The following is a 72,089-nucleotide window of genomic DNA, read 5'->3' as shown; positions in this document are numbered from 1 at the left end:
GCGGTACAAATACTTAATTAAAGATGCTACACTTGACTCTTTATTTTGGAATTAATGGTATTTTGTAGTCAGCATTAAGGGAAGAAGGGGAATTGTGAAATGTATAGTTATGTATATTCAAAGTCTTTGGGCTGCTGCTTTGCTCTGTTTGTGTCAAAGTTTACTATAATTTTCTAATTTCAGAAGGAGGGTGGGCCAAATAGCAGATGGTATTTTGAACATAAATGGAGAAAATAATATAACAAAGGGGGGACGGAGATGGCAGACTGAGAAGACAATATCTGCATGACGGTATATTAAGCCAGCTGGTAGGGACACTGGAGGTGCCAACAGACTAGGAGGCCTTTATATCTCTCAAGGCCACTATAATGTGGGTCCATCATTGTCCAGAAAACAGACTCATTGCTACAAGCGTAACAAATCCCTAAAGTGGTTCATATTGTCAATGAGTAAGATCTAGTTATAGTAGAAGGACAGAAGGAACTGCAGATGTAAAGTAAAATTGCTAGGAGAAAGTAAATAAACACAGTGACTGGCTAGAAACAAATAATTATATTTAATATAACATTTATGATGTTTGATATGGATGGGAGTAGAATTAGTTAACTTTGTTTGTTGCACTGGTTTCCCAATATGAACACATATTGATTGAAGGCTAGGTTACTATCTACATGAGGTCCCAGATCTCTGACAAGTCCATCAACATTTAAGGGTATTTTATTCATGAAGTAGTTTTCCAGGGTGGCAGACTTCACAAAAGGAAGCATTTCTTGGTATTGAGTTTTAAGCCTTGGTTTGGCACCAAACATTTGCCTGTATTAAACTTTCTTGAAGGGTGTTCTCATCTTATGGGGATTCAATGACTGCTCCCATTTGCAATTATCTGAAATTTTGGTTAGCTAGAGGCCTTTGCATTGGCTTTAACATCTGAGAAGTGTATGTTAAAGAGGAGTGGGCCTAGCACAGAGCTCGGGAGTATTCCACTAGTAACCGGCCTCTTCGTGGAGGTGACCTCACTGATTCCAACATTCTAGGACCTATCAGTGAGCCAACTAGCTATCCAGCATGATATAAAAGGGTTTAAACCTAATTCTGTAAGTCAGCTAACAGTGCCTGAGTGGTGTATTCTGGCAAATTCCTTAGCCAGATCTAGGTAGGCAGTTTGCAAAGTTTTTCCCTCACAGTGATGCAAAATTAGACTTTGCACTCTTTCTCAGTCTTGTTATGAGCCTTAAATTAAATTTGCCATCTGGAATCACATTTTAAAATCTCATTTTAACAATCTCTCCCTGTCTAAGAATGACTTAAAACTTCCTAAAACTTGGAATTTTAACATACAATCAACAATATTTTAATGCACACACAGTTTGCTAATGTATTCCTTATATCGCACTCATGCATGCCATTCAGGCATCCTTTTATTTTTATGAATGGATGGCTAACCTTCCCATGTAAAGGTAAAAAGTAAGACATAGCCAAAGTAGAGCATTTGAAGTTGAACAATCAGCAAAATGCCTATTTATGTAACATTTACCTGTTTAGAGATGTAAGAAAATATTAATTTATGTGATGTACTGGGATAAGTTCAGTGTTCATTCTTAAATGAAACAGCTTGAAAATTTGCTTTTCCAAAATACTTTGTAACTTCAAGCTAGTATTCATCAGTCAGTCAGCTAATGATCATTCATTTCCATAGAAAATAGTTGGGATATATCTGACATGGCTAGAGGGTGAAAAAGGCGCATGCAATGATATTCCAGTTCTTATTTAAATGTTATACATATATGCTACATCCTTTTGAAGTGGGCAATAACATGAATATAATGATAGTTATACTCACTAAATGTTATGTTCATGCAATAAACATAAAACATTTTCCATAATAATTTTCAAAGCATTCTCTCACAGTTACATGACTAGATCCTTTACAAATACATCTCTCACACAGTATACAAGACTAATACAATGGACTTTGGTTGAATGTATCCTTCTAAGATGTTTAAACTAACTTTGTGGTATATTACTCTTTAACAAAAAAAAAAAAAAAAAAAACAGGATGGCACTAACTATTCTCCAAAAATGTGTTGAAAGCAATGGGCTGAAAATAAAAGTAATCAACATATCTCAAGCACTTTAATGGGCATATTCAAAGGCACTAGCTCAGTTTGAAAAACAATCAATTTCATACTAATAAACATCAACAGGTTATTGAGTAGTTGACAAAATTGTTCTAAATCACTGCCATGCCAAATGAATATGCATGCATATAACATATATTTTTTTATTTTATTTTATTTATTTAACATTTGTTGACCGAGAAAGTCTGACTAGGTTCCACAGATCCTGTTTTCAGCAGAGGCCCGGGGAGAAATGCTCCAGATGCATGTCTTCAGAATATATATATATATATATATATATATATATATATATATATATATATATATATATGTGTGTGTGTGTGTGTGTGTATATATACATATATATATATATATATATATATATATATATATATATATATAGAGAGAGAGAGAGAGAGAGATATTTATACATATATATATATATATATATATATATATATATATATATATATATATATATATATATATATATATATCCATATATGGGTCCCCTTGACTTCATCGACACGCCAAAACACTGACGCTAAGAAGACCGAGTCGAGAAGACCGATGAGACAGATGATCGACAAGGTGAAATCCCGACAGCCGAAACACCGACATGGGCAACGTGTGAGCGCAAGTCGGTAAGTGTGCGATAGTGAGGGATTTAGCGTTAGGGAGCAGACAGGTAAGTGTGTGATAGTGAGGGATTTAGTGTTAGGGAGCGGACAGGTAAGTGTGTGATAGTGAGGGATTTAGCATTAGGGAGCGGACAGGTAAGTGTGTGATAGTGAGGGATTTAGCATTAGGGAGCAGACAGGTAAGTGTGTGATAGTGAGGGATTTAGCGTTAGGGAGTGGACAGGTAAGTGTGAGATAGTGTGGGATTTAGGGTTAGGGTGCAGGAAAGGTGAGTGTGCGGTAGTGTCAGACTTAGGGTGCGGGTAAGGTAAGTGTGCGATAGTGACGGACTTTAGGTGTAGTGGCGGGTTAAGTGAGTTAGGGTTAGGGTGCGGGTAGGGTAAGTGTACGGTAGTGCCGGACCTTAGGGTTAGGGTTTGGGTTAGAGTTAGTACATGTATAGTTGTGTGTAATGTGTAGTTTACGTTTTGTGTGTCGGTGTTTTGGGTGTCAGTGTTATGGTGTTCGGTTTTGTGAGTTTTCGGTTTTGTGCGTTTTCGGTGATTTGGTGTCGTTGTTTTGAGTGTCGGGTTTGTGGCATGTCAGTGTTGTGATAAGGATATATATATATATATATATATATATATATATATATATATATACATATAGATATAGATATATATCTAGATAAAATGTGGTCTGTGTCTCTCTCTCACTCTCTCTCTCTTTATCTATATATATCTATATATGTATATATATATATATATATATATATATATATATATATATATATATATATATATATATATATGGGTCTACTTCAAAGAATCGAAAGACCACTTACTTGAATTGCAGTTCATAAAGACGAAATCAGCAAAATCATATATTAGCGAAACTGTAAACCAGCAAAAACATTCACTGGGAAAGGAACCACTTGGCCACCAGGACAAAACAAACACAACAAAGTGAAAAAAAACACCAAAGTGGGGGGCTTCACCCCCCAATTAAATATACCAACTCCAAGATCACACCATAGTAGGGAAAAGGGCAAATAGTTCCATGTTGGCCAAGTAGTTCCTTTCCCAGGTGTCATTTTTGATGATGTAATCATTTGATGATGTGGAGGTTCTTTGATTTCTTTGGAACCAAAAAGAATCTTGAATCAAATACTTATCTGGACATGTCTGGTGGAACCTCATGGATGGCTCTTTTTTGAAGAAGAGAACAAACCTCTTGCACAGCAGCCTTTGATTGATTGGGAGTTACACCTGACAATGACCTCTGGATACGATTCTTCTTACTCACTTGTCTCATGTGATGGCAAACCATGAGCGCTTGTAGGGGATATGTATGCCTGACTGCCTCCAGAGCGGTGCAATCAGGCAGACCTTCAGAGATTCTGGGGATGTCTGTTGGAAAAGGGGCCATGGAAACCCTGGTTCTGTGGACCACCTTGGCCCCTAGGTCTGCATTCATTGAAGTGGCTGCCTGATCCTTGGCCACCTCTGTCAAAAGAGGAGTTGTATAGACATCTGGACGTCAGAACTAGAGAAAGAGACATATCAAGGGCCTTTTTTGGTTTGTGTTAAACAGGAGCTATGAGGCCTCAAATTTAACTCCAACTGCAGAGAGATTCTTACCATCCAGCCCACTCTTTTGCATTTTTTTCTTTCACCATAGAGTCAAAAAGAGTAGTACTTTCAAAAGGAGTGTCAGTGAGGGACACTTTTTAAAGTTATCTGAAAAGCTGTATAAATGCAACCAAGCATGGCATCTCATAGTGATGCCTGCCCCAGCATCTCTTGCTGCTCCATCTGCCATATTATGCAACAAGCATGGCGTCTCATAGTGATGCCTGCCCCAGCTACTCTCGCTGCTCCATCTGCCACATTATGCAACAAGATTAATGAAAAATAAAAAGCAGACAAGGACCGAAATTCCAAACAAGGATTTAATAAAATAAAAGAAAGTAAGCTCTTACTTTATTTTATTTTATTTTATTAAATCCTTTTTTGGAATTTCAGTCCTTGTCCATTTTTTATTTTTCATTAGTCTGTTTCTAGTTTTCACATTATGCAACAAGCATAGCATCTTGTAGTGATGCCTGCCCCAGCTACTTTTGATGCTCCATCTGCCTCATTATGCAACAAGCATGGCATCTCATAGTGCTGCCTGTCTTAGCTACTTTCACTGCTCCATCTGCCACATTAGGCAACAAGCATGGCATCTCGTAGTAATGCCTGCCCCAGCTGCTCTCGCTGCTCCATCTGCCACATTATGCAACAAGCATGGCATCTCCAAAGCAACTAATTTAGGTGCCTACCTAAGTCCTCAGCCCAAGACTCAGGTGTCAGATCCAACGAGGTTGGAACCAAGTGAGTTGGACCTAATAACTCTAGTGAAGAAGAAGCTTGTATCAAGGACTCTCAAGCCACAGGATCCAGGTGACAATACAGTTCAGATAATACTGGAGCCAAAGGTTCCACCATTATGGGTACCTCAACAAGAATAAGTGAACAGACCCAACTGACTTTGGAGCTGATACAGTCACAATGACCCCCATCTCAATGTAGGTCTTCAGGAACTTCTGAAAAAGGCAATCCAGATCTTCTCTGAAGTGCTTCTATCAGACCTGAAGGACTTGGTCGAAAGGGATGAGGAAGGTCTTGAGGTAGGGTGTTCCTGTTTCTCTGGTGAGTCTTGTATTGTAATAGAATTCCAGTAAGTGGATCTGGTAGAGGTCCATGCAGAATGCTTCTCCATCCTAGGAGTCATAGGAGCCAACCACAGTGCCAAAGAATCTCTTGGTCTTTTCTTAGGATACTTTAGGATTTAGAGGGCTTAATGCTTAGCTTTTCAGGTTTTTGCAGCTTCTGGATCAGGAAGAAGCCCCTTAAAAATCAGCATGCTCATCTGATCCACTAGTGCTGTTGATCAAAAGACAGCACAAGTGTCATAGGATTCACTCAGATAAGAAACACCCAAATGTATGACATAACAATCCATGGAGATCGTGAGGAGGGATCTTGTGTCCACATTTCACACAGATTTCCAAACTGGTAGACTTCTTCATAGTGGAAAGGCTACAAGTTACAACAAGTGCATAAAACTGAGAAGTAAACCAATACACAGTTAACTATTAAACTCTAAATATAAGCTAAATAAAACTCTATAAACAGTATTATTAGTAATAGCAATCAGACTTCTACATTTATATATATATATATATATATATATATATATATATATATATATATATATAGGCTAACTACCATCACTAAAATAAAGACAGAAAGGATAGAAAGGAAGATGGTGATAAATGCCAACAAGAACAACTATAAAGACAATTTTCTTCTAGTGAAAATCTAACATAAGAGTCAAAGGAGAAGGAAAAAGCACTACAGCTTTGAAAAATCTAGCCCAATATGCAGAAATAAGAGACAGAGTACGTATCTGATCAGATTCTTCTACTTTTGAAGCTGGCAAATGAGAGCTCAGGTAGTCAGCAAGAAGAAGAAATTTATAGGAAGGACGATTTTGAAGGGCTTGTAGCCAGAGCACTGAATTTACTGGATCTGATCTGAGTGGCATTTGGAGGGCCCATATATTGGAACAGATGGACTAGATGAATGGGATCCAATATTTTAGACACTGGGATCTTCACTGGACTAACTGCAAAACAGAATAGCATTAATAAAAGTGGGAAGCTGACAGTTCCAAACACAATCTCTCAAGCATTTACTAAATCATTTCAAACCCCCAAAACACACATTTGGAAGAACAAATACCAACAAGACCAACCAAAATTTGCTCATCTGCATGATTAGCAGCATTTATTTAAATAAATCGCTCACTTCTTGAATTGGATGTTAAGATAGACCAGCACTATCCTGGGCCACAGTCAACGTTAGGCTTTTTTTTGACCTTGCAGTAATCACCAAAAATTTCAAATAAATAATTTATTAGCAACTTCTGGATCAATGTTGCAAGTACAGCCTAATAACACACAACCATCATGCATTAAGAAATTAATATATAGGTATCTTATTTGCAATTTACTATATGCTAGACAATGTCTAAGCAAATGTGAAAAAGCACATACCCTTTTCAGAACTTATCACTGTATAGCACTGAAAAGCCTAAATTGCTTAGAACTACCATATCAACTAACATAAACACAACTTTTTACCACATGTAAAATTAATCAGCATCCATCTGCCTTTCCTGCACTAAAAAGCATTCTACCCAACTATGCTCCATGTCAGTCACTGTGATCCAGTGACCAAAAACTCCTGTCTGTCTACAAACCTAGCAAATCTGCTGGGCATTGTCACTGCCTGTGTACAAGGTTGCTAATAGAACTCCTTGCCTGTATACATTAGGTCTATACCCACCCTCCCATCTTTCAAAACTGCTCTGAAAGACCTCCTAGCTTAAAACTGCCTTTGGTCTTATGCAAAATCAGGGTAAACTATATTCCTAAATGAGAACAAGCACCTTTCCATTCCTTAAACCTCATTACTCTCCCTTCCTCACTTACTTCCTTATTGCTACTAATTCTGTTCCCTGACTTATCTCTAAATAGGCCATAAGCCTGTTTTTCCCTCACTTCATATTGCAATTCCTATTTGTACTAGTCTAACTTATCTTTAATTTTTCTACAAACTTGTCTAAAATTTCTCTGAATATTAAATGATTGTCATATACCTTGTATCAATTCTTAACCAATGATTTAATATTATGTTTAATTTGTTATAATTATTTAAACTGTGCATGCTTTTTATTTTATTTTGAAGTTTGTAAAATTATTTTTCATAAAATGTTTTGTAATCATTTGGAGCTTTTCTCCCTGGACCTCAGCTAAAAATGGGCTTCTGCCCAGTTGGACTTTCCTGGTAATTAAATGTCAATAAATAAATAAATGTAAATATGCAAATAGCTTGGACATTATGAAGTGGTTCTTTAGAGTGGAGATGCACTTACTGTTTATAGGTTCACAGCTTCATAGGTGGTTACTAGGCTAACGGCCCAAGAGCCCTTATAAGCCTAGTCATATTTATCCTGAGTTGCCCCAATTGTTGGTGGTTAGGTGAGTGAACTTACCAGAAGTAAGGGTCTATGGTAGTTAACACTGACTTCCTCTGTCCAGGGTGGACATGAGCACTACCCTGTGGTCACCCATCCATTGATCTAGGATTGTGTTTGAAGAGTGTCAGGGAGGGTTTCTGTTTCACATGAATTGGAAGCTTGTTCCAAGGAAGTGGCAGTCTCTGGGGGGTGTATCCATCTTTCCAGCATGACCTGTTCATGTCAGAGGCTAAGTTAAGATCCCTGGAGTGAGTGACCCTCATGCAGTTTGATGTACGAATCTGTAGCACTTTCATCAGTTACAGGACAGAAACTGCCCTGCAAGCCAGGCACAGGTAACCCCTTAGCAACTTTTAGGAGACAGAATACAGTGAAAGGGCTTTCATTCTTTCTGCATAAGACTACTTTTGTGTACACTTTAATCTCTTGGTGAGAAACCTCTGTGGTCTCTTCAATTGTTGCAAGTGTCTGGGGAGGTACATGCAAAAGGGAGCATTGTACTCAATTACTGGCCTGATGAGGGTTGAGTGAAATTGAATTATTACATCCTTAGATCTAGATGTAATGCCTTCACTTATAAGATGTGCCACACAGAAGGATTTCCTTCCTACTTTAGATATGTGGTGGTCAAAGTTCAGATTGCTGTCAACCTAAGTACACAAATAATGTACCACTGGGTCTACCCTTAGAGGGGTGCTATGTATAATGTAATTAGCAGGGATGTCAGCTTTGCCAAAGAGAATCTTCTTCTTCTTCTTTCGGCTTTTCCCAGTTAGGGGTCACCACAGTGGATCACCTGTCCACTCATGATTGGCAGTGGAGTTTTACAGTGTTGAGTTGCCAGCCTGATGCCCAACCTTCCACAGAAGGCCCACACATGCACACATTCACACCTAAGGCAAATTTAGAGTGTCCAATCCACCTTTGGAATGTGGGAGGAAACCAGATCCCCCAGAGGAAACCCACACGACCACAGGGAGGACATGCAGACTCTTCACAGAAGGCACCCCAGCCAAAGGATTGAACCGGAGCTTTGCCAAAGAGAATAATAATGCATTTTTTTTAATTTAGCTTTAATCAGTGGCTTTGGCACCAGTCATTTGTCTGTGCTAGCCCTGTTACAGTATAGGTTCATAGGTTCATACTAGGCTATCTGCCCTGGGGCATTTATAAGCCTAGCCCGATTGTGTTTGGCTTATGCGACCCCTTGATTTGAGTATACTGTGCCCTTTTTAAAGTTTAGTTTACTGTGCCTCTGTCTAATAGTAACACGGAAGTAATCCCCGAGACAAACCTACGATCCCCCATCCACTCATCAAGATTCTTCTTGAAGAGAGTCAGTGAGGTGCTCTGCCTAACATGAATTGGAATTCTATTCCAGAGTGAAGGGAGCCTCTGGGTTATGAATCTGTCCCTCCAGCATGTTCTATTTATTTCTGTGCTGAGGTTCAAGTCCCTCTCGATTGTGGCTCTAAGGGATTTAGATTTACTGAGGTGGAGCATGTCCATTAATTCTGGGTTGGACATGGCTTTATATGTCAGAAGGATAGATATAAGAAGTAGTATATAATGCACTGAGTAGCTGTTTTTTTAACCGAGCAGCATATGGCATCTGTTTGAGTCCCTTGATCCTCCTGGTGAGGTACTTTTGGGGTCTTTCTAATTGCTGCAGGTGTCGGGTAAGGTACATCCCAAAGGGGCATTGTATTCTATGATGGGCCTGATGAGGGATGAATAAAGGGGCATGATTACCTCTCTTGATCTAGATGTGAATCCTTTCATGATGAGGTGGGCTATGTAGAAGGTCTTTCTAAACACTTTGGCAATGTGGTTGTCAAAGGAGAGATTGCTATCAACTTGGGTCCCCAGATCCTAATTACTTTCTCTGTACTTAATGGGTTACCACCTATGTGGTAATTTGTGGGCACATTGTTTTTCCAAAGGGTATGACTATACACTTTTGGCATTTAGCTTTAGACCATGGCTCTGGCACCAGTTATCCATCTCTGCGAGACCTTTTTGAAGGATGTTTGTGTCAGCTGGAGAGTTGATTATGGCGCCCAGTTTGCAGTCATTTGCGAACTTGGTGAGCCATAGTCCTCCCACGTTGGCCTGTACCTCAGAAAAGTAAATACTGAACAAGAGTGGTCCCAGGACAGAACCTTGTGGGATGCCACTTGTGACTGGTTTTGAGTCTGACATGGCTCCAGCAACTCTGACTCTGTGGGTTCTGTCTTTGAGCCAGTTTGCGACCCATCTTGTGACATAGGGGTTTATATTTAGGCTGGATAGCTTATCTATGATTCCCGAGTGGGGTATTGTGTCAAATGCCTTTGCAAGGTCCAGATAGGCTGTGTGGACTACCTTCCCTTCATCTATGGCCTTGGTGACTGTTTTGAAGAAGTCGACCAGGTTCAAAAGGCAGGATCTGCCCTTGACGAAGCCAAATTGGGTAGGATCTAGTGTCTGTAGGTCCCCAATGTCTTTGTTTATGAGTTCCATGATGATCCTCTCCATAGCCTTGCAGACTAGGCTAGTCAGGCTTATGGGGTGATAGTTTCTGGGGTCCGCAGAGGCGCCACCTTTGTGGAGTGGGACCACTGATGCTGTACGCCATTCTTTGGGCACATATCCTGTAGTGAGGCTGAGATTGTGCAGCAGTTTTACTTGAGAGATTAGTTCTTCTTGGAGTTCATGTAGGACTCAACCCGGGACGCCATCTGGTCCCATGGAAGCAGTGTTTTTTGCTTTGGTGAGGGCGGCCTTCACCTGAGCATCAGAGATGTTTGGGAGGCTGCACTCTGCCGGGATAGATACTTGCTCTTTTGGGGGGAGGGGTTGGAGAAGTTTGCACTGAACCTGTCTGCCAGGATATTGGCGATGTCTGTGGGTTCAGTGTATTTTTTGTCGCTTAGAATCAATTCAGAACAAGTCTGGGAGTTGCATCCCAGGTTCCTAACATAACTGAAAAAAGCCTTATGATTGTCTTTAGTGTCCTGTGCAATTTTTCTCTCGAAACAGGCGTTGGAGGATTTTATGAGGGATCGTAATTTTTTGCTAGTACTGATCAGAGATGCCTTCCCTTTTAGGGATTTTGCTCTATCATGTAGTAGCTTCCTCCTTCTGTTGTACAGTTTATTTATGGCTGGGGTCCACCAGACTGGACGCCTGCCTTTGGATGATTGGGTCTTGATTTTGTTTGGGATAGCATGATCCATGCATTCCTGGAGATGTCCGTAGAATGCATTTATATAGGATTCTGCAGTTTGGGCCGTAGTTTCCACTGGCCCTGGGGCCTTGAAGGATTCCACTTCGGTTTTGAAAAGTGTGAAGTTCACTTTTGAGAAGTTTTTCACTGTGGTTTTTTGGGCTGGGGGTGGGGTCGGGATATGGATATCCAGTTAAATTAATTTATGGACTGATCTTACCAATGAGGGATATACTTCTGGTATGGAGCATAGAGTCCCCATGTTGGTAATGATCAGGTCTAGTATGTTTTCCCCTCTTGTGGGAGTGGTGACTAGTTGTTCCATAGCATTTGAGTTTATAAATTCCAGGAACCTTTGGGCTAAGGTGCTGGGGCTTGAGTAATGCTTCCAGTCTATGTTTGGGTAGTTGAAGTCACCCAATATAATGGTGTTCGGAGAGATCTTCATGTTCTCCAATGTTTCCAGGAAAGCCGAGTGGGATTCCTGACTTTGAGAGGGTGGTCTGTAGGATGCTGTAAACTGAAAAGCAGTCTTGCCCACTGTCAGTTGCACATGGATGGTCTCCGATACTTCGTGCAATGCCACTAACCTGGAGGTGTGGATATCCTTGATAAATATGGAAACTCCCCCTCCTTTTGTGGTTTGGTCTGGGTTTTGGTGCCGAAAAGCATGATATGAGGTATAACCTGGTAGTGCTGGGGTGCTCTCTGGAGCCTTGAACCAGGTTTCTGTCACTGCACAGATATCGATGTTCTCCATACTGAGGAGAGCTTCAAGTGCATGCATCTTGAGGTTAAGACTTCTGGCGTTTAGCAGCATTACCCTTAGTTTCTTGTTCCTTGTGCTGTCTATGGAGGTGGGTTTGACTTTTGAGCCTTGCCTAAATAAGGCACTATGGGGGTGGCAAGAGCCTTTGCCAATATCCGAAAGCCCAGGGGTGACAGGTGCAAGCCATCCCTAGCGAAGCAACGTGGCTTGTCGAGCATGTCATCCCAGGCTGACAGATACTGGATCCCCTTTGAATGACACTAAAATTTTAGCCAATTGTTAAAATCAATCATTTTGTCTTTATACTGTGGCATCATTCTAGGTGAGGGTAAGATGCTGCTCAAGGTCAGGGTCATACCGGCCTAGGCTACATGATTAGAGAGCTCCTCTATGTCTCTTTTCATGTAGTCGAGGGAGGTACGTCTCAGGTCATTCACGCCAGCATGTACAATGACTAAGTCATATTTATATTTGCTTTGGAGTGACCTGAGTGCTTGTGTTATGTGGCGGATCCTAGTGCCCGACAGGCAGCTCACTGTGACCTTCTCTTTATTCTGCCTGGTGAGCGGGACGTCAGTGTGTCTGACAATAGAGTCACCTATTACAAGAGCATCAGGTGTGTTATTCAGCCTTAAGGGCTGTGACTGCTTGGCACACTGACTTTGTGTGCTATGTGTTGTACGTGTTTTTTTTTGTGGTAGCGTTTGCTTGGATGTCTGCCTTGGAGGTCTCTGTTGCTTAGGTAGATTTTTATTTAGAGCCTCCGAGTATGTTTTTGTGTTTTTATGTGTTTGGTTCGCTGTTGTGGTGGGACTATGTGACACTGGAATTGTGTTGTGTGAGGTTACCTTCTCCTCCTGACTGGTTACACCAGTTTTGAGATGAGAGAGCTCAGCCTCCAGTTTGGCTATATGGTTGCATCTCTCACATATATTTGAACCTGTTTGGAGGAGGAGAGGGTTGTCCGTGTACATGAGACAGTTGTAACATTGCCTCAAAATTCCCAGATTCACCAGCTGGACTGGAGAGGAAACCATTGACTGACCTTTGGACATGCTAGAGTAATATAGGGAACTGAATTAAAATGGACCAATAGGGGACAAGGTAATCATAGAGAGTATAAGAGTAAGTAGTGCTTATGGTTTATTAGTGCTAACTTGTAAAATTACTTATTTGGACCAGTGAGGGGAATTAGAATGAAAATATGGTGTTTAATTTGAGAGATAGAGCAGTTCTAAGGGAAAAAGTGAAGAGCAGACTTTGTGGAGCCATGAATAGTTTAAACCCAATTAGGCGGCGCTGCCCGATGTTGCGCTATGCTCAAAAACACACAAAACCGCTCAAAAGAGGGTTTTAAGAGAGGGAGATCAAGGAGTTAGGAATTGACCCAAAATGGCCAATAAACCTACAGTTTCAAGGCAGTAACCACTCCCACAGGGGCAGGCAGGCTGCTCAATGTTTATCACTGCCACTGATGAACACAGAGACTTCCCTTTAGCCCAAGCAAACAATGGCTTCCAAGAAACTTACAAACAGTTCAGAACAGCAAATCTGTAACTGAACTTTTTTAAATCTCAGAAAAGTATGAAAAAAGCAAAATGTTTTTGTTTTTTTGTTTTTTTTAAGGAAAGCAGAGGTTCACAAGTATCAACAAGTTAGAACAGTGCAGTAAATGACCCCACACTTGAGTGCTAGGCCAGAGACAGATAAAATGCAAGTTTTAAGAAAAAAAACGATTTTAAAAATAAGTGCAGGCAGGAAATTCAGTAATCAGCTCTAGGTTGTGTTCTAAATACAGTTACCAACACAGAAATCAAGTCTAACAAGCCAGAAAATGCTCAAAAGTAGGCAGCAATGCAGAAAAACTTAAAAAATAATCTGAAGCAAAATACTTAAAATCTCAAAAGTGGCTCCTTTCTTCTCTCAGCGTTTTCTCCTCTTGGTGGGTGCTTCACCAACAGCCAACAAGTCCAAAAAGATGCCAAAACCACAAGGCAATCGGGTTTTAAGAGAGGGAGATCAAGGAGTTAGGAACTGACCCAAAATGGCCAATAAAACTACAGTTTCAAGGCAGTAACCACTCCCACAGGGGCAGGCAGGCTGCTCAATGTTTATCACTGCCACTGATGAACACAGAGACTTCCCTTTAGCCCAAGCAAACAATGGCCAACAAGAAACTTACAAACAGTTGAGAACAGCAAATCTGTAACTGAACTTTTTTAAATCTCAGAAAAGGAGAAAAAAGCAAGATTTTTTTGTTTTTTTTTTTAAGGAAAGCAGAGGTTCACAAGTATCAACAAGTTAGAACAGTGAAGTAAATGACCCCACACTTGAGTGCTAGGCCAGAGACAGATAAAATGCAAGTTTTAAGAAAAAAACGATTTTAAAAATAAGTGCAGGCAGGAAATTCAGTAATCAGCTCTAGGTTGTGTTCTAAATACAGTTACCAACACAGAAATCAAGTTTAACAAGCCAGAAAATGCTCAAAAGTAGGCGGCAATGCAGAAAAACTTAACAAATAATCTGAAGCAAAATACTTAAAATCTCAAAAGTGGCTCCTTTCTTCTCTCAGCGTTTTCTCCTCTTGGTGGGTGCTTCACCAACAGCCAACAAGTCCAAAAAATATTAACATCATTAGGGGAGTCGATGATTGCTTCCAATTTGCAACTATCAGCTAACTTGGTCAGCCACAGGCCATCCAGGTTTGCCTGGACTTCTGAAAAATAAATTCTAAACAGTAAGGGACCCAGCACAGAACCCCATGGTACATTACTGGTGACTAGTCTATTGCTAGAGGTGAAGTCACCCACTTTGACAGTATGAGTCCTGTTGGTAAGCCAGTTGGCTACCCATCTGGTAATGTAGGGGTTATTTCCTAATTAGGAGAGTTTCTCTATAATACCTGAGTGGGGGGGTTGTGTCAAATGTCTTGGCTAGGTCAAGGTAGGTGATATGCACTGTCTTTCCCTCTTCCAGGGCATTGGTGACTTTCTTGAAGAAGTCAACCATGTTTAATAGGCATGAACCACCTTTAACTATTTTGAACTGGGTTGGGTCCAGAGTTTGTAGATTACCTATGTCCTTGTTAATAAGGTCCATAATGATTCTTTCCATGACCTTGTAGATGAGGCTAGTCAAGCTTATGTGCCTGTAATTCCCAGAGTTGGTTGATGGTTTCTTTGTGCAGAGGGATTACTGTTGCTGTCCTCCATTCTGCCAGAATATAGCCAGTTTGCAGGCTGTCATTAAACAGAGATCCAGGGGATCTGCTAGGTCACGTTTTAAGTTCTTTAAAAGGTAACCAAGGATGTTGTCTGGTTCCACTGATGTGTTTTTGGCCTTGATGAGCACTGAGATGACCTGCTCTCTTGAGATAATAGGCTGAGGAATGGTGGTAGGTATACTTTGGGGGATGACTGAAGGGGACAAGGGGGTGAGGTTTGCTCCAAACCTATCAGCTCATAGTTTGGCTGTTATCTCTGGCTGTGTATAGGTCGTGCCATCCACACCCAGTTCATCACATAGCTAGGTATTTCCTTTTAGATTTCAGACATAGTTAAAGAATGTTGTATCATTACCCTTAGCTAGGGAGGCTATTTTTGCTTCATAATTAGCTTTGGAGGACTTGACAAGATCTCTAATTTCTTTGTTTAAGCTAGGGAAGGGGTTCTTCCTCTGCTGAGACAGTTCCCTCTTATACCATCACTTTGTAGGAAGTAATGTGTGTTTGAAAAAATCTTAAGCGTTTAATGTTTATACTGATATACTGGTGGACACTGCACTAAAGAACTAAATGGGTTACAAAATGACCTGCTTTATATCACCTGAAGCTAGACAAGCTATTAGGGATTAATGCTTTCATACCTAGGCTGCAATATGCACACCCTTACTTTCAGCAAATTCCTCAAACAATACTTATAGACTCCAAACATCTCTGAATAAAATGCGCCTCCGTTTCAGTATCTGACACATAGTGCATCCAGGAAAAGTGCTGGTTGGTTATCCACTATAGCAAGAACCACCTTGCTGTTAAATACCCTAACATTTAGGGTCTATATTGATTTGTCGAAGTTTCAAAACTTCAAAACTGAAATGGTCAGCATCATATCATCGAAGTTTTGAAAAATCGAACGTTTTAATGGAAATCTCTGTAAGGGAAGATTTCCCTTTACTACATTGTAGTGCAATCTCGAACTTGGTATGTTTAAGTAGCGAGGGGTGTGGGGAGCGTAAGTTATTTTTAAATTTTTTTTAATTAATTTTTTTTTTTTTTTTTTTTACATATTTGAAGTTTTAAAACATCAATGATATGGTCTCGACCATATCAGATTCGATGTTTTAAGACTCTGATTATGTGATATAGATGCAAACTTTAAGATTTTAAACTCAGAGCCCTGCCCACAAACATCTTATTGACTGGCAACAGTGACTTGTCACTCCCCCTCAGAGAGATCTGCTGACTAAGGTACTTCATCCTTTAAATGACCAAATTTAGCCTCGCTGTTGTAGAAACAAGGTAGCTCATGCTGGATGGAACAATCTTACTGTGCATGTTAGAAATGAAGAAAAGCTATTGAAATGAAGGGTAGAGTTTAATAAATACCTTATTGGTTGTTACAAATATCAATACTCTAAGGATAACAGATGAGGTTATTACAATCAAAGCCCAGATGCTTCTACTTACTTTACATTTATCATTCTTATTATCTTATCTTGACAAAACTAAGCATTTAGAAACTGTTTTACTCTGTGTGCAGAAACTGAGAGATACGCATGTACACAAATATACATACCTGACCTTTTTATTGTTGTGCTATTTCCTCTTTTTTATGTACTAGTTACATATGCCATAACATCCAAATTGTGGCTAAAAACATCTCCAGGAAGCTCTTTTACAACTTTTACCAAATAAACAAACAGAAAAGAAATAAACAAAGAAGTTAATAAATAATTTATATTTATATGAGACAGAAACAGAAAAATCAAATGATAAATGCTAATTTCCAAATCAGATCCTCTGGGTTTAGCCTGACCCATTACAGATATATCAGACTTACCATGCAGTTTATTCAAGTTTCCACCCTTTAAGAGCCATAGTGGCCTGATGTCTCAAGTTGGATACTTGAGATATTATCAAGATGGTGTGTCTTTCACCTACACAGCATTGTCATACCCCCAAATCCTGTGCTAGACATAGCTCTCAACTGTCCCGATTTTCACAGAATGTCCAGATTTTTGCCTCATGTTTTTTATCTATTGGTTTTCTGGCAAATGACTGAGGAATGAAGTCACTAAATAATGACATACATTTCAGTTTCAGACTTCATATCCTTCAGAAGAAAGCATGCTGACACAAATCCTGTTATTCCAGCAACGTTCTAAGTTTATAAGAGCAATATTTGAAATTTGTCCCATTTTTGGGCCTTGGCCCCCATTATTTTATGCTTTGCACAGATTTCTTGAGCTAAGAGGTTGAGTGGTATGGTGTTAAACAGCTTCTTAGGTGCTACAATATGGAGTCTGACACATTGGGCCGGATTTACAAAAGCTTGCATGGAGTTGTAGAGTAGTGTAAGACGTTAAACAGGCAATATGTCTGCTGTGCGATCCAAGAACAGCCGGCAAGGGCATGCACGAGAGCTGCTAATGCTACTCTTGCATGGACAGCGTCATGGTATGCAAATTACATCATTTGCTGCTGAAAGCTATGCAAATGAGGTAAATTTGCAATCCAGGAAACACTTACCTGTCCGTGGAAGATTAGTGTTATCTGCAGAAATGTACTCTGTTGGTAACGGAGTACCATTCTGCAAATAGCTAAACGGAGCTATGACAGCTCCAAATAAAGGATGCATACAGTTGAGGAAGCATGCCAATGGCCAAATATAAGGCCATTGGCATTTATAAATGTTTAAAAATATAAAAATCTAACTTTTTTTTTTCCCTGATCTCCGATGTTTAAGCATAGAGCAGCACCTCGCAAAAGTGCGGTGCTTTAAAAAACCAAGAAAATAATTTAAAAATAGCCAAAAATAGGCATTTTCACTAAAAAGCTTATTCTGCCATGCTGGTGAATGTCAGGCTGAAGACAACATGGCCACTGAGTAGTGGTTGGTAAGGGGGGGAAGCTCGGTGTCAGAGATGTAACCATGCAATAGTAGGCAATCCTATGCAAATGAGGATAAGGATAGTGAATCCCAATTTACACCAGCATGTGAGCCATGTCCCAAGAGTGTAAGAGTAGGAGTAGGTGAGTAGTAGAGTAGAATATAGGTGACATCATGAGGGGGATTGTCAGAAAGGCTGTAAGCTAATTGGAGCACAGTGGCTTGTGTTTGCCCTGAGTTGCTCAGGATTGCAAGAGGCATGCCTACAGTTGTCCTATTTCAAAACCTGAAACCAAAGGTGCAGACTGTTAAAAAAATTGGAAATTTCTTGCAAACATGCAAACAGCGTGTGTGCTCATGTGTGCTCGTGTGCACGCGTGTGCCTGCGTGTGCGCGTGTTTGCACTTGTTTCCACGGCGCTGCCCCAGGAGGAAACAGAAAGGCAAAAGGAAGAAAAAGAAGTAGTAGGAAGTTAACCAAGGAGAACTAGCAGAGCTGCCAGGTGAAATATATCAGAATCAGCCAATTACACAGGCAGCAGACTAGCCCAGCCCAGCACTTTAAACTCTGCAAACAGCATCCCCCCCCCTGTTTTTTCCCAAGAACTCTGCAACACTGCAGTATACAAACAGGGAAAGCTTAAAAAGCTTAAGTCAGACAAAATGTTAGGGGCTGCTCTTGCTATCATAAACCAACATGTGCAAGGTGCTGGGGGTGGTGATGTTGTGAATGCTGCTGAGCAACCCACAGTGAGGAGATGGAGAAGAGTGTACAGACCCAGGGTACCCTACCAGGGGCTACATGAACTGGAGATAGTGGAGCGCTATAGGGTGGATAGAGACCTCCTACAGCAAATTGTCGAGCTGTGCCAGCCATGCCTCACACACAGAACCAACAGAGGGGAACCCATCCCAGTGGATACCAAGGTATGTTTTGGCATAAGAATACTAGCTACAGGTACCTTCCAAAGACCAACTGGTGATATGATGGCGATTTCACAGGCATCAGCATCCAGGGTACTCCACCATTTCCTGGATGCCATGTCAGCACATGTCAGTGACCACGTATATTTCCCCAATTCCCGTGAGGCATTGGCCAGCAATCTGCATCTTTTTCACCAAATAGCAGAATACCCTGAGGTAGTGGGTGCAACAGACTGCATGCACATACACATCAAAGCACCACCCATTGAGCAGGGTAGGGTCTACATCAACCACAAGAACTTCCCTCCATCAACTGCCAGGTCATGTGCGATGCCCAAGGCATAATAATGAATGTGTGTGCTGGCTGCCCTGGAAGCTATCACGATTCCCACATCTGGCATCTGACACAGCTGTACCAGAGATTTGCCAATGGGGACATCTCTGATGGTCACCTAGTGGGGGATGCTGGATACGCACTGGAGCCGTGGCTGATGACACCCATCAGAAATGCACACACCTGAACAAGAACTCCATAATGAGGCACACGCACAAACAAGAAACATAATTGAGAATGTGTTTGGGATGCTCAAGTCACTGTTCTGGTGCCTGGACACTTCTGGTGGAGCCTTGCAGTACTCACCTATTACATGTACCCAAATTGTTATGGCATGTGCCATGCTACACAATATGATCCTGCGGAAACAGCTGCAGCAGGAACAGCATGGGGCAGGGCCAAAAAGCCCCCCACCATTGCAAAGGCCTACACAAGCACAGCGTGACTTGGAGGAGGAACAACCTGAGCCTGCCCCAGTAGGCAGAAGAAGGCGTGCCCAGTATGCCCTGGTCTTGGCAAAGAGGCAACGCATAGCACATACACTGACTCAGTAGGAACCCTGGAAATGACACCTCTCTCTGACTCGCACATACAGTAAAAGGGATGCCTAACTTGACACTGCCTGTTTTCAAACATGTATAGGGAGTGTACTATGTGCATCCGACACAGGCAGCCCTGCAGCACCACCTGAAGCATGAGTGCCCTATTTTAAGCAATATAAAGCACTGCTAAGCACATTTTACCAGTATTGAGCATATTTAAATACAATTGCATGCAGCTGCGCACCGTGCTAACAAGCGCAACATCAGGCAATGTCGGGCAAAGTTGAGCAACGTTGGGCAAAGTCGGGCAAAGTCGAGCAAAGTCAGGTAAACACACTCACACCTGCTTTACTGTTCCTTACCCAGTCAGGCTTGCCCAGCAGGAAAATAAAAAGCAGTGACAGGGCTCAAACTCAGGATACTGTGCACTATAGTCACAATACTGAACCACTAAGCCATGACAGCATTTCACTGGCACAGACACAACAGCCTGCATTTAAATTGGAACCTGTGTAATGAAAGAGAGCCTTACAAGACTATATGCAAATATATAGAGCTGAGTATATTTTTCTGCATTATTCTGTATTATAGAACTAAATTGTTGCTTAGATATCTGTTGTCTTATTGTTCTGCAAATATACAGAGATCAGTATATATTTTTCTGGTTTTATAATTTGCACTGTGATTCCTCACATCTCTGTTGAAACTGTCTTCCCCACCCCCCTCATTTTCTGCCTTGTCTTCAGCTGATATAACTGGTTTTTATAGCTTGTGTGTTGCTTAACTCAAGGTTCCCTTAATTTGACCTGTTAATAACAGCCTGCATTTAAATTGGAACCTGTGTACTGAGAGACAGACTTACAAGACTATCTGCAAATATATAGAGCTGAGTATATTTTCCGTATTATTCTGTATTATAGAGCTAAATTGTTGCTTAGATAACTGTTGTCTTACTGTTCTGCAAATATACAGAGATCAGTATATATTTTTTCTGGTTTTATAATTTGCACTGTGATTCCTCACATCTCTGTTGAAACTGTCCCCCCCCCCCCCGCCTGTTCTTGGTTGTAGTTTAAATTTGGTGGCTTTTGCAGTGCCCGCCCCACTGTAGATTTGATCTAAGACACTCCCCCAGTCACATCTCTTTACCACATTCTACCTAATAAACCCTTTCTGCACTTGCTTTTAGTCCTTTTTAATTTAATTACATTTTTTCAAACAATGTGTGGACTAATATTGCTACATACTCAAGTGTGCCAGCTTGCACTGCATATGAATTGTTTTTACTACTGTTTTTGCCACTTTTCTGAAAAAAAAAAAAAAATTGTAAGCCTGTTTCCTACCTTTCCTGTAATTAGTGTTCCAGATACAGGTTTGCTGTATCCAGGACTGTTTTTAAGCTTCTGAGCCCCCCAAGCCTTTCTGTGTTGGAGGGAAGCCTTCTAGCTTATCAGTGGGAGTGGTAAGCATTAGGTAACCTGTCTACCACATAGGGAGTGGTTCTGGCCCAGAATTTGTAGTTATTGGCCATTTGGGCGGTCTTCCATCTCTCTCAACTTTCTAATTTGAAGGCCTGCATTTGCACTTGTTTCTGTCCTGTAACTCCTGGGCCCATCTCATTTGCTCACTCAAAAAAAAAAATGTTATCTGCCTTTACTGTATTTGTGTTTCTTCCTACTTTATTTTGCTTTTGCATCATCTTAAAAGTACTCAATTGTATTTATTACTGTTTGGTGTAACTCATTCTAAGCCTTTTAGTTTAAGCACTTGGGCTTCAGACCAGTTGTTTTACATTAAGAAGATTTGTGGTCTGCACTGTAGTGGCAGAACAGGTAGCTTACATCCTTCTAAGTTGGGAACTGCTGATTGAGGGCTCAGTGTCTGTTATTCTAAAAGTGTATTAATTCTGGTTTAAGCAGTTGGGATTCAGGCCAGTTATTTTACATTAAGAGGGTTCGTGGTCTGCACTCTTGTGGGAGGAGAGGCTGGACTCTGCCCTTCTGAGCCGGGAATTTCTGATAAAGGCTTATAGTGCCTCCATATTTGAACTGCTTCTTACTGAAATTGGTACACCTTCTTTGCTGTAGCATAGACTAGATCCAGGCCTGCTGAATCTAGCTTTGTTTGTATAACTTGAGCACTAATCCAGGCATTCTTTAAAGTATTCAATTGTATTTATTACTGCTTGGTAGTAACTTGATTAAAGTGTAGCTATAATTCTAAATCTTTTGGATTAAGCACTTGGGCTTCAGACCAGTTGTTTTACATTAGGAAGGTTTGTGGCCTGCACTGTGGTGGCAGGACAGGTAGCTTACATCCTTCTAAGTTGGGAACTGCTGATTGAGGGCTCAGTGTCTGTTATTCTAAAAGTGTATTAGTTCTGGTTTAAGCACTTGGGCTTCAGGCCAGTTATGTTACATTAAGAAGGTTCGTGGTCTGCACTCTTGTGGGAGGAGAGGCTGGACTCTGCCCTTCTGAGCTGGGAATTTCTGGTTAAAGGCTTATAGTGCCTGCATATTTGAACTGTTTCTTACTGAAATTGGTACACCTTGTTTGCTGTAGCATAGACTAGATCCAGGCCTGCTGAATCTAGCTTTGTTTGTATACTTGTTGTTTGTTTGCTTGTTATTTCCCTGAAATGCTAATTCCACCTAAAACACGGCATTTCAGTGCTTCTGTGGATCCCTAGTGATATCTGCATTGCTTACTGTACTTATTTCCTTGTTTCACTTGAAAGAAAGTTACTGTTTGTTGTTTTTGCATTTAAGTTACTTGTAACACATTGCATTTAAGTTGCCTGGCACTTGCTCACTAAAGCAATTATATAAGTCAGCACTAAAAAATTAAAAGCACTACACCCTCACAAACTCCCCTTGAGTACCTTGTTCCCCATTGGCCCTTTTTTCAATTATAAAGGAATTCCCAATACTATTCTAGCATGTCCAAAGGTCAGTTGTCAATCTCCTCTCCGGTCCAGCTGGTGAATCTGGGAATCTTGAGGCAATGTTACAACTGCCACATGTACACAGACAACCCTCTCCTCCTCCCAACAAATTCCAACACATGTGAGAGATGCAACCATATAGCCAAACTGGAGGCTAAGCTCTCTCAACTCAGTACTGGCATAACCAGTCAGGAGGAGAAGGAAACCACACTCACTACAATTCCAGTCTCACATAGACCTACCACGACAGCAAACCAAACAAATAAACACACAAAAACATACTCAGAGGCTCTAAATAAAAATCTGCCTAAGCAGCAGAGACCTCCAAAGCAGACACCCAAGCAACCGCTACCCCAAAACAAAACACGTGCAACACATAGCTCACAAAGCCAGTGTGCTGAACAGTCACAGCCCTTAAGGCTAAACAACACACCTGATACACTTGTAATAGGTGACTCTATCGTCAGGCACACTGACATCCCGCTCACCAGGCTGAACAAGGAGAAGGTCACGGTGAGCTGCCTGTCGGGCGCTAGGATCCACCACATAACACAAGCACTCTCAGGTCACAACAAGGCAAGTACAAATATGATACAGTCATTGTCCATGTTGGTGTGAATGACCTGAGATGTACCTCCCTGGACTACATGAAAAGAGACATAGAGGAGCTCTCTGAGCATGTAGCCCAGGCCGGTATGACTCTGACCTTGAGTAGCATCTTACCCTCACCAAGAATGATGCCACAATATGAAGACAAGATGATCAATTTCAACAACTGGCTTAAGTATTGGTGTCATTCAAAGGGGATCCAATGCCTGTCAGCCTGGGATGATATGCTTGACAAGCCACGATGCTTCGCTAGGGACGGCTTGCACCTGTCACCCCTGGACTTTTGGATATTGGCAAAGGTTCTTGCTACCCCCATAGTGCCTTTTTTAGGCAAGGCTCAAAAGACAAACCCACCTCCATAGGTATCACAAGGGATAAGAAACTAAGAGTAATGCTACTCAACACCAGAAGTCTAAACCTCAAGATGCATGCACTCGAAACTCTCCTTAGCATGGAGAACATTGATATCTGTGCAGTAACAGAAACCTGGTTCAAGGCTCCTGAGAGCACCCCAGCACTACCAGGTTATACCTCATACCATGCTTTTCGGCCCCAAAACTTGGACCGAACCACAAAAGGAGGGGGAGTAGCAATATTCGTCAAAGATACCCACACCTCCAGGTTGGTGGCACAGCTCGAAGCATCAGAGACTATCCATGTGCAACTAACAGTGGGTAAAACTGCCTTCCAGTTTATAGCCTGCTACAGACCACCCTCCCAAACCCAGGAACCCCACTCGGCCTTCCTGAGAACACTGGAAAATATGAAGGTCTCTCCAAACACCATTATATTGGGTGACTTCAACTACCCAAACATAGACTGGGAGCATTACTCTAGCTCCAACAACCTATCCCAAAGGTTCCTAGAATTTATAAACTCAAATGCTATGGAACAACTTGTTATCACTCCCACAAGAGGGGAAAACATACTGGACCTGATCATCACCAACATGGGGACTCTATGCTCCAGACCAGAAGTGTAACCCTCACTGGTAAGATCAGACCATAAACTAATCTCACTGGATATTCACATCCCGACCCCACCCCCAGCCCAGAAAACCACAGTGAAACACTTCTCTAAAGCAAATTTCATACTCCTCAAAACTGAGGTGGAATCCTTCAAAGACCCCGGGCCTGTGGAAAATATGGCCCAGACCGCAGAATCCTTTATAAATGCATTCTATGAACACCTTCAGGAATGCATGGATCATGCAATCCCAAATAAAACCAAGATCCAATCCTCCAAAGGCAGACGTCCTGTCTGGTGGACCCCAGCCATAAACAAACTATGCAATAGAAGGAGGAAGCTACTACATGATAGTGCAAAATCCCAAAAAGGGAAGGCATCTCTGATCAGTATTAGCAAAAAACTACGGGCACTCATAAAATTGTCTAAGGCCAGCTTCGAGAGAAAAATTGCACAGGACACTAAGGATACTCACAAGGCTTTCTTTAGTTATGTTAGGAACCTGGGTGGGAATTCCCAGATATGCTCAGAAGTTGTCCAAAATGACAAAAAATACAGCAAACCCACAGACATTGCCAACATCCTAGCTGACAGGTTCAGTGCAAACTTCTCCCCCCCCCACCAAAAGGGCAAATATCTATCCCAGCAGAGTGCTGCCCCCCTGATATCTCAGATGCTCAGGTAAGAGCCGCCCTCTCCAAAGCAAAAAACACAGCATCAATGAGACCAGACGGTGTCCCGGGCTGTGTCCTACATGAACTCCAAGAAGAGCTAAACCCAAACATAAAACTACTGTTCAATCTCAGCCTTACTACAGGATATGTACCCAAAGAGTGGCGTACAGCAACAGTGGTCCCTCTCCACAAAGGTGATGCCTCAACGGATCCTGGAAACTATCACCCCATAAGCCTGACTAGCTTGGTCTGCAAAGCTATGGAAAGGATCATCATGGACCTCATAAATAAAGATATTGGGGACCTACAGACACTGGATCCTACCCAGTTCGACTTTGTTAAGGGCAGATCCTGCCTCTTAAAACTGGTCGATCTGGACCTACTAAAGCCCTCTACCTACATAATACCCCACACGGCATTAGGGATGATAGAATAAGCATAAATAAATAAAACTAAATGTCATCAGATGGGCTAACTGCTCAAGGACAGAACCCACATGGTTTAGAATTTGGAGCCATGTCAGACTCTCCAAACCAGTTAAAGTGGGCCCCCCAAAAGCTCAAGTCCTGGGACCTCCTTGTTCGGTATATATTTCTCAGAGATACAGGCCAACACGGAAGGACTGTGGCTGACCATGTTCGCAGATGACTGCAAACTGGGCGCCATAATCGACTCTCCAGCCGACACAAGCATCCTCCAAAAGGGCCTCATAGAAACAGACAACTGGTGCCAGAGCCATGGCCTCAAGCTAAATGCCAAAAAGTGCATAGTCATCCCCTTTGGCAAAAACAAAGTGCCCACAAATTACCACATAGGTGGTAATACATTAAGTACAGAAGAAGTAATTAGGGACCTGGAGACCCAAGTTGATGGCAATCTCTTATTTGACAACCACGTGGCCAAAGTGGTTAGAAAAACATTTTATATAGTCCACCTAATCATGAAGGGATTCACATCTAGATCAGGGGAGGTCATCGTGCCTCTTTACTCATCCCTCATTAGGCCCATAATTGAGTACAATGCCCCTTTTGGGATGTACCTTACCAGACACCTGCAGCAACTGAAAAGACCCCAAAAGTACCTCACCAAGAGGATCAAAGGGCTCAAACAGATGCCATATGCTGCCCGGTTAAAGAAACTCCAGCTCTACTCAGTGGCATACCGCCTGCTCAGAGGCGATCTGTGCCTGACGTATAAAGCCATGTCCGAGCTGAACCAGCACTTGAAATAAATGGACATGCTGGGTGACAGATTCATAACCCAGAGGCTCCCTTCACTCTGGAATAAAATCCCAGTCCAGGTTAGGCAGAGTCCCTCATTGACTCTTCAAGAGGAATCTTGATGAGTGGATGGGAGATCGTAGGTTTACCCCAGGTATCACTTCTGTGTCACTGTTAGACAGATGCACAGTATACTAACCTCGAAAAAGGGCATAGCAAAATTAATTTAAAATGGGTGGCGAAAGCCAAACACACTCTGGCTAGCCTTAAAAAAGCCCTAGGGCAGATAGCCTAATATGAACCTATGAACCTATGAACTTAAGTCACTTACACATACCAGTTGAGGGGGTCACATACCTAAAAGTCACAGCCAGCAGGACAATTGTAGACAAACATAAACAAATGCTGTATCATACCCTCTGAAGATGCATATGAGTAACCTCCCCCCAGGCCTATGCAGACAGATAACAGCAGGCCAGGCATTGTGATGTGGGTCGGGTAGGCTGTGAAGTCACAAACTAATATGCGTGTAATTGGAAGCTAAGGTCTGTAGTACAGTGGTATGCCTCAAGCCAGTACGATAGGCAACAGTACAGACTAAAATGGAGTACCTGACATAGCAGTGCTGGCCTAGCAAATGTGTATAAGTGTCAGGTGTACCCCTCATCCCATGTACACCCACAGTAACAATCAGGTGGGCCCCCCTGGCTAGAAATGTACAAATAATAGCTGTCCCCCCTGTATGTAGAAATGTTGATAAGTCTATGCAAATTGACTCATGGAAGCCCTGCAGGCACAGCGTGCTTCCTGTCGATGTACAACACAAAGGTGAGCCCTGAAGTAAAAAACAACTTGATTTTTCACACACATATAGTATATATGCCCATAGTGGGCATGCTCACACACTTAAACAAATTTAGCAAATTTCAGTCAGCAACATACTGAAAGGTCATACTGGGCATGCTCACACACACAGGCCATGTCTGAGTACAGCAGTGGGCCACACATATCTGGCAGTTGCAGTTCTTACTCCAGACAATTGTCACTATTCACCAATCCTGCCTTGTGCACACAGTGATATGAAAACAGACTCATATAATATATTGGACCCCTGTCATAATCAAACTATGTACTACAAGTACTTAAGTTGTTCAAAGAAAGTGAAAATCCAAAGAAGATCAATAAATCTCTGATCAGTATCATCAAGAAACAATGAGCACTCCTAAAATTATCCAAGCCATGTTCTGGCAAAAATATTGCCAAAGAGTCCATAGAGAACCATGAAGCTTTCTTTCGCTATGTCATAAATATCAATGTAAACTCATATATGTTCTGAGTCAGTGCAAAGTGTAAATGAATACATGTACATGGCTGACATTGCCAACATGTTGTCAGACAGGTTCATACATATTTACCACCCTCTCACTGATAAAAGGGCCCATTATGATACCTGGAGATTGTGAAAACCCAGAAATCACATATACAATGGTTAAACAGCTCTATCCAAGCCTAAAAACACGGCGTCTATAGGATGACATGGTTTCCCTGGCTGTGCCATATGTGAACTCCAAAACAAACAGACCCTGCACCTGAACAGTCTGTTGAGACTCACCCTCTGTACAGGATATGAAACTGTTGAATGGGCTGCAGCAATGTTTGGCACACTCCACAAGTATTGGTGCACAACAGACCATGGGAACTATAGTCTTATAAGCCTAATAAGCCTGATCTGCAAGACCATGGAGTCCATCACTATGGAACTCATAAACAGAGCTATTAGGAGCCTACAAACACCCAACCCTACACATTTTGGTTTGGTCAGGGGCATATCATGATTCCTAAACCTGCTAGACAGTTTTCAAGGCAGTTACTCAGGACATACATCAATGAAATGAGCTACACACGGCCTACATAGATCTTGAAAAGCCCTTTTTCAACATCCCACACACATGTCGTATCCACAAAATCAACAACCTGTGCATAAACACGTATGCCATCTTATGGATTGCCAACTGGGGCACAGATAGATCCCACAAGGTAAGAATTGTGGTCTCCCTGTTGGACTGTAAGCTGGTAACAACTGCTGTCCCCCATGGCTCAGTCCTGGGACCCCTCCCGTCTGGTGTATACTTTTCAGAAATACAGTCAAACACACAAGGGGTATGGTTAGCAAAGTTTGTGGATGACTGCAAAAAGCTTGTCATAATCGATGTTTGGAACAACAGAGACATCCTTAAAAAGGGTCTCAGTCAGACAGATGTGGTGTCAAAGTTATGGCCTCGAGCTACAGTCATACAAATATCACATAGGTGCCAACACCCTAAATATGGAGGTAATAATAAGGGATCTATGGACACATGTGGATAGTCATCTCTACTTCCAGAAACACATTCACAAAGTGGTTAGAAAATCATGCTATGTGTTCCCACAAATTGCCAAGGTCTTTGCATGTAGGTCAAAGGAGGTTCCCTCTACTCATCAGTCATCAGACCCATCAGAGAGTAAAATGGCACACTTGCGATGAATCTGACTAGGCACCTTCAGCAGCTGGAAAGACCACTAAAGTACCTCAACAAGAGAATTACTGGCCTCAAACAGTTGCCCCATGCAACATGACTGAAGTTAACTCAATCTGTACTCTGTTGTATACTATCTACTCAGGCGATCTCTGCCCAACAGACAGGTCCATGTCCAATGCAGAACTGATGTACATGCTCTGTCTGAAGTAACCCCAAGCTCACTGTGCCACATGCTCTAGGGATATCATCATCACAACAATAAATTGAACATGTTGGAGGGATACATTACTAACTCACAGACTTCCCTTGCTTTGGAACAGGCTCCCAACCTACATTAAGCTGAGGCCCTCACTGACACTCTTCCAGAGGGGCCTTGATGAGTGTATGTGAAATTGAACTGTCACACCATGGATCACTTCATCAGCTCTACTACACAGAGGCCTAGGGAACTAACCCCACGTGTGGTGATAGCTGCACACTCTGGCCATACTAATATATGCCTTTAGGCAGATAGCCTATTACCTACCTATGTACCTATATATATGTAGGGGGAACACAGTATAATAAGCCAAAGATAGATGGGCAGAGATGTGTGCAAGAGGGTGATCATGACAGGGAGCCATCCAGGACTGTCCCACCCAGCACACATCCCAATGGCACAAAAGACATGAGGTGCACATCTCACCCACTGTACATAATAGCCACCAGTATCTGTAAGCATTACAGTGTATGTGGTGCATGTGCCTGCTGTACAACATGACTGTACAATGAAGTACACATCTACTATCTGTAGACATGTACCTGTCACATAGGTTCATAGGTATGTAGTAGACTATCTTCACGAAGGCATATATTAGCCTAGGTAAGTTGTGCAGCTTTCACCACCCCATTGGGTAGTCTCCTAAGCCCTAGTTCTAATAGTCAGTACCCTAAGCCCCTTTCTAGTGGGGCTGCTGATGTGATGCCTGGTGTGAATTGTCTGTTTCCCATCCACTCATCAAGGTTCCTATTGAAGAGTGTCAGTGAGGGGCTCTGTCTGATGTACATTGGGACTCTGTTCCACAGTAAGGCAAGTGTCTGGGATGGTACTCTATCCCACCAGCATGTTGTATTCATTGTTGTGACGAGATTCATATCCCTGGAGTGTGTAGTGCAACTCAATTTTGTTATCCATAGATGGAGGATGTTCAACAGTTATGTGTTGGACATGGCTCTGTATGTTAGGCAGAGTGTGCCTCTGAGTAGGCAGTACACAACAGAGAACAGATGTAGTTTTACCAGTTGTGTTGCATAACACAACTGTTTGAGGCCAGTAATCCTCTTGGTGAGGTACGTCTGTGGTCTCTCCAGCTGCTGGATATGCTTAGTCGAGTACATCCAAAATGGTGCATTGTACTCAATGATGGGTCTGATGACTTAAGAGTAGAGGGCCACCACTACCTCTTTTGATACTGACACAAACCCTTTGTTGATTAGATGGGCCACATAGGCTTTCCTAATCACTTTGGCAACATGGTTGTCAAAGGAAAGATGACTATCTATTTGTGTCCCCAGATCCCTTATTACCTTGTCAGTTTTTAGGGGGTAACACCTATGTGGTAGTTTATGGGTACTTTGTTTTCTCCAAAGGGGATTACTATGCATTCTTTCACATTGAGCTTGAGGCCATGATTCTGACACCACACATCTGTCTCATAGAGTCCCTTCTGGAGAATATTTGTGACATCTGGGGAATCTATTATGGCAAACACTTTACAGTTCCAAGCAAAATTAGTCAACCACAACCCTCCTATGTTGGCATGTACTTTTGAGAAGTCTATACCAAACAGGAGGGACCCCAGGACTGAACCCCGGAGAACACCAGTTGTTACCGGTGTAGAGTCTGACATGTAGCCAGCAACTCTTAATTTGTGGAATCTATCTGTGAGCTAGTTTGCAATCCATCTTGTGATATATGGATTCATGCCCGGGTTGGTGAGTTCATCTATGATACCTGACTGGGGAATGGTGTCAAAGGCCTTAGCGAGGTATAGGTAAGCTGTGTGGAGCTCCTTTCAATCATCTGTAACCTGGGCAACTGTCTCAAAGAAATCCACCCAGTTCAGGAGGCGTGATCTGCATTTGACGAAGCCAAACTGGGTGTGCTCAACTGTGTGAAGGTTCCCAATGTCTTTATTGTTGACTTCCATTATGATTGGCTCCATTGCCTTGCAGATCAGACTTGTCAGGCTCATAGAGCGTGAATGCCAAGGGTCTTTTGTGGCCCCACCCCTGTGGAGTGGGAAGAACATTGCTGTTCAACATTCTATGGGTACATATCCTGTAGAGAGGATGTAGAGAGAGGTGTAGGTATCCTTGATGAATATGGATACATCCCAACCCTGTGCATGATCCAGGTTCTGATGCTGGAAGGTATGGAATGAGTAATATCCTGGTAGTGCTGGTGTGCTCTCTGGAGCCTTGAACTAGGTTTCTGTTACTGCACAGATATCAATATTTTCCATACTAAGAAGTGCCACGAGTGTGTGCATTTGGAGGCTGAAACTTCTGGCAATGAGTAGCATTTAGCTCACTTTGTGGTTATTTGTGTTGGTTACGGGGTTCAGTTTGTCCTGAATGACCAGTGTTCCACACCTGAAGTCAACGCCTCATTGGTCCGATCCAGCCATAAGCTAATTACCCTACATATCCACATTCTACCCCCACCCCCCATTAAGGAAACCATGTTAAAAAATTTCTCCAAAGCAAACTTCATGCTTCTTAAGACAGAAGTGGTGAACTTCATGACACCCATGCAGATGGACAATACAGTTACGATTACCGAATCCTACACAGTTTCACTTTATAAGCACTTACATGAGTGCATGGATCGTGCTATCCCAAACAGAACCATGACACTATCCTCCAAGAAAAGGAAGCCAATCTGGTGGTCCCCTGCCATAAACAAACTGTACAACAGAAGGAAGAAACTGTTGCAAAAGAGGGTAAAATCCCATGAGTGGAGGAGCTCCCTGGTCAGCCTCAGTAAGAAGCTGTGATCCCTGATAAAATCCTCCAAAGCTAGTTATGAAAACAAAATCCCCACTGATTCTAAAGGCAACCACAAAGCATTCTATAGCTATGTCAAGAATCTCAATGGCAACACTCAGATCTGCTCTGAGTTACAGCACAATGGCACTAAATATACAGACCCAACTGATATTGCCAGCATCATGGCAGATAGGTTCAGTGCTAACTTTACCCCACTCTCACCCATGAAAGAGCCCATCTCTATACCGGAAGAATACAAAGTTCCTGTCATCAGGGCTGCACAGGTAAAAACCACACTCTCCAAAGCCAGGAACACAGCATCCATGGGACCAGACAACTTCCCAGGCTGCATTCTACATGAACTACAGAATGAACTGGCACCACACCTAATTACCATGTTCAATCATAGCCTCACCTCAGGCTTTGTGCCTGCTGAATGGTGCACAGCAATGGTTATCCCACTACACAACAGGGGAGCCACCACGGACCCTGAGAACTAGCGCCCCATTAGCCTGATGAGCCTGGTCTGCAAGGCCATGGAATGTATCATCATGGGACTTATAAACAAAGACATTGGTAATCTCCAAACTCTGAACCACAACCAGTTTGGGTTTGTAAAAGGCAGATCATGTCTCCTAAACCTGATAGACTTCTTGAAGCAGTCACCAAAGCCGGAGACAAAGGTAAGGTGGTTCACACAGCCTATCCAGATCTTGCCAAGGCTTTCTACACCATCCCCCACTCTGGAATTATACATAAACTCACTAAACTAGGTATACATCCCTATGTCACAAGATGGGTTGCCAACTGGCTCACTGACAGAACCCACACTGTGAAAGTAGCAGACTCCAAATCCGACTTCAGACCAGTCACAAGTGTAGTACCATAGGGTTCAGTCCTGTGTGCTGTCCTGTTTAGTATCTACTTCCCTGAAGTACAGGCTAACACAGAAGGTCTTTGGCTAATGAAGTTCCCAGATGACTGCAAACTAGGAGCCATAATCAAAACTACTAACGATGTGGACATTCTACAAAAGGGCCTCACTGAAACAGATGCTTGGTGTCAAAGCCATGACCTCAAGCTCAATGCCAAAAGTGCATTGTCATCCCCTTTGGTAAAAACTCTGTACCCATGAACTACAACATAGGTGGTAGTATACGTAACACTGAAAGTGTGATAAGAGACCTTGGGACACAGGTGGACAGTAGTTTCTCCTTTGATAATTACATGGCCACAGGAAATCCTTCTACATGGCACACCTCATCACAAAAGGTTTCTCATGCAGAAAAAAAGAGGTCATCGTTCCCCTCTACTCATCACTCATTAGATCCATTATAGAGTACAACGCTCCTTTTGGTATGTACCTCACAAGACATCTACAACAAATGGAAAGGCTGCAGAAATACCTCACAAAGAGGATTACCGGCCTCAAATACATGCCCTACACAGACCGTCTCAAAACACTCCAACTTTACTCTGTCGCATATCGCCTACTCAGAGGTGATCTCTGCCTAACATACAAAGCTATGTCAAACACAGAGCTGTTGGATGTGCTCCACTTAAAGAAATCCCAATCCCTCCAAGCTTCGGCCCCAAAACCCGGACCGAAATACAAAAGGAGGGAGTGTATCCATTTTCATAAAGGATACCCACACCTCCAGGTTAGTGGCACAGCACGAGGCCTCGGAGACCATCCAAGTTCAACTAACAGTGGGCAAAGCTGCTTATCAGATCGTAGCCTGCTACAGGTCACCTACTTTGTCACAGGACCCTCACTCAGCATTCCTGAGAACACTGGAAAATATAAATGTCCTACCGATCACCATGATATTAGGAGATTTCAACTACCCAAAGATTGACTGGGAGAATTACTCAAGTACAAACTCCTTTGCCCAATGCTTCCTAGAGTTTATAAACTCAAACGCCCTGGAACAGCTGGTCACCATGCCCACTAGAAGTGACAACATACTGGACCTGATCATCACCAACATGGGGGATCAGTGTTCCACACCAGAGGTAAACACCTCGCTGGTAAGATCAGATCATAAAGTAATCACACTGGACATCCACATCCTGACCCCACCCCCAGTCAAGGAAACCCCTTTGAAAAACTTTTCAAAAGCAAACGTCACACTTCTGAAGACCAAAGTGGAAAGTTTCAAAGTCCCCTTGCTAAAGGATAATGCTATCCAATCTGCAGAATCCTTTACAAGTGCATTCTATGAGCATCTACAGGGATGCATGGATTGAGCCATCCCAAGTAAAACCAAGACTCACTCCTCCAAAAAGAGGACACCAGTCTGGTGGTCCCTGGCCATAAATAAGCTATACAACAGAAGGAGGAAACTACTACATGATAGAGCAAAATTCCAAAAAGGAAAGGCATCACTGATCAATATTAGCAAAAAACTATGATCGCTCATAAAATCATCCAAGGCCAGTTTCTAAAGAAAAATTGCCAAGGAATCTAAAGATAACCACAAAGCCTTCTTTAGCTATATCAAAAATTTAGGTGGCAACTCTCAGATATGCTCTGAGCTACTGCAAAATGGGAAAAAATACACTGAACCAACTGACATTGCCAACATCCTGGCGGACAAGTTCAGTGCAAACTCCCCACCCCCAAAAGGGCCAGTGTCCATCCCAGAAGAATGCAGAGCCCCAGACATGACGGACATGCAGGTAAAAACAGCCCTCTCCAAAGCTAAGAACACAACATCAATGGGACCAGATGGTGTCCCAGGATACGTCTTACACGAGCTCCAACAGGAACTAAACTCTCACCTAAATTCACTGTTCAGACTCAGCCTTACCACAGGTTATGTACCCAAAGAATGACGTGCAGCAACAGACATCCCACTCCACAAAGGTGGTGCCACAACAGAACATGGGAACTATTGCCCTATAAGCCTGACCACCCTGGTCTGCAAAGCTATGGAGCGAATTATCATGGAACTCATAAACAGAGACACTGGGAACCTCCAGACACTGGACCCTACCCACTTCAGCTTTGTTAAAGGCAGATCCTGCCTCCTAAACCTAGTTGACTTCTTTGAAACAGTAACCAAGGCCATAGATGAAGGGAAGGTAGTCCACACAGCCTAACTGGACCTTGCTAAGGCCTTCGACACCATTCCCCACTCTGGCATCATAGACAAGCTTACCAGCTTGAGCATTAACCCCTATGTCACAAGATGGGTGGCCAACTGGCTCACGGATAGAACGCACATGGTCAGAGTTGCGGGTGCCATGTCCAACTCTAAACCAGTCACAAGTGGTGTCCCACAGGGCTCGGTCCTGGGACCCCTCCTGTTTGGTGTATACTTCTCTGAGGTACAGGTAAGCATAGCAGAACTATGGCTGACCAAGTTCGTAGATGACTGAAAACTGGGGGCCATAATCAACTCTCTGGCTGACACAGACATCCTCCAGAAGGGTCTTACACAGACAGATACCTGGTGTCAAAACCATGGCCTCAAGCTGAATGCCAAAAAATGCTTAGTCATCCCCTTTGGAAAAAACAAAGTGCCCACGAATTACCACATAGGTGGTAATCCAATAGGTACAGAAAATGTAATTAGGGACCTGGGGACCCTGATAGATTATAACCTCTCCTTTGATAATCACATTGCCAAAGTGGTTAGAAATTCCTTCTATGTGGCCCACCTAATCACAAAAGGGTTCGCCTCTAGATCAAGAGAGGTCATTGTGCCCCTCTACTCATCACTCATTAGGCCCATAATAGAGTACAATGCCCAATTTGGTATGTACCTTAATCGGCACATGCAACAGCTGGAAAGACCACAGAAGTACCTCACCAAGAGAATCATGGACCTCAAAGAGATTCCCTATGCAGCTCAACTAAAGAAACACCAGCTCTACTCAGTTGCTTACTGCCTGCTCAGAGGTGATCTATGCCTGATGTATAAGGCCATGTCCAACCCGAAATTAATGGACATGCTCCACCTCAAGAAAACCAAATCTCTTAGAGCCACACGCTCCAGTGAATTAAACCTCAGCACAGCAATAAACAGGACATGCTGGATGGATAGATTCCTGTCCCAGAGACTTTCCTCGCTCTGGAATAGAATCCCAGTTTATGTTAGGCAGAGCCCCTCGCTGACTCTCTTCAAGAGGAATCTTGACGAGTGGATGGCAAATTGTAAATTTACCCCTGGGATCAATTCAGTGGCCCTACTAGACAGAAGCCCAGGAAACTAATTTAAAAGGGAGGCAAAAGCCAACACATTCTGGCTAGGCTTATAAATGCCCTTGGGCAGATAGCCTAGTACCTACCTATGAACCTATGAACTTACACGCTCTAGGGACCTAAACCTTGTCACCACAATAAACAGAACATGCTGGAGGGATAGATTCCTGTCCAACAGACTTCTCATATTCCAGAATAAGCTACCTATCTATATCAAACAAAGCTCCTCATTAGCACTCTTCAAGAAAAATCTTGATGATTGGATGGGAAATAGGAAATTCACCCCGGGGATCACTTCTGTGTCTCTGCTCAACAGTGGCACAGGAAAATAAATTTCTTTGGTGGCAAAAGCCAGGGTACCTTTTTTGCTGGGCTTGTATAGGCCCCAGGGCCGATAGCCTAGTAGCTACCTATGAACCTATGAACCTTTGAGCCTTGCCTAAAAAAGGTAATATGGAGACAGCAAGAGCCTTGGCCAGTATTCAGAAGCATAGAGGCGACAGGTGCAGACCATCTGTAGCGAAGCAACGAGGCTTGTCTATCATGTCATCACAGGCAGACAGAGATTGGATCCCCTTTGAATGACACCAGAACCTCAGCCAACTGTTGAAGTTTATCATCTTTCTGTTATATTGCAGTATCATGTAGGTGAAAGTAAGATGCTACTCAAGGTCAGGGTCATACCAGCCTGGGCTACATGATCATAGAGCTACTATATATCTCTTGTCATGTTGTCCTGGGAGGTATATCTCAGATCATTCACACTGACATGTACAAAGAACATATCATATATGTACCTGTTCTGGAGTGATGTAAGTGCTTGTGTTATGTGGTGGATCATAGCACCTGACAGACAACTGATAGTAACCTTCCCCTTGTCCAGCCGAGTGAGTGGAACATCTGTGTGCCTGACTATGAAGTCACCTATTACTAGTGTGTTGGGTATGTTGTTTTGCCTTAGGGCCTGTTGTGAGGCACACTGCTTTGGTGTATTATGTGTTTTCTGGCGTATGCTTGGAGGTGTATGTTGCTTGCTTGTCTGCTTAGGAGGACACTCTCACTTTTTCAGATTGATATTTGTATTCTCTGAGTATGGTAATGTGTATTTATGTGTGTGTTTTGCTGTTGCTTATATTGTAGGTCTATGTGAGACAGTTGGTGTTGTGGTTGTATGACCCTACTCCTCCTGACTGTATTGTCCGGTATTGGGTTGACACAGCTTAGCCACCGGTTTGACCCTGTGTGTGTCAGCATGTGGTGCATCAACCCATATATGATATGGTCATGGCCTATGCATACAATACACTCACAATACACCTAGTATGATAAGCCTGCTGAGGTTAGCAAATGTGAAAAAAAATCTTTGGGCAAACTGTCAGCAAGTAATGTCTGTATTGCACCCTGTAACTCCATATTGCTTGCTGAAGTGTAAAGACGTACTTAGTTTGGATTAAGAACCACGCACCTGCCAACTGTGTGTGTGTGCTTGTCTGTTTCTCCCTGGGGAGAGAGCAACCTTTTTGGAGACTACTCACACCCCTTAAAAGTGGTATACTCATCTTTGTCAAGTCTGATGATGTCACCATCCTACAAATATACCTGTGGAAAAAAAAAATCCCAATAATGTGTATAGCGTGTTGTGTAAATGTGTACTGCTGTAATATCATAATGTAGTTAGGTAGGGGTATGAATCCTGCACTTGCGAAGTGTGTGTGTGTATCTCCCTGGGGAAGAGCAACCTTTTTGGGGAATACTCACACCACTTAAAAGTGGTATACTCATCTTTGTCAAGTCTGATGATGTCACCATCCTACAAATATATCTGTGGAAAGGCAAAACCCCAGTAATGTGTATCACACTTCGTGTAAATGCATACAGCTGTAGTATCATAATGTAGTTAGGTAGGGATTTGAATCTTGCACTTGCCAACTGTGAGTGAGTGTGTCTCCCTGGGGAAGAGCAACCTTTTTGGAGAATACTCACACCCTTTAAAAGTAGTATACTCATCTTTGTCAAGTCTGATGATGTCACCATCCTACAAATATACCTGTGGAAAGGTTTAATCCCAGTAATGTGTATAGCGTGTCGTGTAAATACCTACTGCTGTAGTGTCATAATGTACTTAGGAAAGGGTTTGAATCTTGCACTTGCTGACTGCGTGTGTATGTTCTAGGTGTGTGAGAGTATGTGACACTGTTGGTCAATGTGGAGTGGGTTTTGATTTTTTTAGTGCATGACATATCACAATGACAACTGTTTGTGCATTACACATCTAAGGAAGCTGTGGGGCAAAGCCATATACATACATGTGACCTCAATTATTTCATAGATGGGTACTCTGCTTTCTTCATGAACACATCTGTTATCTTTGCCAGAGCATGCTGGCACTTTTCAGACCTTAGGTCACTTCTGTATGCTAGTGACAAGCTTAGCCACTGCAGTGATCCCTGGGCTACGTCTTCTGTTTCACATCCACTCATTACGGTTTCTATTGAAGAGTATGAGTGAGGGTTTATGCTTGAGGTATATTTGAATCCTGTTCCAAAGCAAGCAAAGTCTGGCAAAGATGACTAATCCTTATAGGTGTGCAACAACCTCTGTGGATCTGCATGCAAACCCTTTATTGCTTATGTGCTCCACAGAGGGATTTCCAAAACCCTTTGGTAATGTGATTATCAAAGGAGAGATGACTAAACACATGACTCTATGTATACATTAGTACCTGTTCCACATTTTGGGGGCTACTACCTATGTTGTACTCTGGGGATACTTTGTTTTCTAAAAGTGGATAACTATGCTTTCTTTGGCTTATAGCTTTACAGCATGAGTTTGGCACCAGGTATCTGTCTCTATGATACCCTTTTGGAGGATGTGTGTGTCATCTGGAGAATAAAGTATAGCCCACAGTATGCATTTTCATCACACATGGGCAGACATTTCCCTACTGTGTTTGCTTGTACCTAAGAAAGCTATATGCCAAACAGGAGTGGTCTCAGGACTGAGTGCAGGTGAATACCACTTGTTACTGGCATAGAATTGTACATGGAGGCTGCAAATGTTACTGTGTGTCCTACATCTGTGCGTCAGTTGTCAATCCATCATCTAACAATTGTTTATGGTCAGTCTGTTGAGGTTATGTATAACAACAGAATGTGGAATGGGTATGAATTGCTGGTGAGCTATAGCTTGGCTGTGTGGACCTACCCTCCCTCACCCATAGCCTTGTTAACTGGCTTCAAGTCTACTAGGTGTATGAGCCATGATCTGGGCTTTAGAGAACCTAAGTGGGTATGGTGCAGTGTTTGCAGGTTCATAATGTCTCTGTTAATGAGTTCCATAATGCTGTGCTCCATAGCCTTCCCGATAACATTTATCTGTCTTTTAGGGTGAGAGTTTCTAGGATCTGTTGTAGTTCTACCCCTAATCAATTTATGTTAACATTTGCACTGGGTGTGACGAGGGTGGACAGGTCTAGGAATAAGTATATTAGAGGGTCAGCCCAGGTTTGAAGGTTAGTAGACCAAGTCAGATAGGCAGGATTAAGTTGGATTGTACATGTGCTGAGGAGGGATGCAGAGTATATTGTGAAATAGATGCTAAGGATGAAGCTGCCAGGTAACAGGAAAAGAGGAATGCCTAAGATGAGGCTTATGGTTGTGGTGAGAGAGGACATGCAGGTGGATGGTGTGACAGTGCAAGATGCAGAGGGCAGGAAGAAATGGGGTTGGGAGGGTGGCCTAATGGTTAAGGTGTTTGCCTTACAAACACAAGATGCAGGGTTTGAATCTCACAAGGGATAATTGGCTAGGCTTAAAATGGCTCGCAAGGGCAGTTAGCCTAGTACTAACCTATGAACCTATGAAACAGATGATCTACTGTAGTGACCCCTAATGAGAGCATCCTAAAGGAGAAGAAGAAGATGTTGTAGCTCAACCCTTGTGGACTGTGAACACCATTACTGTGCATCATTCTACAAGTATGTAACCTGTATAGAGGCTGCATCTGGACAGAGTGTTTAAGTGAGTGGTGACTTCATATGTCAGCTTGTGTATGACACAGCCAGGGACACTGTCCAGTACCATTGCCACTGTGGTTTGGACTTTGGTAAAGAGATGTTTTAACTAGAGTGTCTGTGAATCATCAGGTTTTACGTTCTTCAGGTCTGGAAATGTGGCCCTTGTATAACGACAGGGTGGTGAAATCCGCATTCAAACTGTCTGGCAAGAAATTGGTAATGTCAGTCAGATAAGTGTACTTTGTGACCATTTACATTAACTGTGACCCGACCTGAGATTTCCCCTGTAGATTATACACAACACTAAAGAAAGCTTTAGTGTTGTCCTTGGAATCCTTGCCATTTTGTATTTTGAAGCTTGCCTTGTATGTTTATTGAGGGATTGTATTTTCCCAATGATACTGACCAGAGAGGTTATCCCTTCTTGGTATGTAACTCTTTTTTGGTACAACTTCACACCTTCTATTATATATTTAGTTTATGGCAGGGGTCCATGAGACTAATGCACTTTTGCTGTATAAGTGAGAATTTCTTGTGTTTGTGATAGCACGGTCCATGCAACCCTGTAGGTGAACAGTGTGCATTACTAAAGGATTATGCAGCTGGGACAGTGGTAACCTTAGTAATGCAAACCAATGACAGATAGCAACAACAGCATCACCCACAGCACAGTGTCAACCTGTGTCATACACACACATGTGTACTCAAGTTCCAAAATGTGTAGTACAATGCATACTGGCCACCAATAGAAAATATAGTGTGTTAACACTGGCCAATACAGGGCATGTCACCTCTGCCCATGTGTCCGATATGCATGTATATGTAGACAGTGCACCTCCACCATGTTCACAAATGGACACCTGCAAACCTGTGTTGCACACACCCTACACTTACTGTCCAGTGTATAACACATGCTGACACAACTACACACATCAGCCAAGTGGCACATGGGCAAACAAAACACAATTGGAATAAACACTGGTGAAAATACAACATTGCTAATTACAGCTTTAATGCATCATGCCTGCTCAGCTACACCTTCAAGGATATCATTACACTTTACTGCTGACAACATGCTACACATCCAATCATTGCTATACTTTATTAAAGTCACCCTGTGCGTCAGCAACATGTTAGCCTGTTCCTGCATCAATGTTACAGATGACAGGAGGTGGCACAGGTTTCATCATATGCACAAGGTGTGTTGTTGGTTTGCCAGAGGCCTACACTGAGCCATACAATTGACATGTGTGTGTGAGTGTGTGTGTGAGGACCATGAGTACTGTTATGGGCTAATGTTGATGTAATGTGTGCGGGTATGTGTTTGCCCTAGGTGTCTGGTTTATGTGTGTGTATCTGCATGCACACAGTTCCACCATGTGGTTGCCATATACAGGGATTTGTGAGGCAGCTACTGACTGTACCTGGCAGGCTTTACAGATCACCATCTCTGGCCATGGATATGGAACCTGTGCCTGGCAGGGGTGCTACAGACAGTATCAGGTAGTAATCCAGATTGAGTACTATCTGAAGAGGTTGACAAATGTCCACTGGATCCAGGTCCCTGATGGGACTGGCCAGAGCCACGTGCACATGGTCCACTAGGATGGTCTATGGACAGCCCCCCCAACATTGCTGGGGCTGGTACTGACACTACGGGAGCGGCTGTGACTTGCTGGATGTTCACGGTGACCTCCAGCTGCTGATGTTGCTGGCATACATCCACGTCAACGTCTCAACCATCCCGCACTGTCCTGACACATGGACATGACATTGTGGAGGACATCCAATGTCTCACCCCAATGTCTATCAGTGACCTCAGTGTAGTTACATATGGCACCTGCTAGGTCACGGATAATGTCATTTACAGAGGTGTAATGAGCCCTCTGTGCCCTTAGCCCCTGTCTGGTGTACCGCTCCATTCATATCTGTGCCTCCATGACAGCCTGGAACATGCTTGTGGTAGAAAGAGGTGTGGCACGTCTGCCAGGGGCATGATGACCAGCAGTGCTCTGATGAGAACCCCTGGGCATCTGCCTATGTGGTACCATTCCAGACATCTGGCTATGTCTACTGTGTCCTGATACATGTGCCATAGATACCACACTGTCCTGGCCAGTTCCAACCGTACACTGTCCCTCAGCTAAGGGCAATGGTGATGATGGATGTACAGGCAGTATGACTGTGTGCATGGATGGGGTGGAGACTTGTGTACTGTCAATTGGTGGCCCAACAACAGACCCTGACAAACCTGCCTGTGCCTCAACACACCTATCCTCATCATCCTTGTTTGTCTCAGTGACATCAGGTTCCCTGCTGTACTGAAACAGCCCCACCTCAGCACCTGTGAGAGGAAAACAGGAAACACACTTTAAGACCTGAACATGACTTCAGACCACATGCACACATGCACACATGCACACATGCACACATGCGCACATGCGCACATGCACACATGCACACATGCACACACACAAAAATACACTCCTTCCTAAAGCAGACACACACAACACCAGCAATCACAGAACAAACACAATAGCAGGTGATGGTGGGGTACAGAATCACAAGCAAAACAGTCATATCACACATGTTAGCATGCAGGACATGTGTTGCTCAACAGCATGCAGTGCAAGTGTAGTCAGTCCTTGTTACTAACAGTATACATGACTTTGATGCATGTGTTTTGTTATTAGGTGATGGCCCTCCCACTGGAACACAATGCATACATGGACACAACATTGCTGTGCAGGTATTCATAACCTTGTAATGTACTGTGCACCATAACTCACAGGTGTACATACCATTGCTGGATGTGTAGCTGTGTGCCTGATAGGTATCCAATGCTGATTACAGCCTCTGTGTCTTTAGCAAATAATTGTGGACACATTTTAGCACATGCATGATGAGTATTCACACAACATCATCAGTGGTACATGGATAATTGATGGAATACCATTCGGCCACATACCCAATGTACTGTACTTATGGTGAGTGTAGATCATATTGTGGACATGCCAGTCTCATCCATGACATGGCATGCTAAAACACAACTGCATATTTAAACACTACACATACCCAATGTGTGTCATATGACCTAGCCACTCAATAGCATCACAAGACATATATGTGTCAGTTGTGCAAATGGTGATTGGTATGCATACTGTTTAGAGGTGCATATGTGTGCACACGCAACATTAAGGTGTATAGCAATTAAAGCTATGTGTAGTACTGTGGTTACAATAACTGGATGGGGTATAGTACCATAGGCCATCATCATGAAGCATCAGGTGGTCACTCAAGGCTACAAATGTTTCCCAAACCAGCACTAATCATGCTGTACCGGAACTGTACTACCTTGGCTAAATTCACCATTTCACAACCAGTTGTTACATGAGTTTGTAAGGAGGCCAATAAGGAGCATTCCCTGACATGAATGTGTAGTGTGTTGCAGAGTGTATAAATGCCCCATGATAGGCCTCTAGCCCTCAGCTATATTATGTGTAATGTGTGGATGAGATTTTGAATACTGGAGTGTGTCTCTACAGAGGGTTTGGGAATCCTTTATGTGTAGCATGTTAAAATGCTCTGTGTATGACATAGATGTGTATGTTATGTGCATGTTGTGTATCAACTGTGCCTATCCAATGGTCACTACAGTCTAGCCACATTTGTTTGAGATGGTCTGGGTATTGCATGTGTTTGAGGCAGCTAATCACATTAGTGAGATGTGTGTGCTCTTACACCAAACATGCACAGCATGCATTATAGGTAGGTGTGTTACATGTATACATGGCCTACACCTTAACTATGACATGCACTTTTTATTTACAATAATAAATGTAGAACACACTCACCAGCATCTGTCCGCTGCCTTGATGTCACCCCAGAGGGACCTACATAGAGATGAGACAGTTTGTCTGTGGCCAGAACTGTGGCATTGCTACTGTGTGTTTGCAATCTTACAGTACAACAACAGTTTACATTCAGAGGGCTACAGATTATGTTCCAAATGATCAGTATTGCACAACAACAGGCTCCACATCTTTGAACAACACACTCCACATCTCACATATTCATGATCTACCAATACAGATAACAGTAGTCTACAGATATGCCATGTTACCTGCATGCTCCATGTGTGCTTGCTGGGTGGCTCCAACCTCCATCATGGTGCATGTCTGCTGCTGTTGTTGTTGGGCAGGTGCCACCAGGCAAAGGAGCAGCTCCTCCACTCTGGTGAGGGGGGGATGGATATTAACATCACCTCCTGTTGCAAGCTGTTGTCTACGCACATCAGCAGCACGCTGACGGACATGTCTGAGAAGATCACTGCAGTGGCGGCATACCTGCTCACATGTCCGGTTATGCAGGCCTACCTCATTGACCCTGCGGACAACATCTTGCCACATTGCAGTACGCTCCTGCTCGTCCTGGCTGGTTCGTGAAAACATGAAACGGTAGTGCTGAATCATACTGCTAGTAATGATATCATCTTCAGCACTACTGTAACTGGGGTTCCTGTGATGGGCCATGATCCCTGGAATACATAAATACAAAAATATGTCTGAGCAAGTCATATGGCACATTTAACATTATACAGTACAGATATCACTCAACTGCCATATATAGCAACCTATAAGCTAACCGAGAGTGAAACACTGTAACTGCCACTTATCACTGCTCACCCCACAACTGCTTGAAAGTGCCTTGCTCACTCGCTATCTAATGAACCATGTTCTGCACAGCAACAAAATAAAATCACTATATAAGACTATACAAGAGTACCTGGCACACTGTATGCAACACAATGCACCATCTAGCCACAGCAGATATACATCAAGCTGATGTGTAAAGAAATATATCATCCATCACAATCAGTTTAAGGTCCAGTAAATGTATTACTGTTATACCACACAACTTGTTAATGGCAAACCCGTGGCCAAAATATGTGCACAATTAGGAATATAGGTCGCATACTGCTGTAGTACACTATGAATGTTGCTAGATACGCAGTTATGTTTTACCACACATATGTCAAAGGACATGTTACAGACATATCCACACAGACATCAGACATAATTACAGGACACAAACGTATGACAACCCAGATAAGCTTTCAGTGTGTACTATACAGTACTGTGTGTCAGTACTTACACAACCTGAATCTTGAGAAATGTAATCTGTGATGAATACAGGGACCACACAAAACAGTGGATGCAAGCAATGCGGACATACACTATACTTTACTGTACAGGTCCAGAGCTTCAAGTAGTACTACAGTACACACAGGATTTGCATTCAACATTGGTACCAATCAATAATCATATAGATATAGTGCTTTAACCTCCAATGACACACATATTGACCATCACAGTCAGTCAACAGTACAGAGAATATATTGCAACAAGTAGATGTAGGTGTGTATGAGTTTATATAACTATATATATATATATATATATATATATACATATTTATGTATATACACATCCATTGGTCTACATATATATATATATATATATATATATATATATATATATATATGTATATATATGTATATATATATATATATATATATATATATATATATATATATATATATGTAGGCACATATACATTTCACCTTTCATAGTGAGAATATCAATTATACAAAGGATGCAAGGTGTACAGTAATGTAATAAAATCGCACAGTCTTGGGATAAATGTATTGAAGGTGTTCACAGCCCAGGTAGCTTTAGCAGGCCTTACTGGCTTCAACATTGCAAACTGAACAAACCACCCATAGTGTTTAACCACCACATGTCATATACCAGCTCTGTATGCTGTCTTGTTTGTCACACACTAAAACCTACATACAAATATCCGCATACTAACCTTCAACAACATATATATCTCCCCCCTTCACAAACAGTTGCAATATGTCCCCTGCTCTATACACATATACAGATGTGAATATATATGACACATATATATTTCTCTGTATGTGTGTGGTAAACACACACAAGGTCCACACTGTTGTAAGTCCCTGGACCTCACAGCTGAACTGTTGGGCCTTGCTGCAACACAAACAGGTGTCACATATGAACACACACTAACATTGGGGGGTATATATGGCAACAGATGCTAGATAAGCATACTAGACTGCTACAGCAGTTGCCAATGCTAAGCTACACTTTAATATGACTATCATGCATGTGTTGTTCTGTCAGACCCATGTTTATATAATGTCAGCACTAATCCCCCCAACAGCCATTGGCCACACTACTGTACAGAACACAGATAACATGGATCAGATCTTTGACATTTAATGCTGAGCTACACATTTCACAGGTATGTCCCACTGCCCACAGGTACACACAGTATTGTCTATAGCAGTAGTTAAGCAGAACATCTGTGCATAAAGAAGTACTGCTGCCACATATGAATGGTTCACATTATGTAGACTATTTTTCAATAACATCTGCTACATGCCAGTAAATACATATGTGTCACATACCTTTCCTTTGTATGATTTGGTAATATTTCCTTTTCCTTCTCTCTCTCTCTCTCTCTCTCTCTCTCGTAATCACTGTCATAGCAACCCAGTACTATAAATTGCTGACTCATGTAGGCGTGGCCTTTTCAGCTTTCCAAGATGGAGATCATCCTTGTTTGTTGTGGACATCATTGTTTAAGACAGAAGGTTGGTATAGTTCGTATATCAGAAGCCAGAGGTGTAGCCAGAGATTTACATTTTGTACTCAGACCTAATGTTGCTGTTTCCAGTACCCACTTGTCAGTGTAGAAATGTACTCACCCCTCAAAATGCTACCCCAAGATACATGGAAAGATGTACTTTCTTTTCAACTGTTACAATTAACTGTCATACAAAACTAGTTAATGAGATGTTTTCCTTTGGCACAAGAATTGTTTGTGAACTGCTATACTGTGAATATTCATTTACTCAGTTCTCAACAGTTTGTGCTTTTTTAGTGTTGACAGCATAAGCTGCTCAGAAAAACTGGACACATTTCAGTACTGTGAGTATGCTTAGCTACATCCTTGGTATCTCTGCACACACAGGTATATTCTACATTTGGGTAGGGTTGCAGAAGTACAGAGAGTGTAAGTACTGTTGTGTGGATTTTATCTTGCTGGACTTACAGGGTTGCTGTGTACATGTTAGTTTATTAAGGCAAGTCGTCTGTCTGCGTAACTACCAACTGTGGACCTATCCACATGATATCCAGAGAATAGCCTATTATTTTTTGTCTGTGCACCACACAGGTCTTTTCAGCAATAGAGCAATGTCATTCATACAGTTGGTTGCTACCAGTACATGGCTACATCCATTTGTATTTCAGTGTTGTATTCCTACATAAGGGTATGCTTCTGAAACTCCTTCCAAAGCTATTTGCACAGTGTGTAACAGCAGAAAGGCTGATATGCCTCTGTATTTCTGCCTTTGCCAGACCTCTCAACCACTCAGGTACATATTTGAACTCAGGGAAAAGTCAAGAAAAAGTCAGGGACAATCAGGGACACCTTTAAAATATTACTGCCATTAAGCTGAGACATTGAGAGAATCAGAGCATATGAATTAATACACCTTTTCTGGAGTAAAAGAAGTGTCTAACTCTTAATTATTGTCATTATTCATTAAGTGAAATTCACCACCTTTCTGGCCAAAGTCAGTAGTTTTCGGAGGGTTTCAGAGGGACAGAGCTAAAATTTGTTTCAAAATCAGGGACATCCCTGAAAATTAGGACAGTTGAGAGGTATGGCCTTTGCCCTAAACAGATATACCAGTGTTTGTCCTGCTGTGATACTGTGTGGGGTTGTAAAGTGATGGTGTAACATTATTTCCTGATAGAATGGCTGCTTCTCTTATCACAGTCATGTAATGTAATCCCACAACAACTGTTGGTCAACATCCACAGAACAAGTTGTGTGGTATGGTATTCCTATTTTTCCTTTACATTCACTCATTCTGATGCATGATATATTTATTTAAGCACCAATGTGATGTATATCTACCGTGGCTTAGTGGTACTTCATGTCATGTAGTGTGTGCAAGGTCCGGGGTTCAAGACTTACAGAGGTGTTTTATTTTGCTCCTGAGCAGAACAAGGGCCCTCACATGCAGAGTGACTAAGGCACTTTTAAGCAGTTGTAAGTGGGTTTGCTCGGGTTTGCTCATTGCTGCACATTGCTTACCAAGCGCAAACAAGTGCAAACTTGTGCAAACCCGCTAACTACTGATTAATAGTGCTTACTCCTGCTAACCCCCGCACTCATTTCTTTGAAAGAAAAGAAAAATGGGGAGATAGGAAAGTGGTGAAAAAGAGGCACAAAGAGGGAAAGACAGTATGGAAAATAGCTTGAGATGTTCAGGACGGGTGTAGGGAAGGTCCATAGCTGCCCATTTCTTCAACAGCAACAGCTGTGCATATGCAATAAATTTGGAGGTAGATATGAACCCTTCATCCCCTGAGAGAGGGGTGAGGACAACAAAGTATGTTGTAATGCCAATTAAATAACATTTCATGTGTCCAGTGGACATGTATGCAAAATGGGCAACTATGTATGGGGTGTAATTTTTTTATGGGGACATATTGCCCTGCTTTTTTTTCAGGTGAGGGTGGAATGTGGGGTAGGGGAAGTAGGTATATTTGGGGAGGTAGGTTGGGGAGGTAAACAGACAAGACAAACAAGACACATACAGTGGCGGTATATGACACATGCGGTGGGTGAACACCTTTGACGGGGAGGAATGTTTGGAAATCACAAGCCCATGAGCCCCAGATGGAAACAGTGGGACTGAGGTCCCCACCCATGGGCAGTCACCACTGCACCTTCATGGCCCAGACGGTGGCTGTGCTGGGGACTATGTAAGACGGGCAGGCTGACCTGGGAGTTGCGCCACTCAGGTCTCAAGCTGGCATAGAGTTTCTTCAACAGAACGTTCAGTCTCTCTACGCACCACAGCCCGAACCGTTCGAAGGATGATAGGTGGCCCTCCTGCGCCCATGCTTGGACGGGGGGGTGAGCCCCATCCCCTGCAGCGCTTCCACCTGAAGGTGGCACAGGGCCAACAGAGGAGGAGGTCCCAGGCTGGGCACCAGATCTGCTGGTGCCAGGTGCCATGGCCAGCTGAGGTGGGACAGGTGGGTCCACTGGGACCGGCCTTCCCTTATGAACTATGTTTTGGAGAGTTTATTAAAGATATGGGTTGGAAACAGTCAACAACATTCCCAATTATTTATAACAGCATGCAGAAGTATTCCCATTAACCTAACACACCAGATTTTCAACAGTTGAAAAGCAAGCATAACACATGCATATATAGAACAATAGTGGACATTACAACAGCATGCAGGTTGAATTGATGGCAAAAGGCCACCAATATTGTGGTATTTTAACAAGGCACATGCATAGAAATAAATGCAAATATTTATAAACCAATAGGACATATGTCCCAACAAATGCTTTGAGATTAGACATACCGATTGAGGTGTGGAATTGCATTTTTTATACACATACAGGGTGGAAAAAAATAGCTCAATTAACAACTTATATATCCTTCTAGTTTTCACTACATTCCTATTAACTGCAGTTATATGTCCCTTACATGTATTATTACACTACCCAATGTCCTTATATTGTGCAATTGGATTTTGCTAGATCATTATATACATGAGCTGTATCTTAGATACAAACTGTCCAAGATTCAGATGTTACTGCAACATATTTTGAGAGTTGCTCACACACACTACTGCTAAGATGGTACACTGACAGCTCTACTTTCATATAATTATCTAGATATGTTCAGGTGAAAGTATCAGTTATAGGTTAACAGCTCCCTATATTTCTGGCAGCACACAGACATTTCTGGGAAACACAATACCAAGCTATTCATGTGCCAGATTAACCTGTACATGCTGGGCATGAACCAACAGTTGAGGGCTGTAAATATGCATAAAAGCTACTGGCACTCCCTTCATCCACATTATACGGGCCTACCCAAATGTGGGTTGACACTGCTTGATACAACATTGCTATTTGTAGAATGCAACAGTACAAAAACATATCAAAGAAAATGACACAGATGCACTCCAGGAATTATACATTTATTAAAGGATTATTACACCTTTATTTATTGGGTTAAAACACTTTTTGAAGGCTATCTCATTTATTTTATATAACAGTACATGCAGAATAATTACTAACCTGCCTGATGATGCAACCTTTGCAGCCTATCTTCATGGGCTTGCTGGTTCATAGCCTAGACACCTGCAGCTGTGAAGTAAATGCAGTGATATTGAGACATGCCTATCCATAGTATAGACAAGCATTGCAATTCTTAACTACTTAATACAATGGCTACGTACTCAGTATTGGGGCATTAGGCATCGCACTGGATTCCTGGATCCACTGGTCCAGTTGATCCTCCCTATGTCGCTTCAGGTCAGAATAATGGTGCCTGTCCTGCTCATCAGTCTAAGGAACATCAGTGGCACTGGTGAGATCATGGGCAAGACTGTTCCAGGCCTCCATTTTATATTGGGTACCCTGATACTGGCCCCACAGGAGTCTTTCCTCATGATTGTGGACAAGGAGCCAAACCATTACTTTGGACTCCTCAATGCCCCAGCGTTGAGCTCTAAATCAAGTGCCTTCTCCAACACCAGCCATGCTGACTGCAGAAGGAAGCTACAACCAGTTATTGCAGGTACTCCAGCCTGTGGAGCTTAAATATGCCTCTTTTCCCGCACTTATTTGTGATTGGCCACTTTTGGAAAAACTCAGCTGTAGGCACGCCTGCTTAGCTGATGTTGGCAATGTTTAAAATTCCTTTGATAGATATGTGTCTGTTGAAAGTGCATGTTTATGAAATGCTGTCATGGCTTAGTGGTTAAGTACTGTGACTATAGTGCACAGTATCCTGAGTTAGAGCCCTGTCTCTGCTTTTTATTTTCCTACTGGGCAGACCTGACTGGTTAAGGTACAGTAAAGGAGGTGTGGCCCTGTTTAACCGACTTTGCTCAACTTTGCCCGACTTTGCCCAACATTGCTCAACGTTGCCCAACGTTGCTTGACGTTGCCCGACATTGTGCTGGTTAGCATGGTGCACAGCTATGCGCAAATACGTTGTGGTTGCGCTGGTTAGCGCAGTGCGCAGCTACACGCAAAGACATTGCACTGGTTAACGCGGTGCGCAGCTACGAGCAATTGGATTTAAATATGCTCAGTACTGGTAAAATGTGCTTAGCAGTACTTTATATTGCTTAAAATAGGGTAGTCATGCCTCAGAATGCATAACCATTTCACCTTCATATATATATATATATATATATATATATATATATATATATATATATATATATATATATGTATATATATATAAATGTTCACTACTACATTTAACATTTCAATGCTTTTTACAAAACTTATACATAAAAAATGTCAGAAAATATTTTTGTATACAGATTTCCAACAGAAAATGGAACATGCAGTAGTGGGACTTGAACTGAGAATGCCTCCTCTTTGTGTGAAGGCTCTAACCACTACGGTATCGCTATTTTGCTTAATTTGCATATATTTTTCTTATTATACTCTTCTGGTGTCTAAGCTGCTAACTGTAGTTAAGCAATGGGCAAACCCGCGCAAATATGGGCAGCTATATCAGATGAAATAAAAACAAAATAAAAATCTCTTTCTATTTTTAATTTGGTCAGTTAACATATGGGGGAGTGTTGTGTTATATTGTGCACATGTGAGCGGACTCGCTCATGTAACTTGAAATTGTGGCGTTTCTTCATTGCAGGGGCATGGATTTTTGGACTGCTCGACAGTCCGACACGCCCCCTACACTCGTCCATGCTCCATGTAAGCTTTAGAGTTGAGGCAGTGTGCCCTCATTAATATGCATGGCGCTGCCATCATACTCTTAGACTGGCGCTTCCGTGTAAAACTAATCTAGTCTTACACGGAAGATTAGTAAATCCTGGGGATTATTTTATGAAACACTTGATATGTGTCTGTGGAAATTATTAAATTCACATGAATAGTTAACAGGAAGCTGTGAGTGGTTAGTAAGGGCATTAATACAGACATTGTTAATACCATTGTTGTAGTAGATACTCATAATAATCCCATCATACCACTGTCTAAGAAAATTCTACGGTACAGCCCCTGTGTGATGCCTGTTAATCTCTTTTTAAAAGAAGTGAAGATCGTTGAAAAGCAATCAGAATAACTAATTACATTCTCACTAGTGCCCCCATTCAAATCTAATCTCCAACTTGAAAATTGTTTGTTAGAAATGATGATATAAACAAGTTGTGAAATGAGTAACCAGGAGTCTAACTCTCAAGAAATGTACTATTTCATTTGGAATATTTGTTACTGTAATAAGAAAACTGAAGCTCTGCAATAGTTTGAAAATGTTCATGTTTATTTTAGGTTTGCTGCACAATCAAATGCCAGTTATGCTTTATTTTAGTTTTGCTGTGCTCCTCCCCTTATTATCTAATACGCAGATAATTTCAGATTAGAATTCACATTACTATTTGTCTTGCAGTATTGTGCAAAAAAAGTTAGAACTATGTGGTCCTGGGTTTGAGTCCTCTCAGTTTCTAAATGCATACTGTGTGATACTAAACAAATTACTTAATCAGATAGTCCACCAGTGACATGAGTGTACCTGATTGACAAACAGTTAACAATAATTACAAAGGACAGATGTGTAAGTACCTAGCCATGTGCTCTAGTGTGACCCAAAAATACAAATCAGAATGAAAAAGATACAAAGTATGATGAGACATTTCAAAAATTACAGTGTAAGAGGTTGGCATATGATTTGTGTTTTGTGTCTTGCACCATTGGGATGGAATACACACACATACACACACACACACACACACACACACACACACACGTACACACACACTGTGTACAAATTCCAGAAAAATGTCATATTTTCTGAGGAAGCTATCCAGATATGGAAATATATTAGAGACCTTATCCTGTATAAGTGAACTTCTGCAAAGGCAAAATTAAATCACAAACAGCGAAGCTCACTGCAGAAGAAATATGTGAAAGCACAGAAACATCTTTCTATAACTCCTGCATATGCAAACTTATTAGTGAACTTGGATGAGTATACACAGATGCTTACTGTAGGCAAATCAAACACTAGTCAATTGCTATTATTGTATTCCATTACAAAAAGGATCTGCTAAGTCTAGCTGCCTACTGTGAGTGAAATAAGAATGTTACAGGTAGGAGCCTTGACATTTACTTAAGGAATTATTAAATCCAAAACTAACTTTCTGGTTATTATTCTAAGTATGATGCCAATGCAGATAGCAGACTGGAGCTTACAGGAGCCCTCCTACAGAAAACTTGCTCTTGTAAGTGGATGGCACACTCCCAGGCAGACAGTTTAAAATGATGCCCAAAAAACATCAGCCAGTATAAGCAGTTCAGAGGTAACTTGTCAAATTATGACACATTTGCAGGCTAAGACTGTAAAATGAGATTTTTTTTCTTATTACATCTGTGTAGTAAAGCAGAGTTTGCAGCTGTTCCACATATATTAAGCCCAAAAGACTGAGAGTGAAGTTTCACAGATGCTCTTATATATACAAAGAAGCATATGAAGAAAACAGCTGCACATATACACAGGCACACACACACACACACACACACACACACACACACACACACACACACACATATATATATATATATATATATATATATATATATATATATATATATATATATATATACACACACACACACACACACATATATATATGTATGTATATATATATATATATATATATATATATATATATATATAAAATACTGAAATGTATCTAAATGTTCTAAGCTGATAACTGCTGAATGTATGCTTATTGTGTCTGTTGTTCTGAAAGTGTCTTAGTTCTGGTTTAAGCACTTGAGCTCCAAACCAGTTATTTTTACATCAGGAAGGTTTGTAGCCTACACCCTTCTAAGCTGGGAATTGCTGATGAAGGCATATTGTGCCTGTTATTCTAAGTGTCTTTGTTCTGGTTTAAGCACTTGGGTTCCAAACCAGTTATTTTACATTAGGAAGACTTGTGGTCTAACACTGGCAGGAGAGGATAGCCTACACCCTTCTAAGCTCGGAATTGCTGGTTGAAGGATTATTGAGTCTGTTATTTTGAGAGTGTCTTAGATCTGGTTTAAACACTTGGACTCCAAACCAGTTATTTTACATTAGGAAGGTTTGTGGTTTAGACTCTTGTGACAGGAGAGTGCAGCCTACACCCTTTTAAGCTGGGAATTGCTGGTAATGGCTTATTGTGCCTGTTATCCTAAGCATCTCTGTTCTGGTTTAAGCAGTTGAGTTCTAAACCAGTTATTTCACACTAGGAAGGTTTGTGGTCTACACTCTTGTGGGAGTATTCTACTGAATTGCTGTTTTATTTAAACTGTTTTTGCTTTTGTGACTGTGATTTTCTGCACTTTGAATTTCTAGTACTTCTGCAATTTCTAGCATAGGGTAAATTCATGCTTACAGAATCTAGACTGTTTGGTATCATTTGAGCACTAAAACCAGCCATCTTACATTAAGAAAGCACCCTGTAGGCATCTGAGTTGGGGGTTGCTGGAATAAGTCTCAGTCTTGGGTTTTCCGTTTGGTAAATTTAGATGTTAGCATACTTGGTTCTGGTTTGCTAAACCCAGTCTGTTTTTACAGTTTCTGAGCATTAGTCCAGCTTTCCTCTGCAAAAGAGGGCCTACCCCTACACCTGGGTGAGAGTATAGTGTAGCTAAAGACCTAGCTGAGTAGTGATTGTTGGCCCAGGGCCCAGTCTAGTGTGCTACTATTGGTTAGAGTGTTTGAAATCAGTTTAATTTCATTGCTACTTGCTTGCGTTAGCTCATCACCCACATAACAGCACATTACTGCGCAGTGGAGCATACCACTGGTGATTATAGATGCAAAGTCTTAGATAGATAATTTTCCCTTAGCCAACTGCTTGTGCTTCATCAGAGGTATTGCACTGCTGTGCTTCACTGCACAGTTAAACACTCAGCTGAGCCTCTAAGGTTCCTCCACAAGTCTTACCCATTAAGCCCCTCACAGTTTAGAACTTTTTCTTGTCCCTTAGCCATACCTGGTCCTTCTAGTCCCCTCCCTGTTAGTGACCACAGTACTTCACCTAGCATCATGAATGGAGAATTTCCCACCATTTCTCCAGCCAAACTAACCGACATGGGCATCCTGAGGCAATGTAGCAATTGCCTCATTTACACTGACAACCCACTTTTCCCAATTCACACAAATTCAATATGTGAGAGATGCAGCTATGTTAAGAATCTAGAATTTAGGCTTTCTCGCTCACAAATCAGTATATCAGATACTAAGCAGGTTGTCAACTCACACCCTTCACCTCCTGCACCATCCACGTGTACAACACCTAAACCTACATATGCAGAGATTCTCACTAGAAGCCTACCTAAAGATCAGAGACCTCCCAAACATAAACACACTTCACTTAATACATTCCCAGCAAATCACAGTACATATACAAACACACTCACTGGTGTCTCACCATACATGCCCATACGTTCAAATGTTTTAGCCATAGGTGACTCCATTGTGAGACACACAGATGTCCCTCTCACCAGGATAGATGAGGAAAAGATCACGGTCAGCCGTCTGTCAAGTGCCAGGATCTGCCACATCACACATGCACTCAGGTTTCTCAACAGCAGGCACTGTTATGACTCTGTCATAGTCCATGTTGGTGTGAATGACTTGAGATGTACCTCACTGGATTATATAAAGATAGACATGACTGAGCTCTCTGATTATGAGTCCTAGGTGGATATGTTCCTAGCCTTAAAAAAGCCTTCTACCTTCACCTAAGATGATGCCTCAATACAGACAAAAAAATGATTGACTTCAACAATTGGCTTAGTTTCTGGTGTCATTCTAAGGGGATCCAGCACCTGTCAGACTGGGATGATATGGTTGATAGACCACAATGCTTTGCGAGATATGGTCTCCACCTGTCAGCTCTGGGCTTTCAGTTACTGGCTAAGGTTCTTGCCTCCCCCTTAGTGCCTCTTTAGGTAGTGTTACAAAAACTTCCTGATGTAAAAATATCCTGAATAAGCTAGGAGTCTAAATCTGAAAGTGCAGTCACTGGAAGCACTCCTTACCTTGGAAGATGAGGACATCTGTAAAGTCACAGACACCAGGTTCAAGGCCACAGAGAACACCCAGCCATACCAGGATATAATGCCTTCCACACATTCAGACCACAAAATGAACACGTGAACACTAAAAGAGGAGCATAAATATTCATCAAAGATAAATACATCACCAGATTGATTAAAAAGAATGATTCCCAAGAGTTATTCCATGTGCAAATAACTATAAGAAAGACCCCTCTCCAAGTTATCACCAGCTTTAGATCCCTCTCCATGAACCATGATAGCCACACTGCTTACTTGGATTTACTTGAGTTACGTAAAATACAACCAAGTACCCTAATTATGGGTGATATTATCTACCCATCCATCGATTGGGTAAATTACGCATGTACAAACACACTCATCCAAAGGTTCTTGGACTTTACCTTGCAGCATATAGTTGGCATCCCTACAAGGGGTCCAAACATTCTAGGCTTGATACTCACCAACATGGTAGAACAGTGCACCACTACAAGTGTGAGGCCCTCCCTGGTGAATTCTGATCATAAATCAGTCTCTTTCAAAGTAACAATAGTATCAGACCCCCCATCAGGAGAAATTAGGCTAGAAAACTTCTCCAAAGCCAACTACAACCTCTTATTAGAAGGCATTAATATTTTCAAAGCTCCTGTCCCCACTGACAGCTAGGAAACCATTCCTGATATGAGCAAAGATAGATCCTCAAGAAAAATCAAGCCTGTCTGGTGGACATCTGCCATAAACAGGTTATATAATAAGAGGAAGAAATTGCTGTCAAAGAGCAAGAAGGAATGATCTCAGAACTGGAAGCATACCCTTCTCAGCTTGAACAAGCAAATAATACATCTTTAAAAGTCCTCTGAAACTAACTAAAAGTCTCGATTAGCATCCCGAGCTAAGGATAACCATAAGGTATTCTTTAGCTACATCTAAAATCTTAAAGGAAAAGCTCAGATTTGCACTGAACTGGCCGTGAATGGTATTACATATACTGAACCAGTGGAAATAGCCAACCTACTAGTGGAGAGGTTCAGTGAAAACTTCTCCCCCCTTTCCCCACCACATATACCCTAAACATTCCTACCACCTATTCTCCACCTCATATCTCTAAAAAGCAGGTCTTATCTGCTCTCTCCAATGCCAAAAACACAGCCTGTATGGGACCTGATAACACACCAGGCTGCATTCTCAATGGTTTAAAACAGGAATTAGCAACACCATTGGGTACTCTTTTCAACAGCAGCCTAAGCATTGGTTTTGTCCCTGCTGAATGGAAAACAGCTGCCATCATCCCCTTGCACAAGGGGCTGCATCCACTGACCCCGGGTACTATAGACTAATTAGCCTAATCAACCTTATCTGCAAGGCCATGGAGAGAATCATTGTGGACCTTATCAACAAGGGTATAGAAGACCTTCAAACATTTGACTTGACCCAGCCTTATTTTGTTAAAGGGAGACCCTGCCTAGTTGAACCTGGTGGACTTCTTCAAGACTGTCACCAAAGACCAAAGCCCTGGATGAAGGCAAATCTGTGCATATGGCCTACCTAGACTTGGCCAAGGCCTTTGACACAATCCCCCACTCAGGCATCATTGAAAAGTTGTGGTCTTAAACTCAATGCAAGAAAATGCATTATCGTCCCTTTTGTCAAAGGCAATGCCCCTGCAGATTACCATATTAATAACAACATTTTAAGCTCTAAATCAGTGGTGAGAGATTTGGGCACACATGTTGACAGCAACCTTACTTTTGATCACCATGTCTTCATGGTAGTAGGGAAGGCCTTCTACATTGCTCACCTCATACTCAAGGGCATAGCTTCTATAACAAAAGAAATTATAACCTCCCTGTACTCTTCCCTTATCAGGCCAATAACAGAGTACAATGCTGCCTTTGGTATGTACCTAAACAGACACCTGCAGCAACGGAGAGACCTTAAAGGTTCCTCACAAAGAAAATTCAAGGCCTTCATCACATGTCTTACATGAACAGACTGAGATCACTGTCACTATACCCTGTATCATATAGACTACTGAGTAACTAGGCAACCTGTGTCTTGCATACAGAGCAACCCTTGATCCAGCTTTAATGGAAATGCTGCACATTCGTAAGTCAAATAATACATGATTCACTCACTCTAGGGACCTTAACCTAGCATGTGACATCAACAGAACTTGCTGAAGAGACAGATATGTCTCACAGAGGTTGTCTCTCCTCCTGAATAAACTTCCAATACAGGTTAAACAGAGCCCCTCATTAACCTTTTTTAAGCACAGCTTGGATGATTGGATGGGGAACCGTAAATTCACCCAGGGTTTTCACTTGTGTCCTTCTTGGATATGGGCAGTCAGTGCTGATTTAGGTCTGCTTATAAAAAAGACCACATGTCTAGACCCTTAAGGAAACAAGGGTTGAACTTGGCTAGGTTTGTAAAGGCCCTAGGACAATTAGTCTAGTAACAACCTATGAATCTAAATGGCAAATTAAGAAATAACATCAATTTATAGAACAACTAAAACTATTGTAAAGTACTTATCGACTTGCAAGTAGTCGACATTATATTAACTGACAGTGTAGCATGTTGACATTCCCCATACAGTGAAATGCTAATAATGTAACTTGCACACTGAAATGTAATGCATACATAATAATGTAGTCCAACAACTAGCAAAAGAAATAGGATATAAATATGTTTCCATTGTCCTAATATGTTATATTGGTAAGTAAATACATGCATCAGACACAAATTCTACTTCATGTATTGGGTATAACTGTATTTACCACATATTATTTCTTAAATTGTTCTCACATGAGGGTTTCTGGACATTTATACCTGTTGGAATCTGTCTGATGTTGAATTGCTGCAGCATATGTACTTACACAGATTACATGGCTTTAAAGATTAGTGATAGCTGGCGCTGCATGTTTATACATCATTTCACTTTATGAAAAGTACTGCTGGACATATCAGGGAAGCAGCCACACATAATGAATATGCATATACTACAATTTATTATGTATTAAGTTACTCTAGATGCTGGTAAAATGAAACCACATATCATCCAACATGGCATAGATCAGGACTGTTCAAGTATCCTTCTCTGCCAAATTATGGTTTGCATCCCTGGAAATATTCAATCATCAGATCTCTTTCATTGGAATTACTTCAACATTTTACGGGTTTAGATTTGTGCCAATTGTATTCCTCCTTAGCAAACCATTGGGTATATCAGATAAGGGTCTCCATGCAGGCATATGCCACATAAACTGCATTTTGTAGAAGATATGCAAATATTATTGGTTAATATTTGATTCTCTGCTGCTTCTGTATTTCATATTAGTATTCTATTACATGCTTCTTCCATCACACACAAATATAGCTACATGCTATCCCTACTGAAACTGGCTTTTAGTAAATGCCTGATATATACTATTCATCTTCCAGATGTGGATAACATGGGTATTAAGACTCTAGAATGAAAGAAATTGTTATTATACTACTGTCTGCATTAAAACCTACATTATTATTTAAAGAATAGTTTATGGAAACATTCAGAACCTTTATCAATCTCAATGCAATCTTCATGAATGTAATATCATTAAACTGTGTCAGCAACCAGATTGCTTCCAGTTCAGACATCTGATATGAAGTCTCTCAAAGAAATGTACACACTGAGCTCCATTCCAAAAATGGCACACATGCAAACTTTAACCAGTTTCATTTATCATATGAACGAAACATAAACTGAATACTCTGCCCAAATAAACATCATATCATCACACCAAACAAAAAAGTGCATTAACTGAATCAGATGACCTGTAAACAGATAACCTACCCCCCATCCTGAGATTATGAACTTAACTATATTCAGATTTTTTCAATATTCCCATCATTAGACATCATCTACCACTTCATAGTCTTGTCCTTATGTCAAAACTTACATTACATTTTGTGGAACAGAGCCCTCTTTTGTTCATGTCTGCTATCTCCTACATTGGGATACATAAAGCTATGTTGGTACAGTCCCCTTTATCTAACATAACTGACAAACTGACACCCTTGTTACCTTCTGAAATGTTTTCTATCAGCTTATCAGTTCTGGGGTGTGATACAGACTATGATGTTGTTCCTCTTATGCCATTGCATACAAGTAAGGACCACAACCAGTATTCCAAATGGGAATGACTGGAATGTGGGAGATATATCACCTGTAAGTTACTGGAAAATCTCTTTAATTAGAATACGTTCTTCTTCTACCTTAGTCTAAGGATGGATAAGCAAGCTGTGTAATCCAGCTGGTGACTGAGCCACATGATACATTTCACATATGGTGGCCAGAATACTCAATTCTACATTTAAGCTCTTTGCTGGCCGGTGTAATAGGTTCATAAGTTATTAAAAGGTTGTTGATCAAGAAGACCATTAGTAGCATAGTTATAATATCTCAAATCATATGTACCCTTTGACATGATTAATTTATAACTAGTTTCAACCCCTTTCCATAAGGGTTTATGAAGCCAGACCCAAGATATGCTTATGATTTTCCATCTCTTCATCCAAGCCATGCTAAAAACAGGTCAGGGAGCTACTATGATTTATATCCAAAGAAAGTCTATTCCATAACAGAGGAATTCTCTGGGATATATCATCAGCAGGTCCTATTTTTGTTTTGTTGGAAGTTAAGATATCTTGTTATTAATTTTGTGGATATGCAGGAGCACTTCAAGGTTTTTTAGGCTATACAGAGGTCACCTCTCAGCAGTCTTTAGGAAACAGAAAAGAAACAATATTTTAAGGCAGTCTGGGTAGCTGAAGTAAGACATGATCTTGATTATCTTAGTGAGAAATGTTGTGGTGTCTCAAGTTGGGTCATATGCTTAGACAAGTTCATACAGCAAGGACAATTATACTATATTATGAGTTTAATGAGGGAGAAGTAGAAAGGAATGATGCTGTCCTTAGATCTGGTAGAAATATCCTTGGTGGTTAATCTGATTAGGTAAAAGGATTTCTTAACAAGAGTGCATACATTGTGATTAAAAGATAGCTAATTGTCAATTAAAGTGTCCAGGTCCCTAATCGCTGAGCTGACTTTTAAAGGGATGTCACCTATATGGTAGGTGCATGGTTGACCAGTTTTGTCAGAAGACACAATACTGTATTTTTTGTCATTTACTTTTAGGCTGTGGTCCAGGCACCATTTATTGGTGTATGTGTTAGTCCCTCCAGAAGAATCTGAAAGTCAGATAGGGAGTTAATGACAGCTTTATGTTTGCAGTCATCTGCAAACTTGGTCAGCCATGGGTTCTTATTGTCAGTCATGTCATCGGGGAATTAAATACTAATGTGAAGTTATCCCTGAACCAGTCCCTGGGGGTATCACTGGCAGCTGCTCTTTTTGAAGACTGCATGCTTCTCATGATGTAAAACAATGTGGCAACAAACGAACTTGCTATAAAATCAAAGAACACAGGAACAGACTGCAGGACGGTACCAAAAAACTTTAATGTTAAGCGCTTTTCATTTGTTCGAATGACAAACTTCTTCAGACATAGAAAAATCACTTGACACAGTCTTTAAATAAAATAACTGTTAATTAGTCAATAATTGAAACAACTCATTTAAAGGTATAACCACATTACCTATAAGCACCTCTCTTACAACTAAACATTGTACTAAACAAATTAAGTAAATAATAACAATAATTATAAATGATGTACTTTAAAATACATATTATAAATATTTAAACAAGTTATAAAATATAAAAACAATAAAATACATCATCTTAACAAGCTTTTGATTTTAAGGATGCTACTAATTGAGCAACCCTCATTCAAGCCAGGTACGCTGTACGCATTCAGCCTGATCTGCCAACAAAGCTCTAATTCTTCTAATCTAAATAAGTCAGGACCACCCCGAGGGTTAGAAGAAATCTGATCAATGACTATAAATTTAAAAGTGTGGTTAGGGTATTGTAAGTTATGTTTTGCCAATGCATTTTCGGATTTCTGCTTTCTTATAGCATAAATATGCTCATACATACGGTCACGTAGCCTTCTCTCAGTTTTTCCAACATAGAAGGCCGGACATGACTGACACTGAGCTAAATACACTACCATTTTTGAGTTACAGTTTACTCTCAATTTCAAATTGTATTGTTGATTGTGAATTGTGAATCTATTAGATTCAGTAATATAAGAACAGTAGTTGTAAGCCTGGCATTTATACATACCCACTGTCCTTATATTTGAATTTACACGGTGTTCATAGTAGGCCTTAAGGTTTTTACTCCTTTTATAAACAACCACTGGCCGATCACCTACACTTTGATATACGCTGTTATCATTCTTAAAAATTGCCCAGTTTTTGATCAAGATCTGAAAACAGTCTTTACTGTTAAGATTGTAAGGTGTTACAAAAGTGGCCTCAAGTGTATTTGTTGTTGGAAAATCAACAGGAACTACCGGTGCTGATGCACTGGCATTAATTGTTTCACCACATGAATTAAAACCATTGTTCAATAGTGGGTTGTAAAAGTGTCTCTGATGTTTACTTACAACCTCTTCAATGATTTCATCAACCATAAGTTCAGGGTTCCCGCGGTGAACAAACATTCCTCTCAAATGCTGACATTCATCGAGGAAGTCTTTATCCAAGGTAACAATACGGGCTGCCCTGACTAGTTGGCCCTTTACAATAGCCCATTTTTGATGTAGTGGGTGGCAGCTAGAAAAATGTAAAAATGAGTTAGAGTGTGTACTCTTTCTGAAAATGGTAGCTTTTAATTTTTGTGTCGAATAATCTTTAGACAAAAGTATGTCAAGGTAAGCAATGGACTCCATATTAAATGTACAAGTAAACTTCAAAAAGTGAGTAGCCCTGTTAAAATACTCAACCACTGACTCACCAACAGTACTGTCACCGTCCAATACAATAAAGATGTCATCCAGGTAGCGGGTATAGAATATTAACTTGTCCTTGAGTTCACAATTCTCAAGTACAAAAAGGTGTTCCCAGTGGGCCATAACCATATTGGCTACACTGGCACCACAGGGGGAGCCCATAGCTACACCCACTTTCTGGAGGTAAAAGTTACCCTCAAACAAGAAATAGTTATTATCTAAAATAATATCCAACAATTCCTGGACTAACTCTAACTCATTACAAGTGCTGCCTTGGAGTCTTAACATTTCAACTACCCACTCAAGGGCAATTTCATGTGGGATACATGTATAGAGGTCCTTAACGTCGATAGTTAGAAAATTGTAACTCAAACTGACCTCTAAACTGTTGATTTTATCCAAAAACTTCCAAGTGTCTCATGATGATAGATTAGGTTTTTCTCAGCTTGTCTGCTATCGAGTGATAAACATAGGGCTTTACATTTAGTTTGATTATCTTATCAATAATGCCAAAACGTGGGATGGGTATCAAAGGTCTTGTTTAGGTCCAGGTAAACAGTGTAAACCAATTTTCCTGAGTCTAATGGATCAGTGACATGTTCAAAGAAGTCCATCAGGTTCAAGAGGTAGGATCTATATTTAACAAACCAAACCTGGCTTGGGTCCAGGTCTTGGAGACTGCCTATGTCCTTGTTAATAAGTTCCATAATGATGCATCTCAGTGCTCTGCAGTTAAAGCTGGTGAGGCTTCTACGTCTATAGTTTCCAGGATCAGTAGTGGATTCCCTTCTTGTGGAGCAGAATGATCAAAACAGTTCTCCATTTCTCTAACATGAATCCAATGGATAGGCTGCGATTGAATAGGATCAGTACCATGTCTACCAGACAGTGTCTCATGCTAGCAAAAAGCCATATTATCAGGACCCATGGAGCTATTGTTTTGGCTTTGGAGGGAGCATTCAAGACTTGCTTAGAGTTGATCAGAGATGATTGTGGTGTTCATATGCTAATAAGTTGGGGGAAAGTTAGGTGGCGATAGGTACTAAAGTTATAGCTGAATTTCTCTGCTAATATGTTGACTGTATCTCAAGGGAACTAATAATTGTTGTTATGAATCAGTTCTGAGCATTGCTGAGCATTACCTGCAAGATTTCTAGCATAGCTGAAGAAGACTTCGCAGTTGTCCTTAGCAAAGATAGTAATTTTCAATTCATATTTACTTTTGGAGGATTTGATTTTTTTTTGTTTGTTGATCTTTTTAAGTTTGGTTTTAGATAATGGGATATTAAATCTGCTTCTAAAGGCTATGAGTTTATTCCTCTTAATGTTTAGATTGTTTGTACTAGGGTTTCATCATAGGGGTTTATTCCTGAATTTAGGATTGTATTTATGTCTTATGTAGAAAGATGCCGCAATGCATGCTTTGAGAGGGGCATGGAAATTATCTACAAATGTGGCAGCATTCGAGACGAGGTCATCAAAGTGAAGGGAATAGTGAATACATTTTATCAGGTTATCAGTTTCTTGAATTAGGTTTCTCTTACAGTAGTCTCTAGACAGAAGGGTTTTGTGATGTCATTTTTTTCATGCAATTCTAGTTTTGCAGTTACCTTGATTGCCATGGTTTGACAGGCTGCTCAGATTTTATGCCCAGTATTTTCCTGCCCACCATTGGCACAGTATATACCACTTGTTCTGCACCAACATTTTTTTCTATATTACCCAGGTAGGCTGTCATTTTCCTGAACAGTATTTTTCAGCACGCTGAAAATGCAAACAAAGTGTCCAAGAATCATAAGCAGCATAATGGATGTTTCCCATATGTTATTCTGTTCCTTAGCTGCTTAGCTGTGCTGCAAAATCTTGCCATATCAAGATAGCTCTTTAGCACAGACAGATGATGTTGAGATTATAGCCTAAATGTCCCAAGCGCAATTAGAAATCCGAGAGACAAGAAGCCAGGTGGGGAAAAATGGAAGTGCACGACCAATTCAGGTTTAGAGAATCAAAACTGCAAGTGTTTCACTTGGGATAAAGCCAAGTACTAAATAAATAGCATATACCCTGGGACTCAGGAAGTGTAAGTCCACAAAAAAGTTTTCTTGCACTGCTAATGGATACTGCAGGTATGTGGAAGCATGTAATCACAGTAAGTCCAGCATATCAGGCACTGTTTTGTGCTTTCTAGCCAACAGCAGGAGGTGTTTGAAACACAAGAAAAAATACAGAAATCCTCCCAGTGGTTGATAGGGAGCAGTAATACAAAAGTAAAGTAATAGAAAAATTATTTAATCAAAAACAGTATAATTCTATTATAATTTATTAGTAAGCTGATCTTAATCTGAGATACCCCGCTTGGGTGGTGTAACAGGAATTAAGAAGGAGAGGCCATCCTAGACTTCTGTCTGGCAAATGGCTTAATGGTGGTCAACACATGCTTCAGTGAGACAGTCCCAATATCACATGCAAGAGTTTTGAACATGCATACTCATGTATACTTCCTTCTGGATAGGAAAGAGCATTGAGGTAGACTCAGCAATTGCAAAGTCAACCCCCGTGAAATAGGTGACCCACAGCATAAAGTGCTGGTCACCACAATCATTTGCAAGAAAAGGTCAGAGGAAGCTACAAGGTTAACAGAAACTATGCTGAAGACCTATGCTGAAAACACAAGACCTCAAGGAATTATTCAGGAGTCTAACACATCAGGAAGAAGAAGAAATATGTGGAGTTCTTATCCACAGGTATATGAAGGTCATGCATTCCCCCAGTTCCCATCTCTGGGCCATATAAATTCACAAAATTCCATATAATATCCCTGTCTACTCTAAACAGGCCCAAGAATTCATGCTTAGTAAAGTTGAGATGACTAATTATTTTGCCTGTGTTTCCTTCTAGGCTGGCAAGCTCCACTTCTCAGACACAGTTTTGGAGAGACTGAAGTGAGCAGCTTGGAGCTGGATACAGCTAGACTAGCAGTGAAATTAAGTATCTTCATGGAATACAAAGTGGATAGAAAAGGTATGTATTAGCCTTTTTGTATCTTATTTGCCCACAGCACATTTGCTCATCAAGAAAGCAACTATAACCACATAAAGGTGGCAAGAGCATCTTACTTGCATAGGATATTCACTGATTTTTCACAAATTCCTCATTTACATCTCATTATTTCCTCATGTACATATGCTTTTCTCAAACTGGTTTTAACATTTGCATCTAAGCACACCTTGTTCCTAAGATGTATGTGTGTGTGTGTGTGGGGGGGGGGGGTGTTTACAGCCTGTACACATACACACTGCTCTTATGTATAATGACTATAAATACCATCCAAAATATATTTCTACATCTCAACAGAAAATGACTACCTTGTGATCTGTTGTAAATTAGAGATTAAACATGGTCTCACAAAGTATATGAATGATTTATCAAGGTGAAGCCAATATGCAAATTGGCAGTTGTAGTTTGAGTTATCTCCAGATCCCAGGAGTCTGTTAGAAGAAGGTAATAAGTTAATAAATTAAAAGTGTCTCTAAATAACACTATAGTACATCTGGTATCTTGTACTTTCTGGTTGAGCTATAGCCAGTGGTAGATTACTGTTAACTATCAGTTCATCCAGTCAAAGGAGGAGAAGGATCCCTCAAGTCGAGTCTCTCTCTCTCTCTCTCTCTCTCTCTCTCTCTCTCTCTCTCTCTGCAGCAACAATAAACATTTTACAACCAGTTTCCTCTTTACATGCAGCATCCCTATGAGAGCTCCAGTAAACTGCTTCTTCAGGAACAACAGAACTTCAGAGATCAAAGGAAAAAGTTGATGATATGAGAAAACAGGCAAAGGCATAATAACCTACACTTTGGTGATCTCATTGAGGATGCTGAAGAAAATGATGTACAATAAATCTTGCAGACTCAACTAATTAAAGTACTGTAGATTCCACAGAGAGCCCAGATCAAGTGGACTTGCACAGAGGTCTACATCATCCTGCCTCAAATCAATCACTGCATCATATTATCTTTCACCTCCTAAACTATGCAAATAAGGAGGCTCTTTTGTTTGCATCCATGGAAGGATCTCCTTTTCAGCTGGCTAGCAGCACAGTTAGACTATATCAAGAATTCTCAGGGGTGATCTATGATAAAAGAAAGTTTTTTTTCGGGGCATGCATGCTATACTACAAGAATGGGATATCCTACTATGCGAAATATTTTGCCACACTGAATGTAAGATGGAAATTATCCAAATACATTGTTACCAACCCAGGGCTGGAAATTTCTTTCTTGCAAAAGTATGTGCCTGCAAGTGACCTGCCTAATTTGTCACCTCCAAGCTGTGTGACCAGTAAATAGAAAAGGGCTGTCAATGGCATAAGCTGGCAGCACCAAGCCAAAACAGTTCCCCTTAGCAAACTCTGCCCAAGATTCTGTTCATCACTCTAAGCTACCAATGGGGGTGGGCAAATGTGCTGCTGCCCAAGTTGGATCTACAGAATAGTTACCATCTAGCCTCTGTAGTGTGGGCTCTCAACCCAAAGAAGTGAGCATTCCTGAGAAGCTCACCTACAAGGAAGTCTCTTGACAGCTGCCAGTAGGTTTGCTCCCCTGTCTGACATCCAGGAGGATACAGTAGAAATAGCTGCTGAGCCTATGGATGACAATTCACAGACAGTGACTAGATCATGCAATATGGACTGGTTGAAGGTGACATGAAAACAAATGCATCATATGTTTTTGAATAATGTAGAAAAAATGAGTGAAAAAGCTGGGGAGCAAGAGGAAATGCTACAAGGAAATAAATGACTTACTGACTCAGTACCTTATTTACTATCATTAATCCTGGACTGATAAACTCCCCAGTGTACCCAGTATTCATTGTTATTGAGTACAAGTCTTAGGGTATTTCCAGAATAACCATGCAACAACACTGGTAATGTGTAGAGGGTGCAGTGGCACCCTTTTGTTATGACATTAGTTTAATATGCTTTAGTCACTGGCACCAGTGTAGCATTATTTTGCAATGTTTGTTGTATCTCACTAAGTATTTGATGTGTGTAAGTGAGTGGGAAAGTGTGGTGAGTATGTGCATATGTGCAAGTGGGTGTTGTAGTAGATACGTTAAAGTATTATTGTCTAGTATTTTGTATGGTAAAGTTTATGTTAGAAAAATATGTATTTGAACATGTATAAAGTGCTAGTTTAAAAGCAAATAGTATATAATGCATTTTATTCTATTTACAATATGGCAATAAGAATGATTTTACATGTAATTGCTTGAAGCTTTGGAGCTGCAGTGTATTTGAACTCTGACCCTGGCAGTAGCCAGCTCAGCAAGCTTATGTTTTTCACTAATGATTATCTGCTGGGTCAGGAAAATTAAATGTATAAAGCATTGAATATTCTTATTCCTTCCTCTGAGATAATTGACCTTGTGAATGTATCAGATATAAGACACAGCTGCTAAAGTAAAAGTTGCAAGAAGAACAAAGAAGTATATTACAAGAGTGAACCGACTATTGTATTCAAGCTAGCCTGAGACCTTGGAAGAGTAACATTTACAGAAAGACATTATAACGAACCAGGTGCTTTGCAAGGCTGTATTATTCCCATGGGAAAACTTTTAAAATGTATAACATCAGCTTTTTCTTATGAATAGAATATTGTAGACCATAGTGATGTAGGTGCCCTGTGACTAACCACGTCAGTAAGGTGGGCACAGCCTGAATGTAAGACTATATAAAATTGTGTATTTCCTGCATCATAGGTTCATAGGTTCATAGGTTCATACTAGGCTATCTGCCCGAGGGCATTTACAAGCCTAGCCCATCGTTTTGTGGCTTAGGCCACCCCTTTAGTATGGGGAACTATACCCATTATTTTTCTGTGCCTCTGTCGAGCAGTGACACTGAGGTAATCCCTGGGGTATATCTGCGATCTCCCATCCATTGGTCAAGATTTCTCTTGAACAAGGCCAGCGAGGTGCTCTGCCTCACATGTACCGGGATTTTGTTCCACAGCATAGGGAGTCTTTGGGTGATGAATCTATCCCTCCAGCACGTCCTATTAATAGCCGTGTCAAGGTTTAAGTCTCCGCCTTGTGGCTCTGATGGATCTAGATTTTTGAGGTGAAGCATATTCATCAAATCTGGGTTTGACATGGCCTTGTATGTTAGGCAAAGGTCACCTCTGAGCAAGCGGTGGCGACTGAATAGAGCTGGAGTTCTTTCAGTCGGGCAGCATAGGACAGATTTTTGAGACCCTTTATCCTTTTGGTGAGGAACTTTTGTGGCCTCTCCAGCTGCTGCAAGTGTCGGGTCAGATACATTCCGAATGGGGCATTGTACTCAATCATTGGTCTGATGAGTGATGAGTAAAGGAGACTATGACCTCCCTTGATCTAGATGAGAATCCCTTCATGATAAGGTGGGCAATGTAGAAGGTCTTCCTAACTACTTTAGCTACATGGGTGTCGAATGACAGACTACTATCAACCTGGGTCCCCAGGTCCCTGATAACTTCTTCTGTGCTCAGTGGATTGCCACCTATTTGGTAGCTAGGGGTAACCTTGTTTTTCCGAAGGGTATGACTATGCATTTTTGGCATTTAACTTTAGGCCGTGGCTCTGGCACCAGTTATCCGTTTCTGTGAGACCCTTCTGAAGGATATCTGTGTCAGATGTGTTTTCTACTATGGCCCAGTTTGCAGTCATCTGCAAACTTTGTCAGCCATAACCCTCCTGTGTTTGCTTGTACTTCGGAAAAGTAGATGCCAAACAAGAGTGGGCCCAGGACTGAGCCCTGTGGGACACCACTTGTGACAGGCTTTGAGTCTGACATGGCGCCAGCAGCTCTGACCCTGTGGGTTCTGTCACTCAGCCAGTTTGCAACCCATCTTGTGATGTATGGGTTGACATTTAAACTGATGAGTTTTTCAATGATACCCGAATGGGGCATTGTATCGAAGGCCTTAGCCAGATCGAGGTAGGCTGTATGGACTGCCTTTCCCTCATCAATGGCTTTGGTGACTGTTTGAAAAAGTCAACCAAGTTTAAAGGCATGATCTGCCTTTGACAAAGCCAAACTGGGTTGGATCCAAAGTCTGCAAATTCCCTATGTCTTTATTTATGAGGTCCATTATGATCCTCTCCATGGCTTTGCAGATAAGGCTTGTCAAGCTAATGGGCCGGTAATTTCCAGGGTCGGTGGAGGCACCGCCTTTGTGAAGTGGTACCACAGTTGCAGTGCGCCACTCCTGGAGTGCGTATCCAGAGGTAAGACTTTGATTAAACAGCTGTCCTAGCTGTGGGTTTAATTCCTCATTGAGTTCATGGAGCACACAGCCGGGGACACCATCAGGTCCCATGGATGCTGTGTTTTTGCTTTGGAGAGCAGTTCTCACTTGGGCTGGAGATGTTTGGGGGCTGCAATCGTTTGGTATAGATATCTCTCCTTTTGGGGGAGGGGAGAAGTTTGCACTGAACCTGTCAGCCAGTATGTTGGCAATGTCTGTAGGATCAGTAATCTTCACATCATTTTGAACTAGCTCTGAGCATATCTGGGAGTTTCCTCCCAGGTTTCTAACATAGCTAAAGAAGGCCTTATGATTGTCTTTTGAGTCTTTAGCTATTTTTCTCTCGAAATTTGCTTTGGATGATTTTATGAGAGCTCTTAGTTTTTACTTATAGTGATCAAGGGTGTCTTACCTTTTAAGGATTTTGCTCTATCTTGTAGTAGCTTCCTCCTTTTGTTGTAGAGTTTGTTTATGGCTGGGGTCCACCAGACTGGATGCTTGCCTTTGGTACAAAGAGTCTTTGTTTTGCTTGGGATTGCCTTATCCATGCAGTCCTGCAGGTGCTGGTAGAAGGCATTTGTAAGTGATTCAGCGGCTTGAGTACTGTTTTCCATGGCTCGGGGCCTTAAAGGAGACCACACTAGTCTTTAGAAGTGTGAAGTCGGCTTTTGAGAAGTTCTTTACTGTGGTCTTTTTATTTCAGGTGGGGGTGGGATGAGGACCTCCAGCGAGATTAGTTGTGGTCTGATCTCACCAGTGAGGGGTACACCTCGGTGTTGAACATTGTGCTCCCATGTTCGTGATGGTGAGATCAAGTATGTTATCTCCTCTTGTGGGGATGGTGACTAGTTGTTCCATGGCATTTGAGTTTATGAATTCCAGGAACTTTTGGGCTAGGGTGTTTGGGCTTGAGTAGTGTTCCCAGTCTATATTAGGGTAATTGAAGTCACCTAGTATGATGGTGTTTGGTGATACATTTATCCCCTCTAGTGTTTTCAGGAAGGCCATGTGAGGTTCCTGAGTTTGTGAGGGTGGCCTGTAACATGCTACAATTTGCAGAGCAGTCTTGCCTATGGTTAATTGCACCTGGATGGTCTCCGATGCATCGTGCGTTGCCACCAGTCTTGAGGTGTGGGTCTTGAGGTGTGTACAGACAAAACTCTGTACTTGTATGGTTTTTTGCCTCCTGGTGTACACTAGTAAACTTTTGCATCTGAGCCTCCTGTGTTGTTATCATTTGTTTTTATTTAACAGTTTGGTCCTCCTTGAACCGGAATTCCCTTGGTAAGCTGCAGATCAGAGTGTATCGGTGGTTGAATACTGCGCAGGAGAAGTTACCAAAAGGGTTCTTCTTGAAACACAAAGACCTCCGACTGAATTGCCGTCTTGAGAGGCTGGCCACTTTCTGATCTGCGGCCGAAGAGCGGTCTCGAACTGGTCGACCCAGGAGGCTCAGGTAGGAAAATATTTGCCTTTTTTCTGTTTTAGATCAGGGACTAGGTTACAGTAAATGTCATTGTCAGAGATTTGTTATACAGATCAGGGACAAAAGGAAATTACTGTATATTTTGTCAGAGATCAGGGAAACAGAATAAGGTAAACAGTTATTCTAGATAAACTGTGTAAGGAACTGAAATACCACGTGGTGAAAAGGGTTACGTAACATTTTTTTTAGAATGGGAAATCAGTGCACTAAAAAATCACGAGATCCGCCGCTAACTGATGACGCAAAATATATGCAATTACAACGGACTGATAATGTAAGGTATTATACAAAATGGGTTAATAAAT

This window comes from Protopterus annectens, chromosome 2.part1, assembly GCF_019279795.1.
Source record: "Protopterus annectens isolate FY-2018-M chromosome 2.part1, PAN1.0, whole genome shotgun sequence".
Taxonomy (NCBI): Eukaryota; Metazoa; Chordata; order Ceratodontiformes; family Protopteridae; genus Protopterus; species Protopterus annectens.
The sequence above is the reverse complement of the archived record's forward strand: the minus strand, read 5'-3'. Positions refer to the sequence as shown.